At 44.4% G+C, this 55,522-nt stretch overlaps 2 protein-coding genes across 3 annotated transcripts; one reads left to right on the top strand and one right to left on the bottom strand.

Moving 5' to 3' along the window:
- Positions 1–7,604: 7,604 nt before the first annotated feature.
- Positions 7,605–8,213, top strand: LOC139287163 (monocyte chemotactic protein 1B-like). Its single transcript, XM_070908160.1, has 3 exons — positions 7,605–7,689; positions 7,780–7,906; positions 8,105–8,213. Exons 1-3 carry the CDS (start codon positions 7,626–7,628, stop codon positions 8,211–8,213), a joined length of 300 nt encoding a protein of 99 aa, XP_070764261.1. The 5' UTR covers positions 7,605–7,625.
- Positions 8,214–12,522: 4,309 nt separating this feature from the next.
- Positions 12,523–54,777, bottom strand: LOC139286811 (septin-7-like). 2 transcript variants are annotated; one of them, XM_070907730.1, is made up of 13 exons: positions 54,686–54,777; positions 49,656–49,755; positions 35,009–35,115; positions 30,229–30,329; positions 29,952–30,086; positions 25,257–25,374; positions 24,685–24,777; positions 23,734–23,830; positions 16,488–16,539; positions 16,264–16,389; positions 15,917–16,052; positions 13,754–13,899; positions 12,523–12,791 (listed from the first exon to the last, which is right to left on the bottom strand). In XM_070907730.1, exons 1-13 carry the CDS (start codon positions 54,722–54,724, stop codon positions 12,752–12,754), a joined length of 1,290 nt encoding a protein of 429 aa, XP_070763831.1. In that variant the 5' UTR covers positions 54,725–54,777; the 3' UTR covers positions 12,523–12,751. The 2 variants fall into 2 exon arrangements, with proteins under 2 accessions (XP_070763831.1, XP_070763832.1); XM_070907731.1 differs by having other exon boundaries at positions 49,656–49,752; positions 54,686–54,724.
- Positions 54,778–55,522: the final 745 nt, after the last annotated feature.

Here is a 55,522-nt window from a genome sequence, read left to right as displayed (position 1 = left end):
CCATTTCCCCTGTTGAAAAAGTAGTCTCACATCTTAACGCTTGGCTACCTAAGCTTCACACTTGATATACTTTAGAGCAGATACTGAGTATTCATATCTATTCATTTATACACAACTGGCAAGATGGGGAACACAAGGACTGACTGAATTTTAGCAATATGTGCCAAATCTCTTTGTACTTGCTGCTATTAATGTGTCCCCACTCACAGAGAAGACTATATGTCAAAAATAGGGGTGCACAAATCACATATTTTCTATCCTGACACTGATTACGGGACTTTAACTTAATGTATTGGCTGACTATTGATCCGATACCAGTGCTCTTTTTTTTTGCCTGTATTTCCTCACTGTGGAACTTGCAGAGTAACTTAGTAGATAAGATTGTGACTACACATCACTTCTTAATTATAAAGTTTAGATGACCATACACCAGCATTTTTTTACTCCAATTTTAGAGACTGTATTAAATACATAATAGTCTAATAGTCTAATAATCACATCTAGCCAATGATCGATCAATACTGGCCTTGCAGATCAGTGTAGGACCTCTGTTGCTACAGCCTATCAGCTTAAGTCCTGGTGTGTATTGGCCCAACTCTCTAAACTACAGAAACTGAATGTGTTTATTTCATTAATGAGGATGGCATGATGGGGGGGGGGGTCAATTTGATGTCAAAAGTCTTACCTGTCCCATCTGAAGATTGTTTCTCTGCATTTGATGTAGGAGCTTCGATGAAGCTGCCATCTTTCATCTCAGCTTCACCGTCAGCCTGCTGGGAGCAACAAACAGAAATAAGAAATAGAAAGGCAGAGCAGAGCTTTACTTGACGTTCATCAGTGGAAGCAAATATACAAACTAAAATAAAATACTGCATCTTGATTGATTGTGATTTAGGCCATGTGCCCAACAACCAGAGAAACAGTGCCGCTACCTTCTCATGACCCCACTACGACTCAAATGAGACAGTTGGTGTTCACTACTGTTCATCACGTGTGAAGTGAAAAGATTTCCCCAAAACCACACCAGACTTGAATAAGTGCACTACTCAAGAAGTGAACTTCCTTCTTCTAAAAAGAGACAAAACAAAATTTAATTCAATATCTTATCATTGCCCAAATCAATACTGCCCATTCTGTTGGCTACAAGTATTGCCCGTGTGTCAAAGCACAAAAGTGGCAGGAAAGTGAAGAGTTATTTGGTCACAGACTCACATGCCAGGGCTGCATGGGAGGCCAATGAACTCTCCTCCTAGATCTGGGAATCCAGGAGGAGGGAGAAGAGGGGCCAGGAGGGGTCCTTCCCTGCTAATGTTTACATAAGCTGGTGTGTAAAAAAAAACACTCACAACAAACTGGGGAAATTGTATCCACAAAAACGAGTTGTCATTGATCTGTAGAGTCTGCTACTGTTGGACATACGCCTCAAAGGGAGGGGGGGGGGGGGGGCATCCTATTTGTATCTTTGTATCTTAATGGCAATCCAAGAACGAAACTGCCTGGTATTCAAACTCTATAGCCAATTCTCATCTATCAGCCACTTCTGTCAGCATCACAGAAACGAGAAAAGAGTTTGCCCTGGTCCATCTGATGCAGGGGTATTCAACTAAAATTCAAAGAGGTCCAGAAAATTTCCTCAAGCAAAGGTCCGGAACATCATAATGTCTAACTTGCGTTGTGATTTAGTGTGATTATATATTGAAGTAGCCTAGCAGTTGTATCAACGTCTGCATGTGATCAACAACTGACTGTCAAATCAAATGAAGAAAGTACAATTCAAAAACATTTTGACAATATTTATTGTCACTTAACATTGAACTATACAAATATATAATACTGTAGATATGTATAATGTTCTTCTCTCATTAAGTAAGAGAAGAAAAAATGTGCATCTTAAAGTAAAGTGCTTAATTTTAGAAAAATAAAATAAAGTGTAGCAGCAGCTTGAGTTTCTTGACTTAACAGTCTCTCTCCCTGTATCATTAACTCGTCTTATCATCCGTCACTCGCCTCTCACCTCTCACCTCTGTCTGTATTCAGAGTCGCGATGTTTATCGCCTGGAATGCACAGATTTGATTGGCTGAGTAGCATCACGTGGGCTGGCTTAACTCGTATGCAATTGGTCTGTGAGTTTCCTGATCCGCTAAATCCGTCAAAATTTAAAATCCCTTCATAATTTATTGATTATAGGTCCGGGTCCGTATAATACGGCGTCTGGGTCCGGACTCGCACCGGACTCTGCCTGTTAGTGACCTATGATCTAATGGGTTTATGAGCCAAATCGACCACGTCTACTTCAATATAACAGTAAGTTAAGTATGACAAGACATTACTGACATCTGTGCGACTAAAACATTCTTGAATGTTTTGAAAGGCTAAACATTACCATCACAAACCCACCTGAGTTAATGAGGGATCAGAGCTGCTCCTTTTCAGCCAGGCATTCTCACTGATTGGTTGGAAATGCAACTGGCTCAACTCCTGCTCCCGTTCCTGATCAGTGAAACCATGTCAGACATAAACTCTACAGGTACTCTGACAAAAATGGTAGTTTAGTACGAAAAGCACAAGTATAAATCAATTCAGTCATTCATTCTTAACTTCATTTAATTAAGGGTACTGCAGCTGCTAGCAGCTTTTAGTTTACAAAGGTTTTTAACATTTAAAGAGTCACAGACATCCCTGAGTAATATTGATGTTTTACAAATAATTTAGGTGTGTAAATGATTATTACATTGGCTTTAGAGTTCATTTGCTCATCTAAGTACAAGAACTTGAGAGCTAGAATGGTGTTGATCCAAGTAATTTAGGTACTATAATGCATTTTAGTGATAAAATCCCCTGAAACCAACCTGGCGCATGCGAGAAGCCTGTTTGGAGCTGGGCGTTGTAGTGCCGTGGAGTTTCTGCTGAATGCCAGATACAAAGTTGGAGCGGGTCTGAGGGCAGGGGTTGGCAGGGCTCGCTGTGGGGGCGGGGCTAGCCTGGAAGACTGGCAATTTGAAACGCTCCATTCGCTGATGAAATTCTCCCTCACCTGGAGTGAAAACATTTATATTGATTCAGTTTCAAACAAATAGAAATCAAGTCAAATTTAACTCCATTTCAATTTAAAAATTGGTAGAAATATCCACTCAGAAAAGATATTTAATGCTGAGTATCAGCTGCAAGGGTCACATTACGCTACCCCAACCTACAACAAGTGCTACCTCACCCGCCCCCCAGATATGTATAGAACCATATCTCACTGAAACAGTTTGCTATATACCTCAAGAATCTACAACAAAAGGTTTTAAGAAGCAGCTAAAGAGGTTCTTGAACACAGATGTTTTAGTTTATTGCATTGACTTCCATCTATTATAGTTTCCATGTCAGTGAAAGATCGTTTCGAGATTTGGAAATAGAAAAGCAACACTGTATTCAAGTGAGAAGTCTGATGTTCATTTGCATCCTCACCGAGGAGATGCTCTCTGAAGCCCTTTTCGTGGATGATGAGTGATGGGCCGTCAGCCCCAGGATCAGACAGGCACCGCTGGGCCAGAGGAGCTCCCCCTGAAACAACAAACACTTGCCTTTACAAACTAAAGTGTCTATCTAACACCTGCACCGTCATGATGGCTCGACACAGATTGCTCAACACCTCGACAATAATTCTTATCTTGCATGCAGGTGTTCCAGTTTGACTGTTGACCTTGGCTGCCGTGACATGTCTTCATCTTGAGCAGTACCATAAACCCTGCCAAAATACACTGCAATACTCTTGAATGCACAGATGTGTACACATATACACTTGGTTGCCAGTTTATTTGGTATTAGCTAAAACTAATGCAGTCTAATACAACAGCCCTGCAGTAAATCCTCCCTTCATTAAAAGGTTTTTGTTGAATTCGTTGCAACTTTAAGGCTGTAGTTTGTGAACAGCAGTGAGCTGAATTGCATTGTGTTGTCTTTCTAATATTTAGTCTACCCTCACTGACAAAAATATTTGCATGCCTGCTTCAACAGCATAGGTAGGATTACCCTCTCGCCTCTGGGTGAGCTGCTGGACCCGGGACCGGACTGAGGGAACCATCGGTGTGTCCGGCTTTGTCTCTAGGCGTCCAGAGGAGGACGGTGTAGGACTACGGTTCTCCTCACCAGCTGCCTCCAGACGCCGACGCTTCTGGCCATCATTCACCTCTGAGACATCAGATAGAAAGATGGACGAGGACAAAAGGTCACACATGTACAGAACTGCAGAGACGGCTGTGATCATGTAGACACGCTGTATTATTCAGATATACCTATTAACCTTCACACTTATACAAGTACAAACAAACCTGATTGTGAGAGGACATTGTCTTCAGAATCTGACAGAGGTGCCCTCTGTCTTTTCAAGTTGACGTTGCCACTGTTTTCCTCGCCAGCTTCCATACTGAGCTGCAAACACAGTGACGTTACAGACGTAGGTTATGCATGTATTTATATAAGATGTCAGGTGTTATTGTATAGTACAACCAAGTCAAGCCATCACAGTTTCTGTAGCAGTTACTCCTTCCTCAAAACACCTGCTTACTATTACTCAAATTGCCCCGTGAGTTACAGACCAGATAAAAAGAAGATTTCTTAACAGTTAAGGTCCCGTAAGATACGTAATTATCTTGGGCTACGTTAATACAGTTTAAAACTCTAACTACGACACGGCAAAAATGACCAGCTTTCAGACGTGTTTAAAACAGACAGGAAACAGGACAGGAAACACTAATAATGGATAGGAATAAAACGTGACAACGCCCAGAGTTTCAGTTTCAGCTCAGGTCATGTTCAAAATGAAACACACATTCATAGTCAGTTGTGCTAACCAGTGAGTTAAATACACAACGTTATCTTGTGAACACCGCCAACACAGCAATAACCGTGTGTTAGTTGAATTAAATTGCAGTTCTATCTCAAGAGCACTGACAACTAAAATGAGCTACGTTAGCTTGCTAATGTTAGCAACACTGTCCTTTGAGTCAACACGGGCCAGCTCATTTCAAGCTAACTTGTCTAAAGTCGGCCAGCATAGCGTTAGCTTAGCCTAGAGTGACACGCTAACTTTAGCAGGAACCGGCTGTCTCAACGGAGTTAGCAGCGCAATGTGGCTATGTGGTTTGTTGTCTTACCTGAAAAGAAGTCTGTATGAAACTACAGTCCGTATGAAACAGGTCAACGCTAACTGACAGAAAACAAGAAACAGTCTTCTTGTTGTTTTGTGCGTTCAGTCTCCTCCTTCAACTTTGAATTTCAGCGGGTCTTCTGACGTTGGCGGAGCGTACAACTGGAGTCCCGTAAATACTCTCGAAGAGCGCTGATCTAGGAGCAGGGCAAATATAGCGGGCCCGTCTCGCTCAGCGGACTGCAGAATTCTGTAATCTGATTCCACGTCTGTACCTGCTGCCGTTTTACCGTAATACGCACGGTAGACACGCAAATAACTTTAACATTGGTTATAACTAATGAGACGTTGAATGAAGTCTGTTTAACGCACGATTGCTGTGTGTATTACACTATTTGTGTTATGCGTCAAAACTATAGATCAGAAACACAGTAAATAGGATGTTAAATTGTGAGAATTAGCCATGCGGTGAGATTGTCTGCTATCTATTGTAACTTCCCTCCATTGACATTCAGTGGATGGAAGCTGCTTTTGGTGACAAATCATATTATATGCAACTATTTGCCTACTCCCTGGGATGTATGATGCATAGACTGTATATACAGATTCCTTTGTTATCATTGTATTGTATTTATCAGTCTATGACATTGTGTCTACAATGCAATTTCTATTCACACATCAGTACAGTGCAGAGACCATGGCCCCTGTAGTGCCACCCTTCCATCTCACAATTGAAAACCGCAGCACACGCTTCTCAAATGTTTCTTTGAATAGGAAGTAATTATGTTAGGTCGAAAAGCCCAGCGCATTACATTGACAGCCAATTGACAGATGTATGCAAATCAATGAGGAAATTGATGGGGTCGCACGCACAGAGGTGATCGAAATAGGTCACGGATGCGTTGCTGAACCTGGGTCTGTGTGCATCTACATCTGAAAACAGCTGCGATAAGATCTTGGGAACATCACGCTATCTGCATCACTTCAGTCTGCACCAGACAGATTTGCATGAAGTGGGGGGGTGTGGGGGGCTGACTCATGATAAACTAGTGAGGTAGTTTACCTTGGAGGAGGCAGAAACCAATATGTTTTTCTGGCTGGTATCTTGTGTTTGTATTTATAATCCCACAGCCCTCTGATTAAAGACATTACTAACGAAACCCAGAGTTTTTATGGCAAAAAAAAAAATGGTATAGTATATGTATGATGGCAGTTTGTAAAACAATTCAATCAAACAATTATATTGGCTAGAATGTCACCTTTTTAAAGAGCCAGTTTGCCCACATTACAGATGAAAATAGATAGTTTCGGTTTAAAATGAGACAGGCTCTGAGATATCAGCTTGGTCAGTCCTCGAGGACAAGAAGAATCCTCCGCTACCTGATGCATTTGAAATCCACTAACCTCTAAAACTGACTTTAGTTTCTCTGATCCGGTTTTCTTTTGTTGGCTGGATTAACCCACGAAAATATGCTGTTGGGCCACTATTTACACCACATTCCTCCTGCTCTCGGTGCTATTTGGGCAGAATTTCTACGCTTTCTTTTCTAGAAACCCCTGGCCCCTAGGTTTTCTGCGGGATAATTTGATTAAATGCATTCATTTATGAGTGTGCAACATATCTATAGGCACTAAACTGAGATAATGAACTGGATTTTGACCCAGGTCCCAGAATCCACCTCAAGGCCTAGGTATGTCAGTTGATTACATTTGTACGAACCAGCTGGCACACAGGAAGACCGGACCTTTCGGGCCCATAGAGTTCTGGGGCCCCAGGGCAGTTGCTTGCTTTTGCCAATTTTAAATGTTTAAGCTTTGAAATCATACAAGTCAGTCTTATAGAAGTCAGTCTTAGCGCGTTAGTTGCAGCAAAGATGACGAAATGCACAAAGTTACTGTGCGTTCTCTGGAACCCATCAAATGTTTTGACCAGCAGATATTGTGCATTGTCTGGTCCTTTTTTTTGGGTTGGTTTGAAGCCTTTCTACCATCTGTTCTGGAAATGTAAACGGCATAATGTTAAAACTCAGAAAACTAAGAACGAATCTACCCTTAAACTTGAGTATAATCTAAATAAATAAGTGTGTTCTTTGTACTTCTGCTGAAAACTTACAGTACAAGTGTACGATGATCTTGAATGCTTATGATAACCTTTCCACTAACTAAATGCACATCTAATTATATCTAGACTCTTCCCCTTTCTGTGGTACAGGAGATGATTTTGATCTTCACACCAAAACTGTGGCCTGTCCCTTTTCTGTGACTAGACAACCAGACAACAGCAGTGTTTCTTCGCGGTGGAAAGCCGAGGAAGTGTGGGGGAATTCTGCCCTGATGTCTCATGGCAGGATTAGTTTTGGATGGAAAAGCTGACGTTATACGCGTTTTCAGTTCCACAAAGGACAGGATTTATATCGGACGTGGCGCTAAGAGTCGATCACTGCAAGGAGAGAAGAAGAACACCATCATCACCTTTGTACCGACAGCATCATGAAGACTCTCTGCTTCACTCTGGGGCTGCTGCTGCTCGCCGCCTGCTGCTGCGACGCCATGCGTGAGTGAATCTCCGTTTGTGTTCCTTTAAAGGTTTCTCACTGACATTTTTTATAGTGACTTTTTTTTTTCCATTTTACCTTCCTCACAGCCAAAGCCCTGCAGTTCAACATGGCACCTGGAAACTGCTGCTTCAACTTATACACTCGCAGTTTACCGTCAAAGCTTGTGTCCTACATAACCAAGACCCACAGCTCCTGTCGAAAGCAGGCGTTCATGTGAGTTTCATGCTTCACTCTTCTACTAGCTTTGTCTCGTAACTGGTGATGAAGTGATGAACAGAAAGACGGAGGGCCTGTGGCCCCCAGACAGGCTTCATCACGAGGCCACGGCGTCCATGATAATTCATTACACTTCCATTAAAAACATGAACAAAAGGTGGATTAACTGAGTTATCTCTTCTGTATGTTTTGCAGAGTCCGGACCATCAGGGGAAGACAGATCTGCTACAGTCGTACTTTCCAGTGGGCTCAGGATGTCTACAATCAGCTCCACAACACTAAGGGCAGTGGACAGCAGCACTGAAGACGTATTATTGCATAATACCTCATTAAATGAATGCTGGGTTTTGCAGGCCTAAACGCATAAATTCTTAATCTTTGTATTTTAATAAAACCTTTATTGCTGTGATGGACTTCATTGCTGGCTATGTGTGTTTTCTGAGTAGAGTAGCTAATGACTGGGGTTCAATTGAGGTCTACAACTGCAACACGGTATGGATGACCATGGGAATTCATTTCACCCAAATGAGTTTGCAGCTCATTTATGTATTTTTTCAGATCTGCAGTTCGGTGACTGAAAACATTAATGTTAAGGGAAAATGTCTTTCATGCCTAAAAGAAACCAACATTGACTGCTGGTTGCACACAGGACATGAACTGCAGGCTCTAGTGTCTTATACTTTCCTTAATTGCATAACTACTCATCCACCCCAGCACTTTCTCCAAGACCTTTTGTGGTGGTTTGCTGTATACCAGGGTCACACGACTCTCAGAGAGGACAGTAATTATCACGCTACCACCAGTGGTTGCTTGTGAGGGAAATATTTTAGATGTTTTAAGGTCAATTTTTGGACAAACCACCCATGCTGCTTTGCTTCTCGCGAGGACAGTCTCAGATTGTCTCTGTTAGCAGCTAATGATGAGCTAGCTTCTTTTATCCACTACGCGAATCCCAGCAAATGACATATCAACTGCTCTCAAATGTTTGTCACCACAGGGGTGAATGATAACATTGACGATGGCTCTGTCCCTGTGAGCCAGGCGTGTGGCAGTGAGCCAGCATGCGCAATACCAGGACCCTGAATCTGAGGCAGCTAAATGGAATTCAGCCATCACTCATTTTCATTGTTTCATCATCTGTGCTTTTCTTACTATGACATGTCAAAGTGCCACAGTGAAAAAGGTCTGCAGGCTGCCGGCGTCAGGCTGTCAATGCGGCTATGTGAAACAAGCTTCATTATAATGATGTGTGCATGGCCCCTTTAATGGAATACGCTCATTCGCTTTCTCGTCGAGGGTTAGCTAAGAGGGTCGATACCACTCTCGCGTCTGCAAGCTAAATATGAAGCTGCAGACGGGGGTTGGCTAGCTTAGCTTAGCTTAGCACAAAGACAGCTCTGTCCAAAGGTAACAATATCCACTGACCAGCACCTCTAAAGCTCACTGACTGCCTTTTGTGGATATTTATATTCATTTATAGGATTGATATATTTGCATATATACATCCAAGTTGATGTATAACATTGACTCAGGCTTCATTTTAAGGAAAGCTCAGTGTTTGCACTGCCAAAGTCTGAGAAATGTCTCTGCCAGATTGGTATTTCAGCTCTTAAGACATCACTATTTTCGTTTTTTTTGTCCCCCCGGCACATCTGCTGCACGGTCCAGCATCACGGGAAGGAAGGCAGGTGTTTTTCAGCAAGGACACGCTGATAAACCCTCTGTGCATGACCTGCCCCGCTCCAGACTGCAGACAACGTTAAAGTCCAACGAGAAGATGTTTCAGAGAGCGAATGCTAATGTTGCTCTGTGTCTGCTGGAGGCGCGGTAGACAATTGCTTGCCAACCTGTTAGCGATGGCGCTTTTATAAAAAAAAAAATTGATCTTTAATGTAAAGATAATGCATAGAAGTTGTACTGTAGCAGAACTTCCTGACACCTACACTACAACAACCCCCACTCTATGAACTGGCGGCCAGTGACGTGCAAAAGGCGGAGGAATGTTCATTATGTGTGTTCAATGTTCAGATAAATCCCCATCCAGAAAGATGGACTCCATATTCACTTTGTGTGTGTGTGTGTGTGTGTGTGTGTGTGTGTGTGTGTGTGTGTGTGTGTGTGTTAAAAAGGACACTTGCACACTTTGGGAGTTAAACCATAACTTTGTCAACTTTAATATTAACCATGTACAGTTAGAGACAGAACACATAATAAAACAAAGAAGAGAAGCAGTGTACATATAAAAAAAAAAAAAAGAAAGAAAGAAAATATTACAAAAAAAAAAATAATAATCCACCTAAACTTATGTCTATCTTAACTTGGTGTTACTGGTTCACAAGCATTTCAAAGAAAAACTCAGTCACTTCTTTTAACCTGTAGGACCACAGAATTGCTTTTCTCCGGACTTAAAGAGAAAATATAGCGTAACAGAGCGGTCCTGAGAAGGTGTACTCATTGGCATAGATGTATACAGTATATATATTTATATATATGTGTGTGTGTGTGTGTGTGTGTGTATAAATGTATGGAAATGTATTCATGGTTTCTTAAGACAAGTTTTACATAACAGCTTCTGTTCCGAGTACAAGTTCTGTTGTTATTCCTGGCATATAATAGTCTGAAAAAAAAAACAAAAAAAAACAAAGAAAAAAAAAAAAGGCCACGGAGCAGCCTCCAGTATGTACACAATATATGCATTTCCATCATGAACAAACCCATACAGGTAATATTTGATGTGTTGAAGGTGGAAGGTTCGTCCCTTAAGCTTTTCGTTTTAAATGCATCAGGAAGCCTGCAGGGCAGCCTGAAAAACTATGCTTAAAATAACAGATCCATCTATGAGTCATTTAAGAAAACTACGAGGGCTTTAAGGAGTCATTCTTCAACCGTACATACAGTATTATTAATATTATCATCATCATCATATGAAAATAAAACATGACAACTCTTGGAAAGGTATATTAAAAGGTTTGGATGTGCCACAGCTCACCGCTTCCCGACTCTGAATCGACTCAGACCGGGGCTCAACCTTCTGCTTGAGAGAATAGCAGAGGGGTGATGTTTTGTTGTGTGTGTGTGTGGAAGCATTTCTTTTATGTGCAATTAAGTGAAGTCAGAGACAAAAGCTATGGCTGAATTGGCAAACTTCTCCAAACAGTTGTCTTTTGAGAGACAGGAAAGTTAAACGGAAAAATTCCGGCTTTTTGAGGAATTGTCCCTTTTTGGCGGTTTCACACAAGAAGGGACAATGGTCACGAAACAGCTGGTCGATGACGACACCCATCACTTACATCACAATATAAAACATCTTTGTAGTCACGGTTACCTGTAAAGTTGGAGACACCGATGAGGCTTTTGCATAATGTCTTCTATTCAAATAGGAAACACACTGCGGAGGACAATATTCTGGCTGCTGTTACACGCAGGATTCTTATCTCCCCTTCTTCTGTCTGTCTGTCTGTCTGTCTGTCTGTCTGGCTCAGATCAGACAGGGTCCACGACCTCAAACATTTCATAAAGCACACCCTGCTCGAACACACACACACACACACACACACACACACACACACACCTGCCACTGCACTGTAAATCCTGTTTAAAAGGCCCGGTCACACAAATATTCAAAATGGCAAAAAAAATTGTGATCAGTGTATTTGGGTTTTGCGAGGGCATTTAAAAAAGTAGAGTTTGGTGAACTTTGAAGCCTGAATTCGCGCTGTGGCCCGATAGCAAGCCGTCCTCCAGAGTCCAAAATAGAGGATGCTGGCGTAGCTTATTAGCCGTGTTGCACCCAACAACTCTTATTAAATCACCTCTGTCGGAGCACAGACTGCCCCACGAAAGAGGAATGGTTCGTCAAAAGTTATGAGACGTTTTTTTTGTTTGTTTTTTTTTTATAAAAGGACATCGCGTTTGCTTACGGGAAAATGTGTTCCGTTAGCGTCCTTAGCTAACGAGTTTGCTTAGCCAGCTCCCCCACTTTCAGTAACTCTCTATTGAATTGAATGCTATACAATATAGAAAATGAGCGCCCAGTACTGAGAAAAATGCAAAGAAGTTCTACTTACTGTGACTAAACAGCACTTTAGCAGCGGTTAGCTCGCCAGATACAGCCATTCGCCAACTGACCCTGCAAGTAGTCACGGCGTCACCGAGCTGGTAGAGCCACCGTATTTCGGGAAGTGTGACCGGGCCTTAATCCCAACCTGACCTCTCCCCTCCTCAGCTGCCGCCTGGTGCCGTTGCCTTCCCTCACATACACTCTCCCTTCTCCTGACACACTCTCAACGAGGGCTTTATGACCGAGTGCTGCAGTTGCGTATACGCTTGTGTTAAATCTCCGAGAACGATAAAAGAAAGAGCGTCGAGGAGAGGGATAGTACATCTATCTGCAGATCTATGGAATATCTAGAGAACATACAACTACTACGTGTGTACAAATGGCTATGCATGGTCCCTGCCATGTGTTAACTCCGTACTGTAGCTCAGAGGAACCCGGGGCTCTCCTCTTTGTCGTCAGGAAACATAGGAAAATAGAATTTCACAAAAACATGCATTCCCCGTGAAAAGAGGAAGGTTTCAACAGATGCAGTGAAACCCCTGCGGAGGGACGAGCATGTGGGCTGTTGTGGGCATTTGCATGTGTGTGTGTGTGTGTGTGTGTGTATGTGTGTGTGTAAATGGCGTCCATGCCACATGTGGTGCAGGTTAAATGTAACACAGAGGAATGTTGTGGAACGAGTGTTATATCTGTTTGTGTGTGTGTGTGTGTGTGTGTGTGTGTTCTGAGGGGATGAAGAAACAATTGGTTTGTGTAAATGGAGGAACAGGTCGTGTCTCTCCTCAAAAGATTTTTCCTTTCTTCTTGTTCTTTTCCATCGTCCTGTGTGAGAAACAACGACAACAACAAAAAAAGTGAGAAGCTTACCTCACAATCTTGTACAATAACATGGGAGGGGGGGGGGGGGGGGTTCCTTTACCGGGCCAGTGCATTGACTTAATGACTCTTTTCCACTTGCGCTATTGGTCAGGCTAAGTTTTGGCATTTACCTTTATACTGCTGTAATTGTTACTTGTAGCCACAGTTGTTGCTGTTCAGCTAAAGTCACGTTGGCTCACTTCAAGGGTGCTTAAGGTGCGTTTTGTTTGTCATGTGAAAGCAAAGTGGACTTAATGACATGAGAAATGGGATTTTAGCATGAATTCAAAAGCTAGACTACAATCCAATTCATCTGCTGACCCTGAACGGTCAAGGAAATGATCCCATGTAAGTGATCTGTGTAATCGATGTATATGGTATCCAAGATCATTTGGAAGACGTGGTTACTGACTTTCTACTGAAGACATGGTGCCTAATTGTTTACAGTCAGGATTCTCACGTGTCATTTTTCAAATGTCTTGAGCAGCACACAGGAAATTCCATTTACCTTTATAGGCCCCCCCACCTACAGTAATGAGTTATGGTGTGTCACTCCTGCCTTTCGGCTAACTAACTAAACTTAATATGTAACCCCCCCCTACTTTCCGATGTTTCACATCTCCATGGTGTGTGTTGGATATGTTAACTGTGACAACCAAAAATGAATACGTAACATAACAGAAAATGTGTACCAAATGGTCATTTCTTTATGTTTCTTTTTAGGTTTTTGTGCCAAGATTTTGTTGCCGTTTGCACTGGAAACCTTTAGTGTCCCAAACAGGTAAGAAAATGTGCTTATAAAAGTTCTTATTTTACAAAAAAAAATCCTGCCAACAATATTGTCAAAGGACAGACAGTTGACATATGTATTAAATGAAGAATTCTGGCAGTTAAATAGCTCATCAGTCAGTGTGCGTGTTACTGACTTGGAGGCGTCCAGTTTCTGCTGCTCCAGGATTCTCTGCTGAGCCTCCCAGTTGGCCTTCTCGTCCTCAAACACTCGTCTCTTCTCCTCCAGCTCTTTGTACTGCGCCTCCAAGTTCCTTTTCATCTGTTCGTGGCGCCGCTCCAGCTGAGGGTCAGAACATCAGACAGACCCAAGGTCAGATCAGGAACCTCAAATGTACACCCATCGGAAATGTTTAAACTCAGCCAGACCCGTTGCATGTTCCCTTTGATAGCACGTGATCACTATCTGTTGTTCATTTACTTATATATATATATATATATATATAGAGTTTTTCATCTTTGTTTTTCACGTTTTCCTGAAATATACTTCTTGTACCTGACAAAAATAATTGAACTCAAGGTCAACTTACTGTACTAGCTTTCCCCAGAGCTTTCAACCACATCTCACCGTCTTCATCTGCGGATGGAGTTTGTTCAGTTGTCATGGCGTCCGTGGTTATTTTCCGTAACAATTGAGCAACCTCCACTGCTGAAGACTGATACAGTGTTTAAAGCCCCAGGAAAAGATAGTAAGTTGACCTTGAGTGGAGATTTATTTTAGTCGAACTACCATTTTGAAAAGCGAAAGGAACGAATGGACAATTGCCAGCCAATCCGTACTTTGGGTACAGGAGGTGTTCACCGCTGTACCACTGGATGATGAAGCCTTCAACTGGAACATCTACACTGCTCAAAACAATTAAGGGAACACTGAAATCACACATCGGATCTCGATGAATGAAGTACCTATTCAAGTTCAAAATCTTTACTGTACATTGTGTAATTCATTGAGAACAGAATGACCTAACAACGGTCAATGGATTCAAATATCACACCGAAAATGAAAGTAAAAAATTGAAATCACAGGCTGATCCAATTTGCGTGAATTTCATTACGGCAACTGATAATGTGACTCAGTAGTGTGTATGGCTCCGCCTATATGCACTCCCGACAACGTCTGGACATGCTCCTGATGAGACGGCGGATGGTGTCCTGGGGGATCTCCTCCCAGACCTGGATCAGGGCATCAGTGAGCTGGACAGTCTGTGGTGCTACTTGGCGGCGTCGGATGCACCGACACATAATGTCCCAGAGGTTCTCAATTAGATTCAGGTCTGGGGACCGTCAATGGCATCAATGCCTTTGTCATCCAGGAACCGCCTACACACTCTGGCCACATGAGGCCGGGCATTGTCCTGCACCAGGAGGAACCCAGGGGCCACTGCACCAGCGTGAAGTCTGACAATGGCTCTTAGGATTTCATCCTGGTACCTAACAACAGTCACGGTACCGTAGACTAGCACGTGGAGGTCTGTGCGACCCTCCAAGGATATGCCTCCCCAGACCATCACTGACCCACCGCCAAACCTGTCATGCTGGATGACGTTGCAGGCAGCATAACGTTCACCACGCCGTCTCCAGACTCAGTCACATGTACTCAGTGTGAACCTGCTCTCATCTGTGAAGAGAACAGGGCGCCAATGGCGGGCCTGCCAATTCTGGTGTTCTCTGGCGAATGCCAGTCGAGCTGCACGGTGCTTTGCTGTGAGCACAGGTCCAACTAGAGGACATTGGGCCCTCATGCCACCCTCATGGAGTCATGCACACCAGTAGCCCGCTGGAGGTTTTGTAGGGCTCTGCCAGTGCTCCTCCTGTTCCCCCTCGCACAAAGGAGCAGACACCGGTCCTGCTGCTGGGTTGATGCCCTTCTACGGCCCTGTCCGGCTCTCCTCGTGTAACGGCCCGTCTCCCGGTATCTCCTCCATGGTCTTGAGACTGTGCTGGGAGACACAGCGAACCTTGCGACGGCACGTATGGATGTGCCATCCTGGAGGAGCTGGACTACCTGTGCAACCTGAATGGGCTGCAGGTACTGCCTCATGCTACCAGTAGTGACAAGGACACTAGCAAAAGTCAAAACTAGAGAAGAATCAGTCAGGAGGGATAGGTGGCCACCACCTGCAAAACCATTCCCTTTTTTGGGTGTTGTCTTGCTGTTGCCTCTCCAGTGCACCTGCTGTCACTTTCATTTGCACCAAAACAGGTGAAACTGATTCACAATCGCTCATACTCCCTAACTGGACAGATTGATATCCCTGAAGTTTACACACACACACACACACACACACCCTCAAACCCACCTCAGCCTCTGAGTCCTTCAGTTTCTGCTTCTTCTCCTTGACCTTCATTTCGAACACCTGCTCCATTTCGGCCTCCATCTTCTTCATTTTCATCACGTGCTCCCTGCGCTCCTCCTCCATCTGTGCCAGGGGACTCCTGTTGACCGTGGCGAAGGCTAATTGTTAGTCGTTTTGTTCACCTTTAATATTCAATAGAGGTCATCCACGGGTGCTACGTGGATGACCTTTACTTTCTTTGCGAGCATGCTTACGGCTGATAACGACGAAAACGCAACAGGAAAGCTGCCTTTGTAGCTTTTCCAAGTTTTTAAAATGAGAGAAGTAGTAGTTTAGTAACTGAGGCGTACTTAGTAAGCTGCCCCTTGGTCTTGGAGGTGTCCACTCCGTTACAGGTGACGGCAGCGAGTTTCTTACTGCGGTAATTCTCGTAGTGGACATTGTTGGTGACGTCCTTTAGATCCTGCATGTGGGTCCTGTGAAAAAACAAAATCAGGTATGGTGAGCCAGAAGGAGGGATGGGGAGGAAAGAAGTTAAGCGATCAACTTGCATTCATGAGAATAAGGGTCTCACCTGATCAGCATGTTGCGTAGCACGGTGAAGTCGCAGTGTTCCCCATTCTCCACTGAAACACACAGGGAGAGCGAGAGAGCAAGAGAGAGAGAGAGAGAGAGAGAGAGAGAGAGAGGAAACAGAGAGGGAAGTAGAGAGACACACACACACAAACATCAAAATGACTATACATGAACACTTCCAAATCATAATAATCATAATAATCATTATCTGGTCTCAAGGGGGAAACTGAGCTAGAAATACACAGCAAGCATGGATATCTGTGCTTCCTACGGATATTTGCATGTCTCACTTACAGGTGCTAAATAACTGCAATGGACTCTTTCTGATTGCTGACTATGTGTTCACATTGAGAGGCAGTCCCAGCAGAGACACACGTTACTGTGTTTTTGGTGAGTAAGATCAACACAAATGAGTTATTTACATGCTAAAAAAATATACGGTGCAGTGGCAATATAGAAAAAAGGTTAAAAAAAAAGAAAAATATATATATATATATATGAGCAAACACCAGGTTATTCAATGGAGACCTCATGGTACAAAACACACATATCACAGTATGTAACGTTAATTCATTCATCCAGTCGGTTATAAAGGGAGGGGCACATTGAGAGAAAGGTATTTTCAGGGGGCACTGCACGATGTCAGTCGTAGAAGCACATTGACAAAAGACAAAAAAGGGCAGAGGGACATCAGGCCATGATCACATAGGACGGTTTTTGATATGAGCGCATGGCTTTCGCTCTCTCTTTTACCCGGTTGGGTTGCAACATGTTGCTCCTACTGCCAACTACGTTTCGGGGCGTCAGACAAAAACGTGTCCGAGGCAGCCGAGACGTTGGGGTCCAACCCTCAGCGGGCCAAGCAGGGTGAGTCATGTCTTTTGTGTGATTGGACGTATGCGAAATCATCCAGAGGTTTGTTGATTTAAGAGATGGCTATACTTGTAGGTTGTTTTTTAGGTTGTTTTTTAACATTTATTTATTTTTTGGTGTATAATATATACACACAGAATAATATTGCAGAGACCAGTGAGACCAGTAACAGTAAAGTGGTGGCCATAAAACAAACAAGAAAAACAAAAATGCGCTGAAAGACGCTAAAGCGCTTCAGAGAGCTGAGGGGAAACTGCAAAGTTTGGTGATCATTCTCTGTGGGCTCTTCACTACAAGTGAGCCCTTTGTCATTACACACCGTCAGCTTTAACATCTTCTTAATAATACAAAAACAGAAGAAAGAAAATAGCAGACCTGCATCTTGGGAGTTGACGTCCTGCTCTGTTTTAATAGTCATGCTCACAGCTAAGTTTTGTGTTTCAGCACGAGAGAGAGAAAAAAAAGCCTCCTATCTGATCACAGCCTTTCACTGTTGGACCCCAAAGACGCCACAGAGTCAGAACGAACAAGAGTTCTTGGTCAGACAACAGCAAACAGAGCGGGTCTCATTTCGACATGGCACAGTTAGATGATTGTGAGTTTTCATCTCAACAACAAAGACATGGTTACACGGTCAGACGGGATTCTGGAAAAGGACTGCAGATAAACTGCTGCTGAGGATGTATGTAGTGGATCTCCAGCCTCCTCTTCATCAAATACTGCTGCTCCGTATTGGTTAGCCTCCACCCCACTGGCAGTCAGTCGTCATCAGGGGAGTGAATAAGGAGGACACCTTACCATTGATGAAACTTAAGCAGTCCTGCCCCTTGGCCTCCAAAGCCAGCCATTGACCTCCTGTCTCTTCTAGAGGAGCGAGCTCTGACGGAGGGGGAGGGGTACGGTTTTTCAGTTACTGTCTGCGCCCAGCGAGGGGGTGGGGGGCTAAATCTGGGTCTGGAGCAGCTGGGTTTATTGTGGCTCAGTCTTGGCCCGGTTTTCGAGGCCAGAATCGGCCTACGTTTGGCCCAGATTCAGCCCAGATTTGGCCCGGATCAACACCATAACCTGCATGTGTCCAAGCTGACTGGCTAAAGAGTGCAGGGGTGGTGGTTGGAGGGGGTGTTATATGAGGATCTATGCATGACCAGCTGGGAGTGCAAGTCTCAATGAAGGAATAAGTGGAGGAGCTAAGTGGGGTCAAGGGTCATAGGAAAAAAAAAAAAAAAAAAGGTTTTAACTTATAGCATACAGATCTTATTTGTTGATGAATGGCAGAAAATACCTGATGCAAACTCTAGGTTGTTTTTTTTCCCCCCCAATCCAAGTCATTTTAGTTTTTTATTTGTCAATCAGGGTTACACTTTTAATAACAGAAAACTGTCCCAGTCCATCAGGTGTTTTGAGCCTGAGTGCTTTATCCATTAGCGGTGTGTATTTAGGCCATGACGGTGAACTGCATTGGTTTAATGAATCAAGAGCACACAACTGCTTATCTGAAACATGCATAAGTGTGCAAGATGTTTTGCGCACAGCGTGTTTCGGCAGTAAAAGTCTTACATTAAAATTCCAAGTACGCTAATGAGTGAGAATTCATGATACCAAGTCACATGTTACCTTGATGACTTAGATGAGCTGCTACATGCCCTTTTTGGAACAACACTAACTCACCATTAACTGCTCATGAACTTATAATGAGCCTATAAGCAATGCGTTAGGATGGTGGATCCCAGTCCTTGGTCCAGTGATACAGCGAGGGCCTGCACACCGATCTCACCCGGCGCCAACGCGACCAGTTCAACTCGAGCACAACGCGGTGAGTTGAATCGTGTGGTGAAGCAGGGCCGAAGTGAAACGGTACGACGGCGCGGGATACCACAGGAGCAAAGAAGGGAACCACAGCGTTAGAGTGATGTTTCTAATGCAGGTGTAGCTTCAGCACCAAACAGCCTCTAGTCCCCCCCCCCCCCCGCCCCCCATGACTATTCACAGCATCAGACCTGGGACAAAACAAGTGAGAGTGCGTGAAAGCCTCAAAACTGCTGAGAACACCAAACAAACGGGTGGGATTTGAAATTTGGAGATGTGTGTCAGGTAAGCCTCATCAAACGCACCTTGCAGGATCATGCCTGTTTATTACAACCATGGTCTCATTTTTATATTGTTTGCCATCACTCTTTAGCAGCCATAATAACATTACACTCCCCAAGTGAAGTGCTGAGACCTGGGAACAAAGTGACATCACTAAAAAGACGTCGGATGGAGCAAGAAGCACAAGCAGTCAGGCGATCAGGCAGGTTTTAAACAAACCCCCCCAGGTTAGCCAAACTTGTTTGAAAGAGAAAATAAAGACAAACTATTTGACTTGCTGTGCTTGCTGTAGTTGTGCGCGCACAGCTTTCCCGTGCAATTATTTGAAGTCTGATCCCTTTCAGTTTTTTTTACCTCCAAATGAAGCGGTGACCTTGGTTCCAAGCTGTCTGATCGTCTGACTGCTCGAGAGACTCGCCGCCCCGTTCCCAGATCTCAGTAATCATTGCGGAGAGTACAATATTATCGTACCTGATAGAAATGATAGTCAAAGCTATCAAAATAAGTTGAAATAAACTGGAATAATCCCACAAAAAAAAAAAAAAAAAACACAGCAAGGTTTTTGCAAGATTGTCTCACGGGGTCGACTGTCAAATTAAATGATGAGAACAAAGACAACTAAAGAATTATTCATGTGTCAACCTCGTAGATCACGGACCCCTTTTTGCCTAGCATACACTATGATGACGGACAATAAGAGGACCAGAGACTTGTTTAAATGTTTCTAGGGTATGGCAAGTTAGTTTATGTGGTGGGTTCGTCTTTCCCTTTGGTGTGGGGTGGATTGACGGGGATTGTTTAGTTTTGTGATGTACTGCACATTGTCTTAGTATTGCAACTAGCAATATCTAAAAAGTGTGAAAAGGGAAAACCTCTAACACTTAGTGTTTACGCAATTTAAAGTCATGGTGAAGTTAGACAGTTTTGTGCCACAGATTGGTAAGATTTGCATTAAAGCCCCACAGATGTTGGATTTTTGAGGCCGATACTGAAATTTGAGAGTGACACCAAATCCAATTGCGACATATCTGCCGATTTAACGTGGACACGTGAACTATTCCTGATGAGAATCCCTTAAATTTGTGATCCGTGACCAAGCTATGTGCCGAGCGAGACATTTCAACATTCGGAATTTTTCAAAAAAATAGCTCTCTGGTGGACAAACTATGTCGTGGTGAGACTGTAAATAAAAAACCCCCCAGTATATTCGGGATTTCTCTACCACAATTCCTTGTTACTTATCATCATATCATACCAATGTGATAAATATATATATATAATATATTATAATATATCATATATTGGCGGGAGTGCGTTTCGCTGTAATTGTACCTTGTATGATTGCATGTGACAAATCTATTGATTGATTCATTGAGTGGCACAGCTCTAATTTACGCTGGAATTTATTTCAATTAATTTCTTGATGGAGATAGTGAACAACATGGAGAATATGAGATTGTACAAGGACACTGCTGCGCGATTGGATTTGTCGTTGCTTTGTTGGAGGTATTTGTTCAACAACAAGTATTTGCCATACCTAACATATATAAAAGTACTTTTCAAGACAATCAGCTACATTGAGTTATTGATATTCAATCTGTTAAATATAAGAATCTCAAGGATACACTGTATTAATAATTGCCACTAGAATCTTTTTTATAAAAGTGAAGTCTTCTTAATGTGGCCCATACTCGCTGTAGAGGCTCATTCAGCATGGTGTATGTTAAGTGTCGGCAAAAGAGCGCCGGGGCTAACGTTCTACCGAGAACACATGAAATGATTTTGGTGTCTATGTTCTTTTGTGATTTTAAACATGATATGCTCCCTTCTTTTTTCCCCCCCGTCCATGTTCTTGATTGTTTTTCAAATGTTTCCAAAATGTGGTGCACTTCAGTAGTTCTGATAAGTATTCATCCCAAGTCTGATCAGAGCATTGGTTTGACCATCAGCCTAATGATGAGACAGCACAGCAACAGAAAAGTGGGGGGGGGGGGGGGGTGGAGAGTTTGGGGGACACCCTGAGGGGGGAGGAGGAGGAGGAGGAGGAGAGAAAATGAGGTTGAAATAAAGTGAAAGATGGTTTGGTTTACCAAAAATGCCCTCTGTCAGTCATGGAAAAGAATAGACAAAGGAAAAAGAAAAAAAGAAAAAAAAAAAGAGAGAAAAGAAAGAATGAAAAAGTGAAAGACTGATAAACGGTCAACCACAGAGCAACAAAGGTATATTACTTTATGTAAAGATATATACAGTAGATCATCTTTCAGAGGACTTGAAAACAAAATGAAAACTAACACACCAGTAAGAGCAACAACAGTTCATCGTGGCAGTCGCTGATGTTGGTCGGGTCTGAAACAACAAGTCCCTATATAACATATCCTCCTTTTCCAGAATCCCTATCAGGGTCGAGACCAACACTACCAAAAAGAAAAAAGGACCGTGTGCGTGTGAGTTTGTTTGCATTGAGGGGGAAGACGGTTGGGTGTATAAGGTAACAAATGTAATAACTGTCAGATAACTTCATACTTGTCAAAATGTAACAATGTCTTTATGGACATGTCGCGCTCATTTATTTCCCCAATTCCAAGACCAAAAGAAAAGAAGAAAGAAAAAATACAGATAGTAGACAATCTAATTAAACATGGAGGTTCTTTCCTGACTTTGGGAACGATTAAATATTCTAAAAGGAAGGTTCACCGCCATTCCATGTTCAACAGTCCTCCTCGCTGCTAACCCTCCGTTACAAGCTGCCAGTCATTGTTGTGAAGGACTTTTTCCATCTTTAGGCTAAAAGGTGGTATGACACAGTGGTTCCTCCAGGTCACATTCAGGTCAGTTGTACAGCTAAAAGTAGTAGGGCATGACCTGTCTCTGTTCGAGCTACAGTTCAACTCTCTGTATGAAAGTAAAGGCCGGTCATGGCACCTGTCCATCGCCTAGGGGACCAAGGTCGAGGGCGATAGGCTGTCCACATTGATAGATTGTTTTCCTCCAAGATACGCACTGAATGTGACCTAAAGTGACACACAACGTGACTTGCATTAACGTAGGTAAGCATAGTTCCTTGCATTGAATCCAATACCCAACAGTCTTCTGGTAAGGGTTAAATACTCCTCGCCAGGAAGTAACCTTCAGAATTCTCCTTGGCCAAGCTTCAATAAATGCTTCTGCGTAAGACATCCGGGTCTCACTAACCGGCTCTTCAGATATCCGTCACTAATCTCCATCCAGTTTTGGGGCGGATTGGTGCACAGTTGTGACGCAAACGTCCAATGACACGTGGGACGAATAAACAACTGGGCTCATTTTGATTCCCCCTGCAAACAGAGGTGTTATCTACTCAACTCCACTACATATAAGAACTTTAATCAAGCTTGTAGTCGCGGGCAACGGGACGCTACCTGGACTTCAACAAGAAATATTAAAGAAAAGAGCTTCCCCGCTGGCAAGACTGGGGTGTATTAAACCACGCTCCCTGTGGTGGATGAGGTGAGTTTGTCTTCTGTGGCCCCATTGGATGACGCTTTTTAATCAGATGGAATTGAATCCATTAACGTTTATTGTCCCCCATAGACTAATATCTTTAAGCTAGCAGAGAGAAAGAAGGAAAATGCAGAAGCACTCACAAATTCGACTCTCGAATATTTCATGGACAAAAGGTCACCAGTATTTCATGACAGGGAGTGTAGAGCTAGATATCTGTTCAAATGTACAAAACTGTTCCAGTCAACTACTGTCTGACTTCTCATGGACACACTTTGCCCGTGACAACAGCAAAAATCCGCCCAAACTGAGACTTATGTTGAAAGTTGGCTTGGCAGTACCACTTTTTACTTTTTTTAAAATTTGACCCATCGACGAATTTCCCGTCGAGAACACATTTTGACAAGTCATTGTATCACCTGGTAGTTAATACATTCAGTGGATACACGGGGTCATCGTGGAAAAACATGCACTATGTCCCACATTCTCAGGGATGTCATGCTCCATTCATCATGATTGGGATAATACCGTGACTGCTGGACATTCTCAAACGCATCAACCTTCAAAACGCCGACATGCGTCAACCTCTCACATTTTTCACTGTCAGACCAAGATGCTATGACATACTGTGTACCAAATGTCTTTCTTGAAAAAAATAAAACAAATACTTAATCGTGGCCCCTCATGATCTTTCAAAGTGTGCGCACTTCCTTTCTAGTTAATTTTCTAGGCCCACGCTGTTTGGCCCACAAAATGGAAGCCGCGTCCTTCCTCTCTCTGGCGGCGGACCTGAGCGAACATACCTTCTGCCACGCCCCACGGGTACTGGCGACCTCTGACCTTCTTGCCGTTCACCTCGATCACCACGTTGCTGCCGACCACTGCCAGTGGCATCTTCTCCTGGAGTGGAAAGAAAAGAAGAACTTTCTTTTACTGAAACAAACTGCTGCATCCAGAAAGACTGTTCTTCCGTGTTTGGCTGGTCACTTCTTGTGGCAACTGACCATACCTGACGTCAGAGTTTCATTTCATTGCGTGCATCTTTGGGTATATTCATATTTTTACACTAAAACTCCTGTCTTGTCTACAGTGAGAGAATTCTCTTAGACTCCGACTGTGTCCTCGGAAGATAGATGGCGCTATAGGTGGTAATGTTGGGACTGCTTGCAAGGCTACTTAATCAATTACTGTGTCTGGCAAGCTAAATGCCAACATGACGGGAACATGCTGGTACTAGTCATAGTTGGCTTTTTGTTCTCACGACGGTACACCACTTCATTCAACGGAGCAAATCCATATGTCAAAATGTAACTCCCGTGAGCAAATCCACTAATCGCAGAAGTCCAACTGAAATGAATGTATTACTTATTGCTACATTTCACCGTTTTAAATGCTGCTGTGAGCGGGACTTTAATCACGTCAACACAGTCACTAATGGCCTACATGATGCGGGTGGGGTGCGTTACCACGTGTAGTACCATGCTTGGCTCTTGCCAGGGGCAGCAGTTACTGGGGCAGAGGTAAGTGGACGACAATACCAAGTGAAAGTTCTTCAATGAGCTCGCCTATAAAGCTGGTGATCAGTTGCGCGATAAGGCTGCCGGGCATGGGGGAATGGGATTGGAGGCAGCAGCAGGGGTTGGATACTGGCCAAAGGACGGGCTGACCTTTGGCTGTCTGCGACTATCTTTATCTGTCTCCCTGCTGAGAACAATCAGAGGTCCTTAAAATCTAATTACTGACAAGACCGTTACCTTGATCTTCCGGATGAGCTTGTTGTCCTCGTCGTCCTCCGTGTCAGGGAACTCATAAATTTTGATTTTGTGCTCCTGTATCTCTTTCATTATCTGATAAAAGGAAGAAAGTGATCAGAATAAAGGTAACATGTACACACTAGATACAAGATACATATATATACATACCTCAAAAAGGATTTTAATTTCTCTTTTGGGTTTACAATCCTTATACACTTGAAAGGAATAATTTGACATTTGAAATATGCTATTATTCAATACGTTAAGTACAAAGCCAGGCTTGCTGTTTTTACCTGCTTCCAGTCTTTATGCTAAGCTAGGCTAATTGCCTCTAGCTCCATACTTCTCATCTAATGCTCGCAAAGAAACCTAATAATCATACTTCCCAAAATGTCCACTCTTGCTATGTGTATATATACACACACACACACACCTATATATATATATATATATATATATACGCTTGTAGTAAGTAAAATGAGACATGTGTGACAAATTATTTTATCTGTTTGCCTTAGTTGGTCTGAGCACTGCCTAACCCCACTGATGTGACGCATACATTATACAAATACCTGTTTTTTAAAGAGCTGGCACTCCTCCGGGGTCAGAGTGTCGGCTTTTGCAATAAGAGGGATGACGTTGACTTTGTCGTGGAGTCTCTTCATGAACTCGATGTCCAGCGGCTTCAGACTGAGGGACGGACGGAAAGACAAGCGTAAGGAGAACAAGAGACTGTATGTTCACAATTTGAGCAAAATAAATCAACAAGTCAGCAGAAGTCAGAAGTCATTTTCTACACGGCTGAGCAACACGTGACCAGGTTGGTATACTCAACAGGGTTAACACAATACAAAAGCACATGGCTGTTCATGAATGTGAAGGTATTTGTTTGTGTGTGTTAGTGACTGGTGGCCTGACCCCAATAAGTCTGGCGACTAGGTAGGCTTCACCTCTAGGACACAGATGATCAAGTTATGTTCGTCTTTTTTATAGTCTACGCGTCGTTTACTATTTTATGTGGTGTTTTCTTTAGCGGTGATTTAACCATTTTAATGCCAGGGTCCCCCCCCCACGTGCAAATGTTGCACCAAAACGAACCCCCCCCCCCCGACACTATTTTGCAACGGCACCATCGCTGCATCCTCACCCAAGGTGATTGTGATTGGTTTAAAGAAAAAAAGAAAACAAGCCAGAGCCAGTCCCCCCCCCCCCCCCCCAAATCCCAGAACGACGATGGGTTGAGCCAGACCTGCCTCCAAAGTGTGGATAGGAGGTCTGGCTATGCGAGACCAGTCTCCGCCCCCTCCTCATCCCTGATCAGGGTAAGCTCTTCAGTGAACGCAGGTGATGAATGAAAACCTAAAATGGACTTGTGGTTGATTACAATGAAGTCATTTGATGTGGATCAGCGGCAGCGGCCAGGCAGCGTGGGCTTCCTCAGCTTTGCAAATTACAGGCAGTCCAGAGGGCCACCAGCAGAGGGCCAACCAAAACCACACTTTACATGGAGCCAACAGCAAAGACACAGTGAAGCCAGTCGAGTGTGACTGACTGCTTGTCTCATGTGTTCTTCTTCTGTGGTGACAACTGACGGTCTTGTCTTGCAGGGCTGATGAGGGATTGTCTTTGTAATACTACCATAGGCTCTCCATCTCCGTCTGAATGGCGTATTCAGTCGTGTGGCCAGAAACAGAGCTCTGGTCCGGCACGAGGTGGGCGGCCTGTCTGCCAGTGTGGGCAGCGTGTGTGGAAAGGGAGTATGCACTGCATGATGGGAGAAAATTAGGATGATGTCAAAAAAAATAAAAAAATAAATACAACTGTACATGGTTGAATACTTGTATCCAGTTGTTCCCATATGAATGCAATTATCTGTATTTATGTACATTCTAATGATGCATGCGATGTGCGGACGTGGTTCTGTGAATGTGTGTGTGTGTGTGTGTGTGTGTGTGTGTGTGTGTGTGTGTGTCTGTGCGTAAAGGGGATGTTGAGGTACTCATTCCAGGAATGCAGCGATACAAAGAGGGCTACAAAACAGCTGTTGAGTGGTTCACTAGTTCACAGAGGGACACGGAGTGTGCGTGTGTGTGTGTGTGTGTGTGTGTGTGTATGAACTACTTGGTAAGAATGGGGTCAGGCCGGTGTGTAATGCAGCAGCATCAGAGGAGTCCTGGAGTGAATGTGGTCCCAGATAAAACAGGAGTCAGAGTGTCTGGTCTGAGCAGGGGGAGATTTGAGGACTGCTGGAGAGATACTGACTGTCAAGGCACTTCTGTGACCTCAAAATGTTATTCCTGTCAGTGTTTCAGTAACTCATAAATCGTCTCTGCGCACTGTCAACCATTTATCCAACTAGCAGCACTCACTGCTGGAACTTGTCCTTTCGTCTCCCTTTGGCATCTTGAGGTATAAAACGCCGTCAGACAGGCTAAGCTTGGAAACACGAGCTTGTAGTTTAGAAGGCTTAAAATGTTACAGCGACATTTGGACGCGGCGGCACGCAAACTGCAATTCTGCGGCCGTTGGGAGAAGATTTGACGGTGTGAACAGTCTGCTTAGGAACTATATTCTGGCAAATTCCTTTAGAGTGACAGGAAAAGAGGTGAGCGATTGCCCCTGAAATTTAGTGACTTGTTAGTGCCTCAATAGTTAGTTTGAAGTTATTTCAAACAATCCTTGAATACAAGAGTGGGGGCGTGACGCAGCCATTTATTGACATTTTTAGAGCTGTCAAATACAGAGAAGCGTAGTAGACTGACTTTCAAACTTGCACATTTACTAAACTAAACGTGCACCTCCTCGTGCAAATGTGATGGCTTTTATACGTCGGCCTTGGGTCTATATAAGCGCCTGGGTCACTTTTATGCAAAAATCCATGGCGTCATCTTCTACGCTCAAAGACAAGAAGAGCAGTTTAATAAACTATGAGCCACTGTGAAGGCCATGACTTCAACTTCAAATGAATTTCAGTCTATATAACTCTTTTCTCCCCTTGTGGTGCGGGGCAAAAGTGCCACGCTAGCTATTCTCTAACATGCTAATGTGGAGCATTGCGATGTTTTGCCAATTCGCACTAAACGCAAAGCACAGCTGAGGCTGGTGGGAATGTCATTGGTAAAGAACTTGAAATTTTGACCTGGTGATGGTGCCGGATGAACGAGGAATCATCACAGTTATTACGATTCACCCCGTGTGCTGCGCGAATATCTGCACCTAATTGAATGTCAGTCCACTCAATAGTTGTCGAGATATTTTCGGGCTGGACTAGAGTGGTGGACAGACCAACCACCAGAGTCAGCCACCCCCCTTGAGCCGAGCTGCTAGTGTGGCTAAAAATCCCTCCTCAAACACTTCCAATACTCCCAAAAAGCGTTTATAGTTCATGCACTTTGTATTTCTAGACATATTTCCTGTGTCTCATGCATTGCTCCAATTCTTGCCCCTGGCTAAAATGTGACAGCGAGTATCAAAAAGAAGCATAACCGGTGGAAGCTGATAATAGAAAGCAACATGTTCAAACACTTTCTGGCTGGAACTATCATAAGATTTGCACGTCAAACGTCATTTTAAGCACCTCGCATACAGCAAATCTGCAGATTTAAAACAACCAAGGGACGATTCAGGTCTGGACGGATTCGGGGCTGTGTGGAGACAGAGCTCCACATTTTAACGCAGGCTGGTGCTGCAGCTATATTGACAAACAGGGAATGTTTCAGTGATGCCAAGCAAACACACACACACACACACACACACACACACACCATCTGAGACACTGCAAGATGAGAGAAGACAGAGTGTGTTTGTCTGAGATGAGAGGCCTGCCTCTGCGAGCGGCTCCCAGCCTCCGCTCTGATTGGGTGATTCAGTGATGGAGAGCAGAACTCCACTGAGCATGAGCAGAACTGGGTTATATAACCTTTGTGGGTCACAAAACACTGGCTGGCACAGACACACTCTTTTGCTTGAGCTCCAGCGTGCGTAGCCGGCAGAGGACAGGAAGCCTGATGGAAAGGTAGACTTTGGGGGTCTCCGGGGGGAAGGAAAGGTCACAGATGTGTGTGTGTGTGCAGGTTTTCATCTCAATTACAAAGCACAGCACTGTCACTTGGACCAGTACAGACGAATATTGGTTCGTGTTCGTTAATAACGCCTCTGAATACAAATAGACTTGCAAAGGGAGCCTCTTGACCAGAACAAAACCATCCTCCCACTTGCCAACTGCTGCTTCTAAAAAGCGGGCTTCAGAATATCTTACTTCACCTGGTTGGAGCTACGATACTGTATGAAATAGGAAGAAACGTAAAGCTGCTATATCTTATTTTACACAATGGATCAAATGTGAAAAGGGCCGCTCGTAGTGACTGACCCAGCAACACATATGCAAAGCCACTGCACACCACCTGCCTCGGACGAAATTAGCGGCCAGCTGATGAATATGGTCCAGTGTTTAGCAGCTACAGAGCCTGACACTTTTCTCAGGAGCCGAGTTTTGGGTGAAGCTGAGTGAATATTGGACTCGACGCTAATGTTGCTCCGCCTCTGCTGCATGTGGAACCTCCGGAGCCACAGCCTCATCCTATTTTCTTTTTACGCTGCCTGTAAATGGCCAAACAATCCAATGATGCAGGTTTAAAGATCCCATTAAATGGACACTTGAAACCTCCAAGAACACTAACTAAAAAGTCCAACCAGTGACGTCACCTGACATTTTCCCGTCCTATAACTGGTAGTCCATTGGTTTAAATGACTTGAGTGACTCGATTCCTCACCGCTTAATGTTTCAACAGGAAATACATCACACCAAGGGGACACTGATACAATTCGCGGGACCTTTAAGAGACCGCCGGCAAATTTCTTAACACCTGTTTTTAATGGTAATATTTTTTTTTAATCCACCTTTGAGGCAGCCAAAATGCACCTTATTTATTAAAGAGGAGTCAGAGATGATACTCCGATATTGATTGCTGAAGAACTCCCAAGTGAGGACACTGCCATTTATTATACAATGTCTGATGCGGTTACGGTTATCTATTCCTTCTGAATAGTTTGAAATAACAAAAACACACGCAATATTATTGACTATATAAGATTTTACACACACACACACACACACACACACACACACACACATATAGGTATAAACAGAAAGTTTCGGGTGTGATATGGGCAAAATATTCTAACGCATGTCTCATACTTCCAACATGGCGTTTACTTTTGGCACAAACATGTGACAAAAAGGGGCCTTCCTTTCATTGCAGACCTACCCGTGTCCAGAGGGCGCGATGAAATATAGGCAGCAGTGGACTCTGTTGTCTGGCATGGATCTGCGGTTCACCCTCGACTCTGCATTCAGGAAGTCCTCGCACTTACTGTCAATGTAGTTTATGACTGGCTGCCAACTGGGAAGAGAGGGAGAAAAAGGCATCGGGCAGAGGAAAGGAGGAGTCGGTTGGACAACAGTGAACATGTGGTCATTTGGTAAAGATCTAACCATCCATATGTTTATCTGGGCAACACCCAGACTATTCCAGCACTCCTCACCAGTTGCTGTTGTCCACTGCATCTCCAAACCCTGGTGTATCGACAATGGTGAGTGTCAGCTGGACCCCTCCTTCCTTAATCAGCACTTTGGACTGCTCCACCTGAAACACACCGACATTCCCACCATTTAGTACACTAATGATCAGAATCAAACCCACGCATTAAACGTACGTAAATGGCAGTTGTTGCGTTCCGATACTCTTCCTGCATTTGTGTGGAATCAACACTTGCAATTCAGAATACAATTTGGCAACACCAGCGTGCCCACACACGTTGGCCTACATGTTTAATTGTGTGACACTACGCTCTCCCACTCAGGGCACTGATGATACATCATCGCACTGTGAGTGCACCCACACGGCCTGCTGGGAGATTCAGGGATACCGATGGCCCCTGTCAAGACGTATAAAAGCAGAAAATCAACTCTGAGCGGTGTGGAGAGTTCGGAGCAGTGAATTGAAGAAAGACTGAGAGTGTGCAACGGAGAGCTGTAGTCGCAGCAAGTCAGTCTCCGCTGCCTTCTTGGCCCTCAGTGAAGGTGGAGACTCGGTGGGACTGGAGTCACTGTTGGTCAGACGTCAGACGGGCGACAAAAAAAAAAGGGAAATGCATCTGTTGCAGACAGGGGGTGATTAGATACAGGCATGCTGGAGCAACGATCTGTTGAAGTCCGTTTATACTGAATACAAAGCAAATTTCAGACCTTCATGTTTAGTCGTAACCTACTTTTAGTCGGGTATGAGGGGCTTATTCAAGCTGAAATGGGGGTGTTGCTCTTCATACTTCACACGCAACGGAAAACTAGGAATTGGTGACCAATAACGTAAAGAATACTTGTCGCGACAAACAGCCTTAAAATGTGCAACCATCTCTGTGTAGTCACAGACGACTACTCCTAACCTAAGTCCTGCTGACCAGACAAACCCTTCAGTCACATATATTCACATTCACTCCCACAGATCCATAATTTCCTGCCGCTCGTCTGCTGTTCCCTCGCTTCGCCGCATACTTTCACGAGGCCATCTAGTTATTTTAGGATCACCCCTTTAACTCAAACTACAGCCCTCTCGCTCTAAACACAAACATTCTCCAGCTTCCACAAACCTGCAGATAATCTGTCCGACGTTACAGCTGAGCATATATATCACACATCGCGGCCGCTTGACATGTCTGAGCTTAATTGTGCATCCAGCATGTGTGTTGAAACGCGTGTTTTGCACTGTAAGTGTTTGTGCGTGACATTTCCAGCCATCTCGAAACCAAATCTGCTATTTCCAACGTTTCTGCGAAGAAAAACAGATTGGGAGAAAACCTCAAAAATGCCGTCAGTCTCAACACCATCATTTAAAAGGAAATCTGATCTGGGGGAATGTGAGCGAGCGACAAAGCATGAGAGATCGTTCTGGAATATAAATACTCTGACCCCGTCTCTCCCCCTCAGCCTCAGACCACAGCGAACACACTTACACACACACACTAACTGCTACTTGCAGGAGAGCGTGCGCGCCCACGTTGCGCTCGTGGGGTTCACATGAGGTTCGACGTGAGCGACGGACCGAAAGGGAGCTGGGAGCAAAAGGTTCTTAATGTTTTCAGTCTCGCCAAAACAGAGTAAATTTAGCACTGTGCCGGTGCGTAGACGGGAACATAACAGGGCTGCTGTCATGAGGAGATGTAAGAGATACAACGACATCACCTGATTCGCTTCTACAATCCATAATTTAGGACACACCGCATGAGGGGGAAGGATACACCAACTGAAATCACATTGTGAAGGTAGAAACACAGGACTTCCACTGCCCAGGAGCACTAAATGACTAGCTATGAATTGGTGCAGTGAGAAAATTTGTAGAGCCGAGTATAGCTTCAGTACTGATACCAAAATGATACCAAAGGTAATGATACCAAAGAATAGAAGAAAAAAGTTGTCAAATGTTAACTTTTCTCTAAACACAAGCTGCTGTGCAAGAGCTGCCAATCTAAAACCAGCAGCGTTCTGACTTCACTCTTGAACTCGGAGAAAAGACAAAATAATCTCAACCCTAGCTCCACTTACACACTTTCTCTTGAACCTTCTTCTGCACTGCATCTCGTGGACCACATTCGCACGGCGGCCGTTTCCCTCCGACGTCACGCCCAGGGTGGGAAGCTCTAACGCTGTTATCATGTCGTACGTGCTTGTGTTCCAGGTTGCAAGTCGTATAAACGTACAGAATCTGACAAATCGATATCAATTCACCGCTTCCCGGTCGACCAGCAACTGATAAGGCGATGGATAGTGAATATCCGGAGGGACATCGGGCCATATTTCAAGCTAAAACAACACATTTGATAACCCATCAACACTCGGCCCTAGAAATCCGGGCTTATGGAAGTCTTTCAGACCTCTATTAGCTGACCTCAAAAAATGTACGGTCGCGTTAAAGTTGTCCTAACTGCTGACTTAAGATGATAGATGTGATAGAATGACTCAACTGTCATGGCCGTACACAGGATTGTACTCGACTCCATTCTAATCTAATGTTTACAACACAAGGTTTTACCTAAGGTTCACCCAACTTACAAAAACACACGTTTTCTTACTTAGTCAGTTCTCTTTGGTATCGGCCGAAATGTGATTTCCATCAAAGGTTTTTGTGCGACTGCTAGTATTTAGACGACATTTAACATTTGAGAACTTCTGTTAAAAGAAAGGTTTTGCACAGAAACGTGTAAAAGTATTGTTTTACAGAAACTCCGGCGTCACATCGGCATTAAGGCCTGATCACACCCGAGTGGCACAGCAAAACTCATCCGCGCGTGCGTCCTTGCAAAATATTTGGTCCTCGACCAACTGTTTTAGGAATTGTACATCTTTTCATTCGGTAAAGAGTTATTGGAAAGGGAGGGGAAAAAACAAAAAAAAGATAAGTTCAAATCCTTGACGCCTGTCTCAAACCAGCCCTCTTTTTCCTATTAAGCTGCAACAGCTGCGAATAACAGTGCAAATTTGTGTGTTACAGTCCAAAGTTGAACACCTGCCTCCCCCTCAATACACTGGAGGTGAATGGAATTTATTTAGCGGTGACCTGGTTACTCTGCACAATCTATAGACCTCACCGTTTACCCTTTTCATTGGGATTATTCCTTCGGCAGAAAGTAGTTCCAATGAAGACTGCTGTCAGTGGCACGGACAGTTTCTTGAAAGATACATTGCTGCTCACATCATTGTGCTGGGGGAAGACACGTCTCAACAGTGGGTAGTTGTGTGTGGGTGTGCGAGTGATGCCTGTTTGTGTTAATGTGCAAAGACGAAGACAGTGCGAGCGGGGGCCAAATCCTGCTGCAAAGTGATTTGACAAATGTGTTTTAAGTGTGTGTGTGTGTGTGTGTGTGTGTGTGTGTGTGAGCAGCTTTCATGATCAGGCGAACAATTTATTAATCAAGTCAAAAGAGCTTTTTAGCTGTGTGTGTGTGTGTGTGTGTGTGTGTGTGTGTGTGTGTGTGTGTGTGTGTGTGTGAGGGTGGGTGTTCCGTTTCATGAGAACATTCTTGCCCTGCTACTGACCCTCTCAGCCCCCCCAGGGGAAATGCAAGGACTCTCACCCAATTCCCTGTTTTTCTTCGTCTCTCCCCTGTCACCTCTTACTGACCCATCACTGCCCCCCCTCCTCAGATACACTCCTTAAGGTCTACCCGGCTCCGTCTTTGTCCTCCCGCCTCGCGCTGTCCCTCTTCTCCAGCTACACTACCTGCACCCCCTCCTCTTTCCCCCTGGCTGCATCGCCCCTGTCCTCGCCCACCTTTCAGTAGTCGCACTCACCACCTTCTCCGTCACTACCCTTCTTCCCTTTTCCAAAACAGCTTCTCCTCCCTCCCTCTGTCCTCCGCTCCCCACTGCCGCTCCAAATGCAGCCTCTCCTCCTCCTCCTCCTCAGTTTGTCATGACCATAAAAGGACAAAACCAGGCCCTGTGGCCTTGCAGTTTCCCCTCTCAGTTCCTCCATCCTTCTTTCTCGCTCTCCTTTTCCACGATACTTCATCTTCTCTCTTCCACGTCTCCAGAAAGCTCCATCTCTTGCTCCGATTCTCCTTTTTTCTCTACGTGCTTCAGCCTTTTACCCTCAGCGGCAGCATGACAACTAGGACTGGTAAGTAATTAGTGCAGTGCCCATTGAAAACGTGCCTCTGAGAGCGCGCCGTACCCAATCACGCCGTTTGGCAATGTGCAACAGCTAATAGGGGTCCCCTCTCAGTACACTGGCTACATACTTCTGGCTTTCTTCTGGAGTATTTGAATTGCTGTGAGGTCGTCTCAAAGTCAATGGGTTTTTGGTCAGATGCCTGAAATAAGGTAACGTTTTGTTCTACGACATAAAATACGTCAGTAGATACCCCCCCACTCGTGAATTTCGAAGCTTTCACGTGTCTAAAAAAAAAGCCGGTAGCTAACAAGTTAGCGATCAAATGAGACTACAGTGGTTGTCGCGGACAAGCCGAACACGGAAAGTCATCTACTCACTAGTCCGCCTTTACAGCCTTGTTGTGTTTATACTGTATATCTATATGTATCTATATTCTCTTAAAAGTTATACATTAGTGGTGGTCACGTCGAAGTAATGCGACCGTGGTGTAGTTCCTTTTTCCGATTCCATTTACGCTTCAAAAATCATCACTCGAGTTTATTTGGAGGAGATAAAAGACCTAATCTGGTATAATATCTGAACATTTGGCCCACTTTACCATGATACGTGATGCCTAATGAGTCTATGAAATCGGCCCTGAAGCTGGATAACCTCACCTGCACAGTCTTCTTGATGCGCAGGGAGGGCCCAGGGTAGTCCTTGGAGTACAGGTCAGTCAGGAACAGAGAGTTGATGAGCGTGGACTTCCCGAGACCAGATTCACCTGAGGACACACAAATTTAAACAAAGTTAAAAAAAAAAAAAAGAGAAAAAAAAGACACGATTTGTGGCAAAGCAATGGAAATCCAGGATTTCTGATTTTTTTTCAAATGGAAGGACAGCCTGCTGACCACATGTTATGTGCATGCATGCGTACACTCAACTACAAGCAGACACACATGCAATAATAACCATACACAAAAGCACACGTACGTACACACACACACACACACACACACAGGGCCTGGAGGGAAGGGGCTGAAGCAGAGAAAATAAAGTAGATTCATTGTCCGTGAGGGAAAAGGTCAGGAGCTCGTCTGCCAGCAAGAAAAGCTTTCAGATAGAGGGAATAAAACATTTCCTCTCCACCTCCTGCTCACTCTCTCGCTCGCCATCCCCATTCGTCCACTCTCTCTCCATCCCTTTTCTCTCGGCGCTTCCCTTACACATAAATCTCCCCGCTTCTCTCCTTACTGTGCCAACTTTCCAGTCTCTGCTCCCCTACTGCTGTTAGGGGCAGCAGTCGCACAAACACACAGTTAACGTTCACTTGACAAAGAGCGCGGCCAGTCCAAACACACACACAATGCTGTGATTAATGGCTGAGCATCTGGCTCGTGTCTCATGACAAGGCGTTGGAGGAGTGTTGGGTCGGAGGGGAGGAGGGCTAGCTTGTCCTAGCGCGACCTCTGACCGACTCCCGCCACACCATCACGATGCTTTTCAGCCCTTGAAAATCCGACCCAACATAACATACCTAACATTTACAAGACAAAGGTTAAAAGGTGGAAATCGTATTATCAGATCTATCAGATAAGAGAAATCAGAGCAGGAGAAGCCGCCTGTGTTATTTAGAACTAATGTTCGATGGCATCACCAGGAATCATCCGCTGCCCCAGCAGTCCCTCTCACCACCAATGGATGGACCTCCAGGGCCACAGAGAGCTACGGAACGGTGTAAAACTCGGAAATGGCCGAGTACAATGTTCATCAAAAACGTTCACCACATTTCAGTAGCTTAATTTAAACAGCTCCCATTTCATTTTTCAGAATAAAAAAGGCATAAATGTCACCTCCGCCTTCTTTCGTTTCCCTTGCAGTATTTGAAAAAACGCATTAACGCACTGTAACGGATTGTTGTTTAAAAAGGTTTTTTTTGTTTTTTTTTTTATAAAAGTGGCCAAACGCCAATCAAAAGTTTCCAGAACCCAAGGTGTCTTTCATAATCCAATCCGAATAATTAAAGCTGAAGGAGGAAGGCTTATATGGGATGGACGTGCCCTTAGGGGGCGGGGTTGGGGTGGGTTTAGGCAACTGCAGCAACAGACTGAAGCATCTGTCACGCTGTGGGCCTCTCAGCCAGAGCCAGATAAACTAACCTGACGTTTTTCGTTGTCAAAATAGTTGCCGATTCATATTCTGAACCCACATTTATTCTATCAAGCATTTACCCCTTTTACTCTTTGAACAGTTTGGCTTCTTATTAAGAGTTTCGCTGTGATATGAATGTCCTTTATGCAGCAAAAGAATCATGAACAAATATACTTTTACCTTGGAGTGTCAGTACGTTTGCTAAAGTAGGTTATAGTTTGTTAGCGTTAAGTGTTGCAAACAGGCAGAGACTTTGCTGCAATCGGTCAAAAGGCATCGAGCTGCTCACAGCAGCGAAGAAAAACAACCAAAAACGTGTGTAGTGTTGCCAAGCTGTATTGCGCTCACCATACAGCGCCCGTGCGCAGCCTCAAAGCAGAAGAGCTGGACGTTTTCCACCTCAAAATGATGATCAGATGTTGCGCCGGTATATTCTAGATTGACGGGCAATTTTCCAGAGACCTGACAGCTGACAAAGCCTGGTGTGCCTGCATCTGGAGGCTCTAGCGTCCTTCAAGCTAGAGATGTCCTGATCAAGTTTTGTTTTTCCGGCGCTTATCCGAGTCCATTAATATTGGGCATCTGCCGATACCGAGTCCTATCAGATACTTAGATTGACCTAAATGTTGATTAAATATGAGACACACTGAAATAACAGCTGTAGCCTACTTAATCTGACCCACCTTATTTTTCACGAGCTGCTTGATCCGAATACTGAAGGTCCTGAACTACACAGACGATGTAGTGTATATGATACGGACGAGAACTGAACTAGGAGAATGCATGTGAGGCAACCCCTATGACTCTGTTGGGGTTGTGTTGGAACTACAAAAACACTTGCGATCGCACAGGCGGTGCTGCAGAGTGATGCTTCTCTTTGCTTCTCCACAAACAAGTTTTGCCAGAGCACGCACACACACACACACACACACACACACACACACACACACACACACACACACACACACACACACGTCGAGAAGCTGCTTCCTGAATGTTTTGTGATCTTTGATGATGAGAGAGCAGAGGTAACAGATTCGTCAGAGTGGAACAAAGTCGATCACCGGTGCAACCAAATCTTTATTTCAGCCCGGATCGGCTCGGACACAAATCATGAACCTCTTTTTATCCCCTTCAAATCAACCACCTGCTGGGGGAGGGGGGGGGGGGGGGGGGGGATGTTGATTTATACTTTCCACAGCACATCTGTGTGTTCTTCAGTCCATGTCTAAGTGGTGTGAAGCCCCGGTGGATTCCGGTCTTTACCGCCTTCTTGACCTCACCGGCCCCCCCCCCCCCTCCAGGTTGCGAACACACTTTGTCTCAGTGTCTCCTCCTGCAGCCTCTACAGCCAGACGGCGGGCCGACTCACCCGTTTGATGGACTGTTTGGAGTTAGAGGTCAAGCGTGTGCGCGCGCAGGCACACACACACACACACACACACACACACACACACACACACACACACACACACACACACACACACACACACACACACACACACACACACACACACACACACTCTACACTCTACACTCTACACTCTACACTCTACACACTAAATTACTACCAGCCCTGCACAGGTTATCTAAATGTGGAGGGGTGGGTGCTAAGTGGGTGTGTTTGGGTATGTGTGTCCTTCAATACTGAACTACATGTCTGCTTCTCCTGTTGGCAGGTTAGTGTCACTATTCAACAAAACAAACAAGCAGGAACTGAAGTGAAAGGTCTTAACAATGACATCCACCTTAACTAATCAGAAAACGAAATGAAACTAAATGGCTGAAATATCTGCAGCCATGCGTAAAGGATCCCTTCACTGTAATAAGAGTAAATGAGTCCTATAGATGGCTTTGAGGTAATAAAAACTCCCAATGCCATTTCAGGACAGAAAGTCATGGGTCAAAGGTTTCAGTTTCTGTTCCTGACAGGCTCAGGCTGTGGTCTTCTTGAACCAGGCGTGCCCAGTCTCGTCTGTGGAGCAGATGTGATACTGAGATCTGTCATCCCACAAGGCCCGACGGAGGCCTGAAAACAGCCCGGACGCCCACAGCCGCAGGTCCTGATCAAACACTGGACAGAGCTCACCTAAACACCCCACTGACCAAACATCTCCGTGGATCCTCAGCAAACATCAAGCTGGCTGTTCTAACCAAACCAAACAGCTTTCGCAAACACTGTAATCTTTGGCACAAACACAGGAGTGAGGAGGTGTGAGCCAGTCTCTGGATCTCTTTCTACCCACCATGTGACCCCATCAAGGATTCTATTGGTTTTGGCTTTTAAAAGGCCAATGGCAAAATGTTTAGATCGAAGTTGCTGGTTCAATGGCAATAGCCTACTGCAACTGTACGGAGAAAATGTCACACCACACCAAACTCCACTCCAAAAAAAATGTAAAAGTTATTGTTTGCTTGTTGACTAAGGTTTACATGACTTAACTCGCATTAGGAATGGTCAGAATGCATTCTTCAACAGGGCACAAAGACACTAAGCAGCCTTCTGATCTCCATTTGTGTGAATAACAAGTAAACCAAATCGAAAAAGCTAAAAAAAACCAAAACGTTTCCAAATCAAAGGCTGTGAAGAAAAACTACGAGTGGTTGGTTATTAACGGCTGTAGTAGAGGATTTGTTAGTTTATCTGACTGAGAGGCTCAGTGTGATGGATGCTTCACTCAGTCACTGCAGTAGACTAACCCCCCCCCAAGGGCAGGTCCGTCCCAATTAGCCTCCCTGGTTCAGCTTTAATTAAATATTGGTTCCACATGACAAGTGGAAGCACAGTGCCAGCTCTCTGTAAATAGACTAATGACCTGAACGTCAGTGATGGATGGATGGATGGCTGACCCCCCCCCCCCCCCCCCCCCCCCTCCCCCAAGCACATCCCCACTGTTTCTCTTCCTCTCTCTCAGTGAGCCATCGCTCTGCAGCTCTGTCTCTGTGTCACTCAGCCTCCAACCACATTCCAGTGTTTGTTCCATTTCTCTTCTCCGTCCCTGCTGTCCGCTTTGGACCTCGACTTCCATTATTATCCCCCACATTAACAGAGAGCGGTCTTTGCACTCTTCTTCATACGTACATTCACGTGTTTGTTCTGTGGTTTTTTTGTGTGTTTTTTTTTCGTTCATTCAAGTATCATATGCGATAAAACACTTGATTGTATTTTGACAAAACCTTGGGAAACAAGGCTCTCGCTGCTGTGTTGTAGCGGTTTCAATACAGGCTGGCCGTAGATGGTGGAACACATACGGGCAAAACGAGACAAAATACATTGTTATTGATTGCCCTGGTGGGAGACTGCATCATTTGTTGGGCAAGATGTTTTTCCTGTTGCCCATTTTTGCCATTTCGGTATGATTAAACCATGACGCACAAGAGGAAAAACAGGAAAACATTCAAGAGGCTGCATGTAAGCCAGTAGGTCCACCGCATAGACCAGTGCTTCCCAACCTTTTCCCCCTGTTTTACCATTGTATGTACACTGACGCCGCCCCCCACCCAAATACAATTACAAAAAAGGGGAAGAAGCAGCCTACTTCTTTTGAAATATCTTTACATACATTTCATTATATTCACTGCATTAAAAAAAAAACAATAACAGCACAGAACAATTAACTGATCGATTAACCTAAATAGTGAACTTAATACCCGCAGGAAGTTTGTTTTAAACTAGCAATTTGTATAAAATATTTCCTGTAGATATTGCAATGTATCAGACCATTTTTCCTTATATTTTTAGGAGGACTTTTCCATGTCCGTGTTATGATTTTCTTTGAATTTCACACATCGTTCATACGTTTTAATAGCCCAGGCAGCCTGGCTTTATAATAAATAAATAAATAACCCTTACATTTAGTTGGTCTTCTTCACAGAAATTAATTGCATGCATGTATATTATATATTTTCTTATGTATAAACCTGTAAAATCAAGAGGGTTAGCTCCCACTAACTACACTACTATCTGCTAAACTGGTTTCCAGGATTCCAGGTGCACCAGGATTCGGACTCCTATATTGATGCTTGCTCATAGCTGTGCAGTAGCACGCTGCAGGATTAATGTACAGACTGAAAACCTTGCACGTTAAATACAAACATGTCGAAGGAGCTACAGCAAGCCGGACTGTGAGACAGAAAAACAAACATACAAAATGGTCACAGTGGGTTTCCCATGGGATTCCTGACATTCCTCCCCCTCTTTCTCCCATTCTGTCTCTGCCTCTCTCGCTCAGCCCTGAGGCAGCAGCTGGCCCCCTCACATCCTGACAGGCCTACTAACTAGCACCCAACACAAATACACACACACACACACACACACATATATATATATATATAAACACACACACACACACACACGCACATCTAACAGGCATGTGTGAGGCCTGAACCAGAAAGTGTGAAATGAGACATCTGGGGAACATACAGGCATGAAGAGAGAGAACAGCAGAGTCCCAAACAGACGGTGGATGTGAGAGAAGTTGAGTTTGCTGAACACCAGACTGTTGGGAAAGATAATTCTCCATTGTTGAGGTTAAATGGGACTCCCTGAAACAAGGGGGCAAAGGTCAGTGTTTTGGCAAAAGATAAGGATCTGCAAGTCCAGCAGAGTCTGTGGAAGAGTCGGAATCCAGCCTAAACTGTGTCAGCACTCCGTCTGACAGCAGTGGTCCACATGGGCTGGCTACAGAAGCCTTGAAGGGACACAACCCACTTTCCTCTGGGTTTTTTTGTGTTTTGTTTTAAATTAGAGAGTGAGCGTTCCGCCGCGATCCACCGGGCCCCGAGACTAAATCTGACAGAAAAGTCGGCACGTGCTGGGTCACGGCAGACATGTGCGTCTCAAAATAGAGACGGAGAGAACCGGAGCGGAGCAGGGGAGAAAGAGCGGGTAAGGAGAGGGGAGAGACTTGCCTGCAGTGGTTTGACTGAGCATGCATGAACATGCACATGTGCACGACCCCGTCCACACACTCGCGCACGCGGTGACAGAGTAGCCTGCGCTGAGCGCTGTGCCCACAGGCGATGGGGAATCTTTGTGAAGTAGATTTGTAAACAGGCTGCTGTCCAGCAATAATGACGAGGCCTGTCCTGCTGTAACATGGGTGGCTTAATACATACTGAACTGACCACAGATCTAGGGCGGCGATCAGACTGGAAAATACTGAACTAGAGTCCCTGACATCATTCTGTAACTTTCAGTTGGCTTGCTTAGAGACCAGAAACTGAGGTTTCTGGGTAGCATAATGTATTTTTGGAGCCCTGAGACTTTTCTCAGTACATGTTTCTGTGTCCTCTACCATGAATTTCCAACAGCCCAAGAATGACTGATAAAGATCCAAGAGGTTTCTAGCTAATCAAGGACGTATCCGATGATGACAAATATTAAAAAAAGAAATAAAAAAGGCCCAAAATGATGTGCATGAATGTTGCATCATGGTCCAAGTGCAGGAGGGGAATTGAGCAGATGTGAGTCTGAAATGATGGCATGAAGCCGTTGAGTGTTCAAGTTTGGGAATCTGGTTGTGTCGAGGGTGACATGGGAACGTCTTTCTGCCAAAAAGGACACAAGCACCAACTTGTCATTCTTGGATTTAAGAGTGTGGCAGTTGAGAAACTGTGCACAGCCTGCAAAGTGTTGCTGTGGAAGGAACGTTTAATGGAGGTTAACAGTGTAAAACCCATTTGGGGCCAACAAAGAGTGTTGAATTAACTGTCACTGTTTTACCCTCTGAGGTTATCTTTTCTACTTGCTGCATTTGAACTTTCGAATAACCTCAGCCAAGACAAAATGTTGTAAAACAATGAATAAAAGTGAGGGACCCTGATGACCTTTTTAGGTTTAGTGGCAAAAGCCAATGGGCCAATCAGCTACCGAGAATATCTGAGCTAATAATAATTTCATTTGCAGACTGGAACAGGGACTGTTTCCTGAGATAAAATGTGTGAAGAGCTGTGATGTTTTACATAATCTGCTCTCTCTTGAAAAGACTTAAACTCCTGTTCCAGGAGCGGGTCTTGAGATCAAGATCTCCCAATCCTTTCAGGGCACAGCAGGTGCTCAATGAAAGTGGCTTCCCCAAAAACTCGAAAACCACAATCCTTGAACTTTAACCATCGGGTGTCGAGTGTCAGCGCAGGGCGCTGATCGGCGACGCGAGGAGAGCTAGAAATTGAAGTTTGAGAGAACTGAAATTCTAAATGAGGAATCACAGTTAGCCACCAGTTGCCACATCGGATTGTGGCCGGTGTGTTTGAGAGCTTCTTTGTCACGTTAACAACCAACAGTTGGTTCTTTTCTTTGTTATAGATCGCTCTGAATGGTGAAACGGTGCCGGTGGCTGAGCGAAGTTGAACTCCTTCATTCTGAGTCCTTATGCTAAAGAGAGAGAGCGAGAGCTGGAGATAAGAGTGATCAAGCAGATGGAAGGAAGAGGGAATGGGGTACTTTTCCTACACACCGGTCAACAAATTGAAACAGTGTGTGTGTGCGTGTGTGTGAATGTGTGAGCTTGGTGTGTATTAACGTATCCGGTTAAGCCAGCAGATTAACTAGACCAAAGCCTTCCTTCACTCACTCCCTTCTGCAAGGTCAGTAGGCAAGGCGGTCAATCCTAAGCCTGTCAGACCGTCTTATCTGGACACACGTACACGCACACACACACACACACACACACACACACACACACACACACACACAGCTCACAAGCTTAGAGAACTACAACAACAACAGGATAGACAGCAGGACTACTACTGACTCAGTGGGGAGACTACAACTGGACTGTAAAAGAGATCCATCCCGCACTTCACTGGCTGCTTCAGTCACAGGCCTTGACTACTGTACTTACATACAGAGGTGCTTTGACCTAAACGCTACCTTGCAGATGTTTAGGTATAATGTTTATCATGTTCAGCACGTTAGAACATTTTATAATAAGCACTAAACACAAAGTACAGCTGAGGCGGATGCGAATGTCATTCGTTTTGCAGGTATTTGATCATAAACCAAGGTATTGGACACATAAACACTTTGGTAGAACTAAATGAAAGGTTTTTGTTTACAATTCATCCTGACGTGTGTACCAAATTTCATGGCCATCCACCCCATAGTTGTTGAGATATTTCAGTCTGGACCAAAGTGGTGGACCGACAATGCCACCCCCGGAGCCACGCCGCTAGTGAGGCTAAAAATACCGCGCATCTGCTGGTTCGCATTACTTCGACGTCACCACCACCAAGCTTAACTTTTAAGAGAATGTCGATAGATATAGATATATAGACAGACAGATGCAGTGTATAAACACAACGAGGCTGTAAAGGCGGACTAGTGAGTAGATGACTTTCCGTGTTCGGCATGAAGACATTTAATGTCTGCCACATCTGCTGTAGTCTCATTTAGCCGCTTGTTAACGACCGCCTTTTTTAAGACACTGGTGTATGTTATGTCATAAATCAAAAACGTTGAAATCTCTTAAGCTTGTGTTAACCACAGACCTTATTTCAGGCATCTAACCAAAAACTCGTTCAAAAAACCCCACAGACTTCCAGACGGGGGAACCGGAAGTGTAAAAAATGCTAACTCATTTCCGGGTTTTAGGACTCATTCCTGCGGCACTCTAAAGTAACAGATTTTTCTCCGAAACACTTGAATAAGGGAACTTTGCAAAAATAAATTAAGTCTAATATCTGATAAAACAAAACAAAACAACAACATTATGAGTCTGACCAAATGATCAATGCCAGCTTTCGGTACCTGGCAGTTTGACACATTTTGGTTGCTACCAAAAAAAGGATTGACGTGTGATACCCAGCACTTGTTAGTTGTAGTCTTACTTTGATCCAAATGTTGTGTCAGAGGATAAGCCACCCTGATGAGAACTTGTGAACAGTGAAACTTTTAAAGAACTTGAATCAGTGCTACTCTAATGCAATGTCCCACATGCAACTCGCAGCTCTGCTCGCAAGGTCAGACTCATAAAAAGCTTCTGATGTGCTCTCCTCCCGCGTCGCTTTAGGAAAGCAGAGGCAGCGGGGCTGTTAAGAACTGGCCTTGTTACACATCAGAAGCAGCATGAAGCAGGCATCGCTTCCCCTCTCCTCCCAGCTCCCTTCAGTTCTGATCCGACTCCCAGCTCTGTTCAGCTCTCTGCACTGGCGCTGGATCTTGCTAATCTTTCCAGGAGTTTCTATTCAATCTGCCAGCTGGACAAAAGGGGCAGGAAGCAGCTTTTTTTTCTCCCCCCTCTCAAGAGAGGGGTGGATTGAGAGGGAAAAGACAGAGTTGGACATGGGGGAGGAAGAAAAGAGAGGCTAAAAAAGAGCCGTTTCTGGTGGCGTTCCTTCTCAGGGAGTGACCGACTGACGGCGGAACAACTAGAGCTGCTTCCTGGTTAGCCCAGGGCTCCACATGGGCATGACAAGCACCTATACATACACACAGCGTGGTCACAATATAATTGGTTTAATATATAAAACTTAAAATGACACCATTACGCAACGCTGCAGAACAAGCGGTATCACAAAGCCTCGCCGCAGCTAGCGGTGTGGTGTCTGTTCATCATAGGGCTGAGCGATATAGCTGAAAAATGTATCACGATAAAACGCTACTCAAGACAATGTTTTTATGATTTTGTTATGATGTGTTTTTAAAAGCTGAATACTAATTACGGCTCTAAATCTATATTGTTACTACTGCACTGCAGTTAGGTTAGCGGGAAATTGATGCTACGCCGTTAGCTACTTTTGCTCGTTGGCTACTTTCGCTCGTTAGCTAATGTCAACTTTTGGTCAGACTCAGAGGTAAGAGTTTCAAATGATTTATGTTAAGTTGAGGTTTATTTGGAAAGCTTTAGGAGGCTTGCGCTGTTCTGCCTGATGTGCGCTTTTTTGCCAGACAGCATTTGCCAAACCTCCACAATTGGGGTGGCTAGCGCAAAGTTAGCATGACAGCCCTAATAATAAGAAAGAGACAGGTAGAAAAACTTCAAACTTTTGACGGCAACAAGTATTTCCCAAAATGTCAGAGTTGCTTTGATTTTATACAACCAGGCTTCTTCTTTTGATGATTCCAATCGACATAATTGTGCCCATGTTTTTAGCTTGTAAAAAGGCACACAGAGCACTGAATTGTGAAATAAATATCACATTCAGTCTTTTGGAACAGCATCTAGCATAACACAGTTACACATACAAAGCTTGCTGCAGTCAAAAACCCAAAGCAGCTGGATGCCATTACAATCCGTTAATCTGAAATGTCTCGCCATGAGACATATTAGAGCTCATATTTCAGCCAGTCTGACCTTTGTTATCTCTCTCTCTCTCTCTCTCTTACACACACACAGTCACTTCAGACATTACATTGACTTACATTCATTTCCTGGAGACTTAAACCAAGTCTTCACCCTCAAATCTAATGATTTACATTATGGGGACTTGCGTTTTGTCCCCAAAATGAAGGTGAGTCCCCACAACGTATCTGTGTAAACAGATTTATGTCCCCACAACATGAGTAACACACACACACACAAATCAGACGAGTCCCCTATTGCACGTAAGTCCACTGCACTTATTAGTGAGCTTTTGACGCCCGATTGCTCAGCAGTGTGTTGGACAGGGAAGCTGTTGCAGGGCACCACCACAGATGCACTTCACAACAATCGGTTACAACAGCTCCTCCCAGTTAGACACAGGACCGAATAATAGCACTGCTTGCTCGACAACGTGTGGGTCAGTCAAATAGCGCCCTTGACAAAGAGGGAGACATAATGACAGTGAAAGTGGGAGCTGAGAGGCTGAGAGACTTTGACAATAACTATTAATGTTGTAATATAAAACTGTACATGTGGTAGTGGTGGTGGGAACACAAGGCGGTTGATAGATTTTTATGAAGTCGTCAAAAGCAACCCCCTTCTTACCTTCACAATTCAAAGTACCGGCTACAGAAGTGACTTCCCCTCGCCGAGTTACCTGCAGGCATCAGCCCGGTCATCTCATGCTCCACCATCTGTCTGTTCCAAAACTACGGCGGAACAATACCGGTCCTCTGAGTCGGGCCGAGCTTTCACACTTCACTACGATGCCAAGCGCAGCAGCGCCGAGGCCAGCCTTCAGTCTTTACTTTCACAGACTGCCTTAAGCTGCAGGTCCAGCTGGCTGCTTTTCAAATAAAGAAAAAAGAAAAAAGAAAAAAAAAGAATGAGCTCTTCTGTCTCTCTGGTATTATAACACCGGTATTTCCCCTTTTTTCTCCATCACATTGGTTTGTCATCATGGCCATATTTGTGAACATTGTAGGTCTTATTTTGGAGTTGAGTCTACGTTTTATGACGCAGGAATTCGAATTTCTTTAATTGGTTTCCAAAGTAACACAGGGTAAATTACATTTCACCATGTTAACTGTGCACACTGTATACAGAGTTCACGTGATTTCGACAAGATGCATTGGACAGCGTGCTGCATATATTGCTAAAGCTGCACAAGCCAACTTCACACTTAAGCAGCTGGTCACAGGGCCTGGTCACACTAGCATTCAAAGCGGCAAATTCATACGCAGGAGCAGCGAATATCTGCGCGATTTTTTTGCGTCAAGTCACAAAAAAGGTTTTTACGCTCGCTTGAGGTGGTTTTTGCCTTTGGCGCAAAAGAGCTGATGCACTGAACGAGATACGGAAGTGCCTTCGCCGACCGAGTTCTGACGTAGCATTGAACTCACACAACTGGTGAGCTGTTTTCGCTCGTCTTCGTCTTCGTCTCCGGACAGACCAGTACTAGCTGACATAAAAGAACAACTCAAACCTGATAGCAACAAATTCCTGAGGACCTCTGGGTTAGATGGCCAAGGCGTCTCGTTGCGTTTCTGGTCCGCAACCCTCTACTTCTTCTACTCCGTTTACTGGTGGATTACAGCCATGCGTAAAGCGTAGCCAACTTCTGACGGAACCGCGCTTTTGCGTTGGGCCTCGTTTATTCGCTCCAAACCAGTTGATGAAAACGCGCCTAATCCGCATTTCTGTTTTGTGACATCTCAAAAATCCCTTAAAATTTGCTTGACAAATTAATGGAAACCCATCTAGTTTTAGTTTCATAAAGTCTGTTTCGTCTCGCCATTAACCAATATATTCTGTCACTGCTTTCATTCATCATAGCATTCAGAAAGCATTGAGTGGAGGGACAAACAAACCCCAGCCGAGAACCCTCCCTCTGAGCCTCTTCTTCAAACTGTGTCGAGTGGTGAACACGCTGCTATGCTCCTCACATTTGCTATGTGTGAAATTTGGATCATCTGGGGTATGCGGGGCTGGGAGCCAAGCAAACTGGGAAGAGAGACAGAGGGGGCCCATATGCGAGAGGGCCTGAAACAGGATCTAGTTGGTTGTGGATCTCGCTGATTCTCTCCCAAGCCATCACTCTGCTGTCTTTGTGTCCCTCCTGCTACTCTTCCACAGCGGCTGTTGACTAAACAGGAAGCTAAAACCCCAGACTGAAACAATAAAAAGGTTGGAGGCCTCTTTGTGTTCATGTCTTTTTCCTTTCACTGAACTGATCGGGGTCACCACAAGATCCCTTTAGTTAGATTTATGACCTTATAAAAAAAACATTTTGATGGCAGCTGCAACTGAGTTTAAGACCAACGTAAAAACCTAAAAAAAAAAAAAAAAACCTGACAAAAAAAGAAAAGAAAAAAGAAATCCGCCAAACTCACCGTCTTTCACTTGGGGGTGTGAGGCCAGGGCGGGCCCAGGGGAAAAAATGGGGGAAAAAAAACAAAACAGCCAGCTGTCTGAGTTTTCGAGCACTTACTTTAGTCAAAGGTAAAAGGAAGACGTGTGAGAACATTTTGGGAAGCATGCTCATTTGCTTTCTTCACCAAAGCGAGATGAGAAGCTTGATCTCAAATTCATGTCCGCAGCTTTAAGTACAGAGCTGGAGTCAAGCTTCCGCTAGCCCAGCTTAGCATATAGACTATGGACATATAGAGTTGTGTGCTGGAACTATCCCTGTTTAGACAAGACGTGTCCGACAGCTGAGTAGCTCATGCGGGACCGCCATAGTACGATCCATATCTGCTCATTACAGGACCCATTCACACAGGGCACCGTTCAATATGTCAACAGAGAGCCGAAGTCAAACTGGAACCTCTGGGTTCTGCTCCAGAAGTAAGAAAACCTCTTTCGAAATCCCACTGACAAATCCAGCCTGGGAACAGAATCTTTCTCAACATCATGTTGTGTGGCTCACTTCACGTCACGTCTAGATATGGTTTTAAGTTGTTTTTTTTTTTTATAAATATTGCCCTTTATTCAATATTGATGTTTTTCAGCAGCCTTCAACCATGAACACATTAGAGGACAGCGCTGATTGAGTTTTGTGGATATGGGCAAAACCAAGTCACGATAGCATGGTGTAATGTAATGACACGTTGAGTAACAGAAGCAAGAGGAACAGAGGCTAGGCAGGAAGTGACGTCATGACTCCAGCTCCCTATGCGACACTAGTTATTTGTGTGTGTGTGTGTCCATACAGACAGCCAAACCCAGGGTTCCTCCACTCCTCTGTCCGATTTCCCTCCCTCTGTGATGCTGTTAGCCGCATTTTGCAACCGAGTTCATTCATACTTGAGCCAACATCCTGCCGCTCACTTTCCAAATCAAATCATCCAAAACACACAGATGTGTCATTGTGCGTCCTGGGGCTACTGATGGAAGCTCCCCTGGGAAACTGTGGGAATCTGGTCTTTCACACGAAATAGTTTCACATGCACTCACTCCCCGTCACTGAAGAAAACTGTCGGGTGTTCTAAAAGCCAGGCCACACTGGGCCACCACCGCTCTGCAGAAACTGCTTATTTAAATTGTCAACTCGTCATCCGGAGCAGCTGAGCGCGCTGGATGCCACACATGCTTTACCTCCTTTCAACCTGCGCCGATGACCCACATTCACACAACAACAAAAAACGAAAACACACTCACACAAAACAGACACGGACCGACGGGCAGGTGCACATGCAGGCGCGCGCGCACGCACACACACACACGCACACACACACACACACACACACACACACACACACACACACACACACACAGGGTTTGGCTCGGGCTCTCACATGAACAGGAGCAAACACACACACATTCACGTCCTCACACGTGGGGTCAGGTGTAGATGTTTCCAACTTACCTACAACCATTAGCGTAAACTCGAACCCTCTTTTGACCGACTTTCGATACACCTGGTTGGGGAGATTAGCGAAGCCCACATAGCCCTCCAGGTTCCGCTGCTGGAAGAAGAACACACACAGAGTTAATGCAGGAATCACACAGCGTGATTGAATAATAAAAAACACACATGCTCTCAAAACGTGTCCAAAATGTGTATGTTTCACATAGAATATGGGCCTGTAACAGCCTTTTGGCAAAATAGGAGCTCCTATCAACACACAGAAACTCACACTGACACACACACACACACACACACACACACACACACACACACACACACACACACGCATGATGCACACAAAGTGCTGCAATTGGTATTTCTGTGACCTGCAGCAACAGAGCCCCTTTGAAGTGAAGTGCAGCTGGGATAAATACAAGAGGGGGAAAAAGGCTGTTTTAAGGGGAAGAGAGGTGAGGGGGGGGGGCAGACTCACAGAAAGAAATAACACCCCCCCCCCCCACCCCCCACCCGAGGAGGATGGAAGGAAGAAGTGGAGTCAAGTCCATCAAACAAGTAAACGAATACAGAAAAGTAATACAAGCCAATAAATAAAGCCGATACATGCAGCACAATCAAACAAATTCAATCTCCCTACGTGTTGAATCATGTCCATCCTGTCCCTCATGTGGGAGAGGGGTCGCGGTGAAGGCAGCGGATCTCAGGCCCGATCACAGCCCGGCCAGGCTCTCCAACTGCTCTCTCCCTTTACCACCGAGGTATCTCGGTGTATCTCTCTCTCTCTCTCTCTTCCCCATCGCCCTGTTCCTCTCTCTAACTCCCAGCCTGCTGTCAGATAACAACCCCCCCCCCCACTTTCCAATCACTGCGCAGCACTGTCCTGCACGCTACATGGGGCAAACACAATTGATCGCTGGGCAGCCTGCCTGTGCGTGGCCTCTCAGGCTTTGTCATGCATGGCGCTGATGGAGAACTGCAGCTCTGCGCCGATGGGCCTGCTGAAGGAGGGAGGTTTAAAAAAAAAAAAACGCAGGACTAATTCAAACTCCCAAATGAAGACACAGAACGGGACCTAGGGTTCCTAGGGCGCTGTGGGTGTCATATGATGCGACACTCATGTCGCATTTAATCATTACTGCCGAGTGCGAGTGCATTGCTCTTGTACCACCATTTGTCACATCACACTCATACACTGGCGTTTTCCCAAAACCTTTGTTTTCCCTCAGCCACGCGACAATGCAAGACTGCCATTATCATGTATCCAGTGAGGAACCCGTGCTGGGCAAGATACCTGAAAAATGTAATCAATCAATCCATCAAAAGGTGTCTTCCAACAACTCCAAAACCGCCGCACTCACACGCAACATATTCTGTATGAATAGAAATTCTGGCGTTTGTTTTGGAGTTATTTACTGGCCATTCAAAGCTAGCCTAGCCGCGGTGAAAGTAGCACCCCAGAGGTCACAAGGTTCGCACACCCTCCAACTCTGAACAAAAGGTTAGATGACTCCTGAATGTAGCCTTACCTGTGGCTAATTTTAGCAAGCCAGGTGAGAAGAAATCAATCAAGACCAAAAAAAGAAAAGCTACTGTAGCTACTGACAACAGCCTGAGGCCTTGCATGGACAAGAATGTGAAGTCATTAGATAAGAGGATGTTATAATCTGTAGGCTCCAAAGCCAACCCCAAAGTAAACCAGTCTCGGCTGGGGAGACCAGACTCGTATAAACATACTTTTATCACCAGAAACATGCCACTGGCCCAGTTCCAGTCCAAATCTGTACTTAAGGAAAACGTCAGGCTTATTCGCGCTGCAAGACATATCCACCTCAACGTGTCATTTCATTTATCTCCTGAACTTTTAATTCTTACTTCTGAAGAAGTGGAGAAACATAGAGCTTCCGGTTAACTGACAACTCCACATTTCATTAACTAATGGTTAATGACTAGGTTCCATATACCTTAATCCTACAGCGTACAATAATATTTTAGAGAATAATGTTCTTGCAGCTTTGTGGCAATAATTTCGAGAGGACCCTTCCCTTTTTCAACGTGACAATGCCCTTGTGCACGAAGGATGTCTATAAGGAAATGGTTTTCCCAGTTTCGCATGCAAGAACTTGACCGGCCTGTACAGAGCTCTGACCTCAACCTCAGCTCACACCTTTGGGATGAAGTGGAACCTTATCGCCCAACATCAGCGTTGGACCTCAGCACTGCTCGTGTGGCTGAATGGGAACAAATCCTTTCAGCCAGGTTCTAAAATCTTGCGAAAGGCCTTCCCGGAAGAGTGGGAGATGCGAGATGCTCACCAGTCACACGTGGCCGGGCTGTGACGTTCAGGTGTCTGCATACTTTTGGCCCATGCTGTGTGTCTTTTGCAAGTCTGTGTTGACTCATCATTCATAACGAGGGTTTACCCAGTGTCTTTCACAATTACGAACCCAAAACAGCCTGGAGGATGTTTCCTAGCAACACAAAAATAAAATGGTATAGGTTTTTGAAGGTTTAACAGTGGACTTTTGCAGGGCTACAACTAATGTTGTTGTTTGTTTTTTTTAAACAGGACATTCTGGACTATATTCCCACCATTGGACAATGAAATAAAATTGTTGAAAGACAATAAAATGTCGTATGAGGATGTCAGGACTGTGTTGCTGTAATCAATGGAGAACGTCAGTCACATCAGAGGTGGAGGACAGTAACTAACTAACCAATACTGATACCGTTGCTAGCCTAACTCTACATTCTACTGCATATTCCACGTGTTCCACACCAACACAAGCAACAATGTGGCAAAAGAAAAGGAAACAATCTATTCGCCTCATCAATACTCTGTGATGCATGCAGCTCGACAACAGGCACAACTACTCTGAACAAGCCTGGAGCACTTCCCACCATTTCCATGTTTGATCCACCCACATACAAAGTTTTGTGTGTGTGTGTGTGAGAGTATGTGTTACATAAGGTGGCCCCTGTGATGGTCTGTCCATTTCCCTGTAGCTGCACTGTGGGCAGCACAGGTAATGCACCACACTGGGTTGGTTATCTAGCTATTGGGAAGAAATCATTAGTGCAGGCTGTCAGTGTTTAGCTACAAAAAAGCTCTGAGTGTGTGTGTGTGTGTGTGCGTGTGTAGGCGGGAGTCTGTGGCTCAAATGGTGCCCTACATGAGTAAAACAGTGTGTGAATGCATACAGTATGCATGTTCATGTGCGCATGAATGAAAAACCCTTGTGTGTGTGTGTGTGTGTGTGTGTGTGTGTGTGTATCACACACACACAATGGGGTTTGTATACAAGAAACACAGTTGAAACATCGCATTCCCAGCTTGATAATAATAATTGTATCCATTATAGTATCGCTATAACATTCGAAAAGCAGCGATGGCACTTGCCCATTATGAAATGCATTGTGATTAATACGGTTCTTTTTAAACAGGAACGTGACTAACGGAGAGAAAAACAGGCATGGGACTTAAAAGAGGGAAGCAATGGGGGATGAGAGAGAGAGGAAGGCTAGTCAGTCCACACTGTTAATGTTAACCCCTCCCCCCAGTCCACCCAGTGGTGATAGTAGCTGCCTGGTTCACTGAGATCATCTGTATTGCCAAGTCCACCCCCCTCGTGCAATTCAGCAGCTGATGCTGAGGCCCTCTCCCTGCTTCTATCAGCTGTTTTAAACTTTAATTTATCACATATTGAATATTAATTGTGCAATAAATACTGCATCCCTTTAACTGCAGAAGGAGGACAGAAATCATTTGATAAGAGTGCTGGTGTCATTTCTTTCTTTTGTTATTTTTAGCAGCACAAAGCTCCCACTGCTCCCTCACTATCTCTCCGTCTCCCTCTAGGTGCACAATGTGTGTTGTGTAGTGTGATGAGTAATCACTCAATGCTAAATGTAAGGGTCAGTATAAAAAGCCCTAAACAAAGCAAGCCAGATGTGGTCCACCAACAGGGTTCTTCTTGCCAAGTGCAGTTGTGTGGACAGTCACACCAAACTCCATTCGACAACTGAGCAGTTTACTCAAAAGGTAAAAGTACATGATATCTGGTAAAGGTACATGCGTGTGATTTGGGGAACAAATATCTCTATCTGATATCTCTAATACTGAGTGGTTCAGCAACTATTGTCATATATACAATACAGTCCACCAAGCAATGTTTTACTTCATTAAATTCACATTTTTGGGGGGGGGAGTTTATATTGCGCGTGGCCTAAACTGGGAGATTTCTTAAGGGAATTTGGCACAGGTGAGCAAAACTCATCTGGGCTCTGATACTCAAAGCATAAAATCAGGCCATCGTAGCCGGCTAGGGCTATTACCTGGATTTTCGTCAGTTACATTTTTTCACTTGTAACATTGTCAAGATCGATGTGAAAACACGTCTAAAACAGGAATATACTGTCTTTTCCAACTGCAACGAGCTATAATTGAGACCAGACCGCGTACCCCTGATACGTGTTGTTCCCTATAACGTTCAAGCCCGCCTCCCTTACAACTGCCATTTAAAAGACAACATTACAACGTTATTTCTTTGTAAATTAGGTCCAAACTGTAAACCAAGCAAACACAGCAACCACCACACATAATATATAGCAACAAAAATACAAAATACAAATATAGTTCAGCCCCCCACAACCTCGCTTCACCAGAATAAGGCTACACAGAGGTGGGAGGCGTGATTCGTTTTTAAAACGATGGCATTTACTGAAATACATGTTGTTTGGTCAATCACATTACGCCAAATTTATCAGTAAATTATATGCATTTGTCAGACGGTGTGAATGATATTTTATTCAATTATATATATCTTTGTAGATACGCACACTATCCTAAAACGGCCGGATTGTTAAGGAAGAGTGGTGTGCACTCCTCTCCCGTGTTTGAAAGGTCAGTACCAGCAGGCACTAAAACGGTTAAAGTGGGTAAACCAATGGAGTTTTCAAATATTAGCCTATTAAAATCAACCGTAGTGTCAACACTTGCACAATGGTCTATTTCGAAGACAAATGGGACTTACGGCGATGCTGGGAACCGCAGTCTCTGGTCGCTCGATCATTGTACTGTGCTGTCACCACCCAGCCTGCAACGGACAGTCACCGAGGCATAAACTGATAAACGTCCAAGAGAATGACGGAGCGGAGAGAAACACGCGTCCTTCCCACGTAAACCTAGTTTTGGTGTAAACAAAAAGAAGCAAATTGCGTCTGAAAATGAATGAATGAGGTTAAATTACATATGGCCGCTGACGGTTACTACTACCAGATGTAGCACAGAGAGGAAAAATGCCCCAACGACCGTTTTTCCTGACGGGACAAAAAAAGACAGCATTTAACCAATACATCCGGTTTAGAATTTCAGAATAAGACGATATGTAGCGCAACAATTGTGTCGTTTGTATTATAAACCATGGGGCAACAGAAAGGTACACCAAGTGTGAAAAGATGAATAGAACAATTCTGCTCTATTTGTTTTTGGCACATAAAAACTTTTTTATTAAAAGCTAGCGTTTCCACTATCATTGCCAGACGATTTATTTCCCCACATATTTCTGTCTTTCTAAAAAGCTACACCATGATACTCGAGTTTTCTGTCCATATTGTAATGTTAAATTGTTAACCATGTTGCTCTGGACATTAAAATGTTAACAGCTTGTCATTTTGACCAAGATAAAATAATGTTTATGTTGTTAGCACTGAACTCAATACTTGTTGTTTTGCAAAATGTAGATGTGCGCACATCTTCACGGTAGTAAATGTATCAGTTCAGGTTCAAATGTGCACAAAAAAAACACCAAACTCCAGTATCATATTTCAGCGTTTCAAGAAGAGCAATAAAAGAAACGGCTTTATGCCCA

Source organism: Enoplosus armatus, chromosome 6 (assembly GCF_043641665.1).
Source record: "Enoplosus armatus isolate fEnoArm2 chromosome 6, fEnoArm2.hap1, whole genome shotgun sequence".
In the NCBI taxonomy this organism is placed as follows: domain Eukaryota; kingdom Metazoa; phylum Chordata; class Actinopteri; order Centrarchiformes; family Enoplosidae; genus Enoplosus; species Enoplosus armatus.
This window is presented reverse-complemented; position numbering and strand designations above follow the sequence as displayed.

Coding starts and splice junctions, on each gene's coding strand:
- LOC139287163 (XM_070908160.1), top strand. CDS start 7,626: ATGAAGACTCTCTGCTTCACTCTGGGGCTGCTGCTGCTCGCCGCCTGC. Junction 7,690..7,779: donor CTGCTGCTGCGACGCCATGC/GTGAGTGAATCT, acceptor CCTTCCTCACAG/CCAAAGCCCTGCAGTTCAAC. Junction 7,907..8,104: donor TGTCGAAAGCAGGCGTTCAT/GTGAGTTTCATG, acceptor TATGTTTTGCAG/AGTCCGGACCATCAGGGGAA.
- LOC139286811 (XM_070907730.1), bottom strand. CDS start 54,724: ATGATCGAGCGACCAGAGACTGCGGTTCCCAGCATCGCC. Junction 24,778..25,256: donor GCCAGCTCTTTAAAAAACAG/GTATTTGTATAA, acceptor TCCTTTTATCAG/ATAATGAAAGAGATACAGGA. Junction 23,831..24,684: donor AGCTCATCCGGAAGATCAAG/GTAACGGTCTTG, acceptor TTTCCACTCCAG/GAGAAGATGCCACTGGCAGT.